Below are 72089 nucleotides of genomic sequence, written 5' to 3' on the forward strand. Positions count from 1 at the left end.
GTAAACTTTTGTTTAAGTACATTTTATTTTTTAAAAAGGGACTTCTTTATTACATATTGCTTATCAGTGCAGGTAGGTAAAAGCTATATAGAACTATGAACAGGTGCAATTAGCAACGGTGCTTTTTTTTTTTGCTTTTACACATCATCTTTCCCACTTGAGCATTAATTAATTACTCAGTATTTTCTCACCAGTTTTTAGGAAGTTTCTCTAGGAGGCTGAACTTGTAGAGGTGATTTGAGGGAAAGAAAAGCTTCAGCAATATTTCCAGAAACTGTTTTATATTTCTTAATATCTGGACTGTTTTACAACAGGTTTTCCATGGAAAGCTCAACAAATTACTAAATTCTGAGTCTCAGAATCTGGATTTAAATTGAGGGAAGAGATTGATGTGGCTAAACTTTCTAGTTGTTTGTTTAACTCAGGCTGCCATAACAAAACACCATAGACAGGTGGCTTAGACAACAGAAATATTTTTCTCACAGTTGCGGAGGCTGAGCAGACCAAGATCATGGTGCCAGCAGGGTAAGTTCCATTCTAAGGCCTCTTCTATTGGTTTGTAGGTGGCCACCTTGTCACCACGTGCTCCCACGACCTCTTAACACACGAGGAAAGAGGAAGCTGTGGTGTCTCTTCCTCTTCATATAAGGGCACTAATCCCTTTATGGGGACTCCACCTTCATGACCTCATCTAAATCTAATTCCTTCCAAAGGCCCACCTTCTAATACTATCACCTTAGGTGCTAGGGTTTCAATATATTAATTCGCAGTGGGGGCAGGGAGGGCGCACAAACATTTAGTCCATTATATAATGTGCAGAGTTTGGAACACGTAAAAAATTTATCCAAATGTTTAATCTTAGAGTTGGTGATTATTCTGATTTTACAGAAGGGAATACTAGGGCAATCTTCCTCATAGACTATCAAACATGGAGTCAGGGACAAGAAATATCATATATTAAGGTTTACATGTAACCTTACGCAGATTTCCGTATTATTTGGTCCAAAAGACCATTAGACTAGTGGCACAGTCAAGGCAGCCCATGTAGATTGGTAACCGACTACAGAGAGAACAATTTAGGGATAGGGAGAAAGCAATTTTGAGCTACACAAGAAAGGAGAAATGAGAGACATATGAAGTTTTTTCAAAAGTTTGCTTTTCTTCTGTTGTTATTAGTTTTGTTTTTAAGAAAAGAGTTTCAGAAATAAACATAGAGAAGGAACTGAATGAGGCAAACTACTAGTCCAAGGCTTCCTGCTATGAAAGATACTAGATGAAGAAAATTTCTATCACTTGGAAAAAATCCACAGAAATCCTAATCTTACAGAGAACTCAGGTCATCCCACCCCAACAGTGAGCATTCTTCCATATCTAAAACCTCAGTATGTGGAGCTGGCTGAAACCTAAGCTCTTGCCCCAATTCCCTCCAGACTGCTAAAAGGAAGTACATGGTAGATAGGCCTGCTCTTCAAGCATTAAGACCACAGCTATTACTACTATATCCACAAATACACACTTATCTCCCCCGATCTGTCCAGAAAAGCTTTTGCCCTATAAATGCCATATGCCATTCACAAGCCCACATCTGACCAAGACACACACCTGTACCTGGGGACAACTTGTTTCAAATATTAGAGCACCAGATTCCTTTATCTCACCCAAACAGATCACCAAAAAGGAAACTTTTTGGGTCCTCAACCATATGCAGAATGTACATAGCCGTTTGGAACAGATCTGGTGTTAATTATCCAGTGCTCTATTTTGGAATAAGCGGTTAATTCCAAAGAGGTTTACACTGGAGACTGACCAACCTGCCCCAGGGTTGATATAGAACCATCTTGGCTCCAGAGACTATTGCATGTCATGTGTTGTGCAAACACACACTGGCACAAGGCGTGGACTTCATTCCACAGCAGATGGGACCCTTCTTATGCAGGCCGACTCTAAGATAATATATGACCCAAGCATTAAACTGTCTAGAGTTTCCTTCTTTTCCTGAAATGCATTAGTTTTCATTCTCAGACTGAACTTTCTTCCTCCTTTGCTCCTTTACCTGCTCTTGCCGTCTTTCAAATCACGGCCTGGAGGCTTGATCGAGGTCCCCATAACAGCAGGAGATTTTATCCCTACATGGCCAACACACTGACCTGCAGCTAATCCAGATGTCTTAGATTCATTGGTTTTCATTCTTAATGCAGCTGCCTAATTTTGATCTGTTGTGTTTGGGAAAATAGTTGCTGCAGCAAATGTGGTGGGGATGATAGCAAACACCTGTATAACATGGAAGAATTTACTATCCTTTCTTTTCTTGAAGGTTATTACTATCTTTAAATAATTTTCCTTGTAGTATCTTAGACATGGCTTAATGAACTGTTAGAGAAGGTGTGAAATAAATAATTTTAAATCTGGGACAAAAGGATTTCCAAAATAACTAAAGAAGTCAGCAAGCAGAAGAGAAATCAGTCCTTCTCTTCATGGTAATTGCATTTGTTATGAATTTGTGTCTTAGGTAGGGAAGGAGTTGAGAATACTTTCTGCATGCAGATTTTTTTTTCTATTTTCTGATCCCAGTGGGAGAGAGTAGGTGAAGGTCAAGCAGACAGTGTATGTTGGGTATCATTATTTACTTTTTAAATAATTGTTTTATTTTTCAATTATAGTTGACATACAATATTATTATATTACTTTCAGGTGTACCACATAGTGATTAGACATTTATATACTTATGAAGTGATCACCCCGATAAATCTAGTACTCACCTGACACCATACATAGTTATTACAACATTATGAACTGTATTCCTTATACTCTACATCCCCATGACTGTTTGTAATTACCAATTTGTACTTCTTAATCCCTTTCCCTTTTCACTCCCCTCCCAACTCTCCTCCCAGCTGGTGCTCATCAAAATGTTCTCTATATCTGTGAGTTTGTTTCTGTTTTGTTTATTTTGTTTTTTAGATTCCACATATAAGTGAAAGCATATGACATTTGTCTCCCTACGAGTTCAGACAATTAAGTTCGTGAACTTGTTGCAACAATGTTGCTAACCTTTTTTGATATCAGAGGTATTATTCATTAAGAATTTGTACCAACTGGACAAACAGTTAACCAAGTTTACTATTTGGAAGTACTAAAAAGGCTGCATGAAAAAGTTAGACGACCTGAACTTTTCGCCAACAACTCACAGCTCTTGCATCATGACAAAGCACCAGCTCCCACAGCACTGTCTGTGAGGGAGTTTTTAGCCAGTAAACAAATAACTGTACTGGAACACCTGCCCTACTCACCTGATCTGACGCCCAATGACCTCTTTCTTTACCCAAAAGGAAATATTGAAAGGAAGACATTTTGATGACATTCAGGACATCAAGGGTAATGCAACAGCAGCTCTGATGGCTGTTCCAGAAAGTTACAAAATTGCTTTGAAGGGTGGACTAGGCGCTGATGTCGGTGCATAGATTCCCAAGGTGAGTACTTTGAAGGTGACCATAGTGATATTCAGCAATGAGGTATGTAGTACTTTTTCTAGGATGAGTTTGCGACCTTAATTGTCAGACCTCATATGTCTGACTTACTCCACTCAGCACAATACCCTCTAGGTCCATCCATGTTGTTGCAGATGGCAAGATTTCGTTCTGAGTAATATTCCATTGTACGTATGTACCATCTGTTCTTTATCCATTCATTCATTGATAGACACCCAGGTTGCCTCCATATCTTGGCTATTATAAGTAATGCTGTAATGAACATATGGACACACATGTCTCTTTGAAGTAGTATTTTGAATTTCTTCAGATAAATACCCAGGAGTAGCATTACTGGGTCCTTCTTTGTCTCTTATGATAGCCTTTGTTTTAAAGTCTATTTTTTCTAGTTTAAGTATTGTTACCCCAGATTTTTGTTTTTGTTTCCATTTTCATATCTTTTTCCATCCCTTTACTTTCAGTCTCTATGTGTCTTTTTATCTGAACTGAGTCTCTTATAGGCAGCATATGTAAGGGTCTTGTTTTCTTATCGATTCAGCCACCCTTTTTATTAGAGCATTTAATTCATTTACATTTAAAGTCATTGTTGATAGATGAGAGATCCAAGATGATGGAGTAGATAAACATTGTGTGTGCTTCCTTCTATGAACACAATAAAATTACAACTAAATTATAGAACAGTCAACATGGAGAATCATCTGAAGTCTAGCTGAACGTAAGTTTTATAACTAAGGATATAATGAAGCCACATTGAGACTGGTAGGATGGGCAGAGACATGAAATGGGCTGGCCCCAAACCTCCATGTGGCAGTTGAGAATCAGAAGGGATATCTCAGCCACAAATGTTTCCCCTGGAGAAGTGAGGGACCCCAGGCCCACATCAGTCTCCCCATCTGGAGTACTGGTACTGAGATGAGGAGACCCCACATTGGCTGTGAAAAACAGTGCGGGATTCCGACTGTCTGGGTGGGATGGAAAGCTGGGGGAAACGCAGATGTCTTCCTAAGGGACCTGCACACAGACTCACTCACAGACACTCACCTGGGTTCCAGTAAAGGGACAGTGACTTAGGGGGCCTCAGGGTGAGGGCTGGAAGACAGTCGCCATTTTCCCTGTGAGGAGGCCTCATCCCATGGAACCAGCAGGTGGGTGCCATCTTTCTTGTGTTAAGCCCTCCCACACCTGGTTAAATCTGAATCTGATTGGTCTGGTGAGCTCCACTGCTTCATCTTGCTGACTCACTGGGAACCCACCCTAACCAACAGCCTCAATGCCAGAGGCACTTTCTCGTCAAGAAGGCTGCCCCACTGCATTGCACACTTTTGTGGAAAACTATCAGAGTCCACAGGCTTCAGGTGGGTGGCAACTGGCCTTGGTGGGATCTGAGACTTTTGCTGAGTATCTCCAGGCTCAGCACTGGCCACAAAACCTGAATCTACATTAATCTGGTAACCCCAACTCTTCCCACTCTACTGACTCCCTGAGACCCTGCCTCACCCAATTTGTGTACCACATGAGGCTTTATCAGTGGCTGAACCTTAAGGGAGCCAGCAGGTGGCAGCAGGCCTTGGGGTGTCCTGATATTTTAAGGAGCTACTTCAGGCCAGGTACTGGTGGCAGACGTCCTCAGTTCACATCATGGCCTCTTCCACGTGCTTCCAGGTTTAGCACAGGCAGTGAATAACTGCAGAAGCTTTGTAGCTCCTACCAGCTGCTCACAGGCAGTGGGTGACCTGGGCCTACACTGGAGCCCCTCCCAAAAGGCCCCAGAACCAATATATTTGGGAGTTGACTTCAGACCACAACAGAGCACTGCCCAATTAGTCCCACAAGAAGCACACCCAAAGGGAGGTATCAACAGGCATGAGAGACCACTGGGATGAATCCCACTCAGTGGAGTAAGCCCCCTGAATAGCATCCTATAAGCTGTGAACATGGCCAAATCCCACAGCCAATCAGTCCTGAAGTCAATCCCACCCACTGACATGCCAATAACAATCAAGGCTCAAGAAGAATAGGAGGACACACATAACCTACACAAGGTACACTCCTGGAGCACCCAGAGCAGGTGAACAGGGAGACTGTGCTAGTGCCCCACAGGGCACCTACTACATAAGGCCATCAGCCAAGACTTGGAGACATAGTCGATCAACTTAATACACAGAAACAAATACTGAGAAGCAGTCAAAATGAGGAAACAAAGAAATAGACCTGAAATGAAAGAACAGGAGAAAATTCCAGAAAAAGAACTAAACAACATGGAGGGAAGCAACCTACCAGAGACAGAGTTCAAAACAATAGCTATAAGGATGCTCAAGGAACTTAGTAAGAACTTCAACAAAGAGACAGCAAGCATAAAAAAGGGTGTATAAACCATAAAAAAAAACCAGTCAGAAGTGAAAGATACAATAACTGAAATGAAGAATGCACTAGAACGAATCATGCACTAACTAGATGAAGCAGAGAATGGAATCAGCAATGTGGAAGACAAGGTAGCAGAAAACACCCAATCAGAACAGCAAAAAGAAAAAAGAATCCAAAAAAAAAAAAATGACGACAATTTAAGAGACCTCTGGGACAACATCAAGTGTAACAACATTCACATCATAGGAGTACTAGAAGGAGGAGAGAGAAAGCAAGGGATTGAAAACCCACTTGAAGAAATAATGAGTTAAACTTTCCTAAGCTGGTGAAAGAAATAAACATACAAGTCCAGGAAGTGCAGAGAGTCCCAAACAAGATGAACCCAAACAGGCCCATGCCAAGACACATCATAATTAAAATACTAAAAGTTAAAGGCAAAGAGAGAATCCTAAAGCAGCAAGAGGAAGGCAACTAGTAACTTATAGGGGAGCTCCCATAAAATTGTCAGCTGATTTTTGAACAGAAACTTTGCAGGCCAGAAGGTATTGGCACAAAATATTCAAAATGATGAAAAGCAAGGACCTACAACCAAGATTACTCTACCCAGCAAAACTATCCATTTAGAATTGAAGAAAAGATAAAGAGCTTCCCAATAAGAAGAGCTAAAGGAGTTCATCATCAGCAAACCAGTATTACAAGGAATGTTACAGGGGCTTCTCTATGATGGGGAAAAAAAACAATCAAAATTATGAATAATAAATGGCAGTAGCTACATATCAATTACTTTCAATTTAAATGGATTAAATGATCCTCTCAAAAGACACAGGAGGGCTGGATGGATAAAAAATCATGACCCTTACATATGCTGCCTACAAGAGGCTCACTTCAGGTTGAAAGACACAGACAGAAAGTAAAGGGATAGAAAAATATAGTTCATGAAATGAAAACATAAACAAAAATCTGGGGTAACAATACTTAAACCAGACAAACAGACTTCAAACAAAGGCTATAATGAACTAAAAAGGGCCCAGTGAGCCCATTTCAGGTTATTTATCTGAAGAAACCCAAATGCTACTTTGAGGGGACATATGCATCCATATGTTCATTGCAGCATTGTTTTACAATGGCCAACAGGTGGAGGGAGCCTGGATGTCCATTGATAGAAGAATGGATAGATAGGAGGTGGTACATATATACAGTGGAATATTGCTTGACCATGGAAGAGAATGGGTTCTTGCCATTTGTGGCAGCATGGATAGACCTGGAGGGTATTGTGCTGAGTGGTGTGTCAGACAGAGAAAGACAGATGTAATGTGATTTCACTTATACAAGGAATTCTAAAGAACAAAAACAAACAAACAAAACAGAAAGAAAGTCATAAATACAGGAAACATTTTGATGGCTGCCAGATGGAGGAGTGTTAGGGGGAGGGTGAAAAAAGGGGAAGGGATTAAGAGTACAAATATGTTATTAAAGTAGTTATAGGGATGTAGCATGTAGCATAAGGAATATAGTCAACATGGGTACTACATTTGTTTGGATGATAGATGGGAGTGGGTTGAGGGCAGGGTGAAAAAGTTGAAGAGATTAAGAAGTACAAATTGGTAGTTACAAAATACTCATGGGAATGTAAAGCACAGGGAATATAGTCAATAACATGGCAATAACTATTTATAGCACCAGGTGGGTACTAGTCAGGGGAGGTCATGTCTTAAATTATATACATGTCTAAGCACTGTGCTATATGCCTGAAATTAATATAAAATAATATTGAATTACAACTGTAATTGAATATTTTAAAAGGGGAAAATGTGAAGGGGAATAAGAGGTCCAAATTTCCATGTATAAAACAAATAAGTCAAATATAATATGTAGCATAGGGAATACAGTCAATAATATTATGATAACATAGGACAGTGTCAGATGGTTGCTGGACATATCATGATGATCATTTCTTTAGGTGTATAAATGTTGCATAACTATGGTGTACCCCTAATATAATATTGTATTTTGCCTATATTTTTAATAAAAATCTTTTAAAACTAAAGTAATTGTTGATAGATATGTACTTATTGCCATTTATTATTCATATTTCTGATATTTTTTCCTTCTTCTTAAATAAGTCTCTTTAACATTTCTTGTAATACTGGTTTGATAAACTCCTGTAGCATTTTTTCTGGGAAGCTCTTTATCTGTCCTTTGATTCCAAATGATAGCTTTGCTGGGTAGAGTAATTCTGGTTGTAGGTCCTTGCTTCTCATCACTTTGAATATTTCCTGCCAATCCCTTCTGACCTGCAAGTTTCTGTTGAGAAATCAGTTGACAGTCTTTTGGGAGCTCCTTTGTATGAACTAACTGCTTTTCTCTTGCTGCATTTAAGATTCTCTGTCTTTAAACTTTAGCATTTTAATTATGATGAGTCTTGGTGTGGGCCTGTTTGGATTCATCTTGTTTGGGATTCTGCTCTTCTTGATCTTGTATGTCTATTTCCTTTGTCAGGTTAGGGAAGTTTTTTCTTCATTTTTTCCTCAAATAGGTTTTGAATTCCTTGCTCTCTTTCTTCTTCTGGTATCCCAATAATGTGACTGTTGGTACACTTGATGTTATCCCAGAGAGCCCTTAAACTATCATTTTTTAAAACTCTTTTTTTCTTTTTGCTGTTCTGATTTTCTGCTACCTTAACTTCTAAATCATTGACTTGATTCTGTTTCATCTTACCTACTTTGATTTCTTCTAATGTATTTTTTACTTCAGTTATTGTATTCTTCATTTCTGACTGGTTCTTTTGATGTTTTCTATCTTCGTTTTTATATTTCTTATCTCTCTGTTAAAGTTCTCACTGAATTCATCTACTCTTAAGTTTACTGGGCATCCTTAAAACCAGTGTTTTGAACTCTGCACCTGGTAAAGTGCTTGTGTACATTTTTGTTTTCTTTTTCCTGAGCTTTGTTGTTCTTTCATTTGGGCATGTTTCTTTGTCTCTCCATTTTGGTTGCCTCTCTGTGTTTGCTTCTGTTTAGTATATAGGGCTGCTATGTTTCCTGGTCTTAGTAGAGTGGCCTTATGTAGTAGGTGTCCTGTTAGGCCAAGTGGTGCAGTCTCCCTGGTCACCTGAGCAAGGAGCTCCAGGTGTATCACTTACGTGAATTGTGTGTTCCCTTCTATTGTAGTTGAGCTTTGGTTCCTGTTGGTACGTTTATGGGAGGGAATGTTCTTTAGGCTGATTGGTTGTGAGAAATGACTGTGACTACAGTGGAGGAGATGTTGTGCAGGGGCTGACCCTAAGAAGCAGGATTCACTTTAGCAGGGCTCTGACGCCTGCCCAGTCTATCCTTTGGGTGTGTCATCTGTGCAGGCAGGTGGGTGGTCCTCCAGCTGGGTCTGAAGCCATCCACCTGGTGTGCTGGCCCTGCAGCCTCCTGGAAGAGGCTCCACCCCAGGCCAAGTTCAGCCACAGCTTACCCCTACCTGGGGCCACCTGGCATGAACCACAAAGCAATCCATAGGTAGCAGCCACCTGTGCTGGGCTTGGAAGTACCTGAAAGAGGCCAAGCCATAAAAGAAGGGTGGTGGCTGCTAGTGCTGGATTTAGGACCATTTAGCAAGAGATATGGAGCACAGCAAGGCCAAGTGCTGCTCATTTAGGTTTTGTGAACCTTTGGAATATCTTAGGGAAGTCTTTAGCATGAGCCAAGACATGCTGCTTGGATGGAAAGCCACTGGAGTGGCTTGAGTGGGCCCACCGGTTGGATAGGGCAGGGTTCCAGAGAATCACCAGGGTGGGACAAAAGTATGGTGTTAGTCAGGTTGATGAAGACTCAGATATGGCTCTCTGCATCTGCACGCTGGGAGCAGGGAGGGCTCAACAAAGAAACAATGGATTGTGCCAGAACTTTTGTCTGTGAGAAAGCTGCCCCTCCAGCCCTCACCCTGACTCCAGACAACTTAGTTCCTCCCGATATGTTCCTGGAGCTTTTGAGCTGCTGCCCCATCTCTGGAGCTCACAGCAAGTCAGTCCACCAGAAAGTAAGTCCATGTGGGGGCCCTTTAAGAGGAAAGCCTGGGACTCCTGCTGCCGTCTCACTCAGCCACAATCTCTGCTGGTTTTCACAGAAGTTGTGGGTCTTCTTTTCCTGGCACTGAGACCTTGGACTTGGGAGCCTCATACAGAGCTGGAACCCCTCACTTCTCCAGGGGCACTTCACAGACCAGATATTCCTCCCAATTTTTTAACTACCAGACACAGGCGTGGCACCAGCCCACTCAGTGTCTCTACCCTTCCCAGCAGTCTCAAAGTGGCTTTTCTGTATGTCCTTAGTTGTAGGACTTCTGTTGAGCTAGATCTGAGGCAATTCTTAATGACTATCCTATTATTCTATAGTAGTAGTAATTTTGATGTGGTCATGAGAGGAGGCATGCACAGCATTTATTTACTTCACCATCTTGACCAGAAATCTATGTTGGGTCTTTTTGTGACTGAATAATTTTGAAAACCATTTTGAATCAGGACCAATTTTCTTTAAAAGCATACAACTTTACAACCTTATGGTCCACATACTTATGACTGCAAACAGTACTGTTATAAATCTGTGTGGATTTGGCATAGGAAGTATAAAAACAAACTTCTTCATTTGACATTTGATATTGAATAGAGATATAAGGTCCTAAAAATATTTGTCTCCCCCTCATCCCTCTCTAAACTTTTTGTCTCCAGCAAATTCTTTTTACTAAATTTATTCACATATTTTACCTCCTCAAAGTTAATAAGCAATCTTCTTTAATTAAATGTTTCAGTATTTATTTTGTGCCTACTATACAACTATATTGAGGAAACCTAAGAATATAATGGTAAAAAGAGAGATAAAAGACATGTTCCCTGCCCTGAAAGAATTGTATTAACTGAAGACTTCATATATATGCACATTGATTTGAGAGGCAGTGTAAATAACTCAGAGGAAGGAGAGAGTTTTAACTGGCACAGTCAGATAAAGCTTCATGGAGAAGATGGAACTTGAATTGGCCTTGACAAATAGAGGGTGTCCACCTGTGCACAGCTAGAGGAAAGAAGGTGCAAAGAAGAGTATGGGCCAAAGGACAGAAGCAGGAAAGAGCAGATAGAGCAAGCCCCTAGATTTCTGTGAAACCATCTCCATAATAATTGTCACCAAGTAAAAATCCTACTGCCAATGAAGCCCACGTGATTTTCGTAGAGATATATGAAGCCTTAATGAAAGGTGCCCTCACTATTCTTGAAAGAACTATTGCATTCACAGATTAATAGATGTAAACTTTTGACACAACCACATGAAACTGGAAAGGAACTGGCTTTCCATCACTTTGCTCAATTTGGATTCATTCCATGTGAGTTATTTGTAAAGGCTATAAACATCAAGGGGATTTTTTTTTCTTAATAAGGTCTATGAAATGCAAACATTTTGCTAAATAACATTTAATCTTTTCAATAGGTACAGGGGCAGGATGATTCTTTAACATGGGCACAGGCAAAAGGGCTGTTTACCCAGGTTTACAGATCACCAAATCCAATTCAATTCAGAGAAGTCATAGCTTCTAAGACATGTTAGTGCCTTTATTGGCAATCGCAGACTTTTCTGTTTATCTAGCTTGGTCTTTACCCTCATGGATTAATCCAAGTATCTGGGAGTAATTATAACCAACTCTCCATTGCTCATAATAACAGGAGGCAACAGTGACATGGAACATAAGGGAAAGGGGGAAAAAAGTCAAGTGTGGATTTATATATAAGCCCCAGACTTACATTCTTAATAAAAATTAGCTTGCATTTTCTAAACAGACACTGACTGGTGACAAAGAGGTCTGTTTTGGGTCAAAATGAGTAGATAATGTCACTTCAAGAAATGTTTTCTAAGTTTGCATCTTGATAGTATATTTTTTAAAAATGTTCCCTTCCACCTTCCACATCTCTACAGCAGTGCCTGCAGGTAAGGTTTGAAGAATCAGGATATGTAGAGAAACCAGATTTGTCACACTGGTGAAGAAACATCAAAGCCAGTAGATCTTTGTTGCATCACATGCTTGCTTTCACTTCCAAGAAAGCAGAGTTCAAATATACTTTCAGACCAGAAACAGGTGAGAAGTGACTGGGAGGCAGTAGGAAGGGTCACAAATCTGAGGACAGCACAGTGCCAAGGTGACTGCTGGTGCCCAAATTTCCTCCACCTCTTCAGAGCTGCTCAGTTTTAAACCCTGTTGCTATTGGGTCACAGCAGGAAAAAACTTTGATGACTTTTCACTTATTTCTTGCTTGACACATTCTGGATTTATGTCTTTTTTGTTTCTTAGACCAGCCACTGTTGTCTTTGTGTAATAAAAAATATCAGACAAGTCTTAGGATGTGGAAGTAATATTTGTTGCAGTTTCTCCTCATTGGCTCTCTCCTAAGAGATACTATTTTGTTTGTAGCAGCATGTCTCATTCTTTATACCACAAAGAAGTGATGGAGGTTTGCTAGCTGAAATTCATCCTTCAATGGTTTCATTCTCGTTTGCAAAGGCAGTACAATCAACTGTTGCCCTGTGATTTCTGGCACTCCCAGTGGAAAGGAAACAGCAGTGCCAAGTTATGGCAGGGCTTGCCCAGTTGGGCCTTCCACTACAAAAGCATCATGGTTTCCTTTCCTCCCCAATTACCACTCCTTCCCTGGTTCCCATTTCCATTTGTATCCAGCAGGATTGGCTAACCTTCCTTTCCTCATCCTGGGAAAACACATCTTGATCCAGTGCAAAGAAAGACTGGAATAAACAGGTTGAAGGGGGCTGTGGAACCTAAAGCTTGCCAGAGGAAAGCTTGGCTGAATGGGTGCCTAAAGTAAGGCATCTCCAACTGCTCCCAGACAGAAGAGGGTTGCGCTAATGTCATTGACATTTCTGGAGCACAGTACTTGTACTTTATAAAGCTTGTTCTTATATTTCATTCCATTCTCAAAGTGGTCAATCAACTCTCAATTATCTCTTCAAGTTCATTTTACTTTATAGACCTCGAAGCCAACTCATATATAAGAAACAGTGGGAACAGACTTGAAGAAATTAAGCAGGGTCAGAATGTGACTAAGACAGCAGTCAAATCCACAGGTGTCGATCTGAGCTATTTACATGTATGATCATCCCCACCTTGTTTCCCATAAGCTCCTAAAAGCTGTCAACCTTGATGAAAAATCCTCTTCAGGAATATTCTTCAACGATTCCCACTGTGTAGAGGTGAAACAATCCCAGGCTCCTTAGCACGCCAAGCCAGACAGAGCCCCTCCCCTCTGACTCCACGCAGCTTTCCAGCCTCTCTTGCACTCTCTTCCTGCATGCTGTTCTGTGCTCTGCCACTTGCAGCTCTCCATGTCTTTTTTTATTTTAAATTTCTTGATTAAAATAAAATATGCATAACATAAAATTTACGATCTTAACCATTTTCCAGGTGTACAGTTCAGCAGTGTTATGTATAATCATATTGTTGTATCTCCAGAACTTTTTCCTCTTGCAGTCAAAACTCTGTACCCGTTACAAAACTATTCCCCATTCTCCTTTCTAACCTCCCACAACCACCATTCTACCTGTTTCTGAGTTTGACAATTCTAGGTACCTCAGGTAAGTGGAACCATCCTATATTTGTCTTTTGTGACTTACTTCTGTCTTTACACACATGGTCAGTTTCCTCCCATTTGGATATCTTCCCCATGCTTTCACTGGCTACTTATTATTCCTGTAGGAGTCATTTAGGTATTAATCTCAGGCTTTCCATGGTCCCCCAATCTCAATGAAGTGCTCTTCCTATATACGTAGTAGTGCATTAATCACACCCACTTGGAGTTGTCCATGTTCTAACCCCTTGATAAAGTGGTGCAAAGCAGCATTCTCCTCGGCATACACCTGGGAGCTTGTTAAACACGTAGCACACTAGGACTTTAACAAAATCCCACGTAAATCACATGCACACTCAAGTTTGATAAGTACTGTTCTCCCTAGACCAAGCAGTTTGCAAACCATTCGTGAGCCAAATCTGGCCCACTGCCTGTTTATGTAAATAGTTTTATTGGAACACAGCCAATCATTTGGATATGTGTTGTCTCTGCTTTTACGTTACAATGGAAGAGCTGAGTAGTTGCAAGAGACCACCATATGGCCATAAAGCCTAAAATATTTATTCTCTGGTCCTTATCAAAGAAGTGTGCTGGCTCCTCTACTAGACCATGGGCTTCTTAAAAGTGAAAACCTGGTCTTATTTTATTTTGTTAGAAGAAAAACAGGTTAGTATAATGGTTACAATGTAGGCTTGAGTGTAGACTTAACAAGATTTACAGCTGGCTCTGTCATTTCCTTGCCAAGTGACTGTGGGCAAGTCATACCCTCTGTGCCTCGTGCTCATCTGTAAATGGGGACATAGAGCCTACCTTACAGGGTTGATGTGTGGGTTAAGCAAGTTAATGTATGTGAATTGCTTCAAGTGGCACCCTGGGCAAATGTTACCTCCTAGCTAGTACCAGGTATTTTTAGAGTTATCTATCATGGGGGATTTGTTGATGCTGGCAGAATGACCCCTGTAACAGACACTGTCTATTAACATCCATCCGTTCTTTGCTTCTTCCTTGCTAACATCTAATGATTTTTTTAGGTATGTAACCTTCCTGGAAGGTGACCTTCGCTCTTCGGGGGTAAGTACTATTGCAAGTCAATCATAATGCCATTCTCAATGTCAGCGGATTGGCTTATGGGAGGGCAGTTCTGGCTAACGAGTCATAATTTTCTTGATGGGCTTCTGGGAGAATGTTTCCTCATTCTTTAAAAGAAAAAATCAAAGAGATGCCCCTATTCTTTCACAGATATTGTTTTGTATGAATGTGATGCCTCAAACTGAAACAACACTGAAGGGAGATTGTCTGAGGACACTTACATGTTTACAATAGCAGAGCAGAAAGGTGGAAAAAATCTGGGCCCTTTATGAGGTCAGAGTTGCTGAATCCATCAACCCCTGAGGCTTACCTACTCAGGTACTAATTTAATGGAAGAAAATAAATTTTCCTAGTTTAATTTCAGTCCAAAGCTTCCTAACTCTTATTACCATGGACAATGTTTACACATATTTTTACTCCACCCAGGACCTAACAACTGTTGTTGGGTGCGATGAGGAAAGAAAGAGCAGTGGTTGGAAAATGAATGGACCGGGTAGGACCCAAAAAAAAAAAAAAAGATAAAAAATGTTCTGGGTCACTGCAGGCCCAATTTTTCATTGCCTTTTATCACTCTCAGCTGGGAGTATCTTTTCTTGATAGCAATGGCTCTCTTCCAAATGCAGATCTCCCTTGTTGTCTGAACTTGTTACCCAAGTAACAAGTTGGCAGGTTGTTTCAAAGCCAGATGGGTTTTGATGATTTCCTTGGCGATATCCATTATTTCCCCTGTGGGTAGATGGAGGGTATGAGGACACCTTATCTTTTGGGGGCAGAGCCTATGGGTGGGGTTTCTTATATAACATGAAATACAAGGAAGTTTTCTTTTGGGTTGGAAGTATCAACAGATTCCTTAAAATTTATAGCTACAGGAATTTTTTGGTGTGTCAACATACATACCACTTCTGAGCCAGAACTAGTAGCAGAGATTCAAAGCATAATAGGTGGCTAAGTATGGGGAGAGAAGGTAGCAGAAAACAGGACTCCACCTGTCCCGCAGAGCACCTTGGCCCTAGAGGAAGCAGGTAAAGGGTCAGCTCCAGTAAGTCAGCTGGATCTCTGCAGTTTCACACCCCAGCAAACACTCCCCAAAGACAGGCATGCTGAGAGCCTTCTGCCTTGAGGGTCTAAGGTGGGAAGATGCTTGTAGAACTCTGGAGCCATAAAGTCACTGTAAAAATTGAGTTTTAAAGCTAGAAGGGTCCAGGAGACAATATTTCATTCATCTCCTCGCCTTCAGGCAGTGACAATGTATCTAAAGACTCTCAATTGCAGCCGCACACATTTTCTGGTTAAAAGCCTGGGAGTGGGGATGGGGATGGGTAAAAAGATTTCAGGACTTTCTTCCATAAACCACTTTAATGATGTGCCCATCAACTACTTCAGGGCCTCAGAGAAAGTTGACGCTTGTTCTAGACTCACATGTTCTTGTCAGGTTAATCCCAAGCCCCTCTTCTAAATGGGAAGATCCATAATTCAGTGAAAGAAGGCTCTAACAGGGGAGTGCTAAAGCATGAGGGGTGAGCAAAGGTCTTGCAGTGATTCCCTTTAAACCTTTTCTGTCAGCTCGTATTCACATGCATTTACTGTGAGGCACTTCCTCGTGACTTTCCCTCTGCCTCCTTCTCTACCAACACTTTATCCTAATTGCTCCATTTGCTGATAGACACTGCAGCCTGACACAGTACCTCTGCCTTCATTACTGGTGTTCCTAAAGACTAACTAGACCCTTAAGGAATAGGAAGTACAAAGCTTTATGGGGACAATCAATTCCCTGGAAGTTTGCTGATATTATTGGTTCCGATTAAAAGTTCCCCGCCTGACTTGTGAAGAGAGAACCCCGTCATTCCTGGGGTTCCTATTCTTTGTGCATTCTCAGCCATGGTGCAAGTATTTCCCTTCCCTTTGGAAGCACTGAGTTGAACATGCAAATTGTCATATGATTTTGTTGAAGAAAGACAGAGAGAAGGTCACAAAGCTAATTAAATAAAACCTGTGATGCAACTCTCTTTCAGAAAAGGCTGTGGAGGGTTGGGTGGATGTACCAGCGGCCTTGGCAGTCTGCTTTGAAGTCTTCTGGACAGGAAAAGTGTAGCCACCCAGGGAAGCAGGCTTCAGTGATATCCTTCATAGGTCTGATGTGCTGGAAAACAGCCAATGAGCAAGAAGTCCCTTGAGAAATGTGTCCCTCCCTCTTCTGGAATTGTGGGAACCTAGATAGGACCCAGGGTCTGGCTTTCAAGAGCACTCCTGAATGAATTTTCTGTTTCCTGGTGGGAACAGAGAACTCAGAAGATTGTCTCTTCTCCAGGGAAATCTGGCTCAGGTTATCTTTTTCTCTTGATTTACCTCGAGTTTGTGTGTTGGTAGATTAGGTACACGCTGCATAGGGCCAGGCTATCAGCAAACAATCTTATGGCAACGGGCTCATTCCTCTACCTCACAGATTCCTTTTTCAAAGGAAATAGGATCTACCCACCAGCAACACTAACCACCACAAAAAAAGTACGGCAATGGACACGCGTGCAATTGGTACATATATTCTCCCATCACCTGACTGGTCTCTGAGTGGCAGAGTAACTCCTTTTCAAACCTTCGAAGAATGGGTGAATAACCTATGGCTAAAGGGAGACACCCATCCTCTTGGGGTTGCCTGGGGTATCTGAGGCAGAGGGGGTTGTGGCAGACTCCTCAACTGCAGCATTGAGATCCAAGAATTCCAGGATGATGTCCCAAAGGCAGTAAATCAAATGCCTGAAACAAATGGACACAACTTAGAGGAAGGCGTGGCTCACTCAGGAGACACCAGATTCTGTTTACGGCATTTATTTTTCCCTCCCCACCCCCCCCCTACGGATATAACTTGATGAAGCCACTGACATGACACACGTTTGTTGAACTAAAAAAGGCTATGACCCCAGTAAAGGTACAAATAGTACTTGAGACTAGATTTTAGAAAATTCTGTATTTGTTTATATAGCGACATTAGCACATCGACACTGCTCCGAAGAACTGTGAGGGAGAGAAAATCCCTGTGATATCAACTTACTAAGAATTTTCAGAGCTTCTGACTACTGCTGTTTCTCATCACTATAGATGTACAGGTTACGTCACAGACAATGAGGCAAAGGCCAGGATCCTTGAGGAGTGGGAGCTGGTAGAGGCCGTCTGCTTTGGGACAGGGTTTAAGAGAGGAGTGGACGTGCTCAGTACTTCTCAGAAGCGGTCTATCCCAAGGTACCAGCCAGGAAATACTTAGCTCTTCTGAATTATTCTAAGAGTTTTCACCCAGCATTTCTGGTGCTTTATCAAAGTCCAACCTCATTGTCTGTCTACCTCATATAAAACAAAGACCATTCCTAATCCTAACACTAATCATAGCTTTGCTGTGAGGCCATCAACCTATGGGTGAAAATCATTATATGGCCTATAACGCACAGGCCAGGGGATGTTCTCGATGTTCACAGAGGCTGGCAGATGTTGGAAAGAAACAGTAAGCACATGAAACAAGCCTGCAGGGTGACAGCGCACTTTCAGTAGCTCAAATGGGGCCTGCACCAAGTTCTGCCAAATGCCAACACAGAAGAGCATGGTGCAACACCAGCTCCCTATTACATGACAATCTGTAGGAGCCAGCAGTGTGTGGGTTTTACTTGGTATGTGTGGACCTGAGTATCACTCTCCGCAGTCAGGACCCAGGGCAGGGAAAGACTGTGGTCCTGTTCTTCTCAGTGTGGGTTGTTCACTTGGAAACCTTGGGCACCTCTGAGACCACAGATGGCTTCAGCTATGCTGATGGTAGGTACACACTTTTCACCTACCTATTGATGAGGGGTTGCTGTAGTGACTCCAAGACTAGACTCCAGCTCAGCCGGCATTTATTCACCCCAAGGATTTCTACCAGGACATCTGAAGAGGAAAATACAGATGTGGTGTTAGTGTTACCAGTGAAGGCTTAGATTCTAAGGAGATTTTCTCATGATATCTGCTCTCTGTATTCAAATGGGTTTTTCTGGCATACCTCTGAACTACACAGCCAAACTAGAAATCCTCAGAAAACAGAGAAAAATTAAGGAAAAATGTTTCTTAAGTTAGGTGTCTAAATAAGAATGGGCCTCAAGAAATGATTTTGTAACCTGTCACTAAAGTGCAGGTACCTCTGATGTAATGGCTTAGGTTGGAGAACAGAGGTTACTAACAGTAAATAACACTGTCCTGAGCTAAGACTTCACTACTGTACCCTGGTGAACACAGCAGTCATAGACAAACTGCCCTCTAAAAAACTGTCAAAGCAAATAAAAAGAAACCCGCTTCAGAGTTTGTTTTTATTTACTGCTACAGACCATGCACCTTACTCAGTGGCCCCAATTTATCTAGGCTGAGCTTCTGCAGGACATAGATTTCCTTCCCTGGTCCGAATTCTGAGTTGTCAGAGAACTCAAAGTCTCCATCTGGTAGGAATGGTTCTGAGACCTGCCTCTGTGGTGTAGCAGAGCTTCCCCAGATCTGCCCCACAGTTATAATCCCAAATATCTGCAGGATTCTCACCTACTACCATGTTTCCCCGAAAATAAGACCAGGTCTTATACTAATGTTTGCTCCAAAAGATGCATTAGGGCTTAGGTTCAGGGGATGTCAATCTAAAAAAATCATGCTAGGACTTCTTTTCCAGTTAGGTCTTATTTTCGGGAAAACACGGTACCTGTGATTGGTCACAGTCATCCTTTTCATTCCCTCAGCATCACCTGGGTGAAGGGTAAAAAAATTGCAGCCCTGATCATTTTCCCATTAGCCTGAGAATTGGTGGGTCAACAGGTTTTTGAGTCTAGCCACATTTAAGGCCCTTTGAAAATGGGGAAAGGTGTGGGGCAATGGTGGCAAAGCAGGATCAGAAAGAAATAGTTCTTAGAATAATCAATCTCATTGTCCAATTACCTGGCAGGACTCCCATGAGGCTCTGCAAAGCTTGTTTCTCAGCAGTCAGCTTCTGCTCCTGGGTCCTTACCAGCCGCGGATACTTAGGTAAAGCCCCACCAGGCCAGATGGATTCCTGAAGAAGTCGGAGGTACTGCACCCAGCGCTGTGGACATGTTAGGTTAGCTACTTGCACCTCTAGCCATCTGTGGTGGAAGAGAGAAGAAAGGTCAGATAAACCTGAAGGAAAGGGCACTCCAAGGTATAAATCATGTAAGCGATCCGAACAGGGCAAAGCAAAGTTAGTACCAACACTCACAAATTAAACCAGGCCAGTTCAACAACTTGGGATCACAGAACTTGAAGAAGAGTAATAATTCTGATATTGTTATTTACTGAGCGGCCACTATGAGCCATTCATTCATCGGATTAAGGGTTTTACAGAACACAACACTTATAAGCACCACAAGAGTTCTGTCACACCTCTAAAAAATTTCTCGCAGTGTCTTGGTGTTCAGGAAATGTTTGTTGATTAACTGGCAATTGTTCTTATTATAATGAAAATTTCCCTTTGTCTCTGTCTCTGGGCAAGGCTGCACCTTTCCAGAATTGGAAAGCACCTTTCCAGAATTGGAAATCCCTCCAGTGGGAAGCAGTGTAACTTCTCAGTGACACATGCATGCAGCCTGTACAGTCAAGGGCTTGATGATTTTACACAAATCCCTCTCCCTTGCCACCTTGTCCATATCCAGTTGGTCTTCACGTCTTCGTAACCTGTCTTGAGCATTTCCTATGTCTGCACTTTGCTCATAAGCGTCCTCTCCCTGACAAGGCCCTCTCCTTCGTAGTAGCAGAAGTCCACCTTCAGGCAAGACCTGTTTAAATCCCACCTCCTCCACCAAATCCTTGATCATTCCAGCTAGAAGTACTCTCTCTCCCCTCCGATCTCTACTGGCACTTAGTTCTACAGCACAGGATTGAAACTAATATTTTACTTTGGAATATAAATTATTTTCTCATGTGTTTACAGCTTTACTTTTCCAACTAAATTATAAGCACAAGAGTTTTATGACTTTTGGCTCCAAAAATAATTCCCACAGTGCCTTGGTTCTCAGGAAATGTTCGTTGATTAACTGGTAATTGTTCTTATTACAATGAAAATTTCCTTTTGTCTAAATTTCAAAAATGAGTCAATAACTCTGAGGGGGTAGATATACCAAGTCTGCAGTTCCTACATGGTGTTTCCACCTTATTCTTTATTTGTCCCTGCATTTTTTTTTTCAGAGCAATGTGGCTACTAGCTAAAGTTCAAGACCACCGAGGCCTCCTTAGTATGTACCATGGTTGAGACTGGCATGACTGTGGCCGTAATGGATGAACTACCAACCAGGTCTAACTATGCATGGAAGACTATCTGGTACAGCACCACATGGCAGCTCATGCCGTTGCTCCTACGGTATACCCGAGTTACTTGTCATCTATCCAAGAGCAGAGGGGCTGCCAAGGCAAACTTTATTTAACCTCCACTCTGCCAGACAGTCTGCATTCCACTCAAGCTAGGCATTCCAGCCTTGAGGGCTGCAGTCCCCAAGTCCAGGGCTCACAAATGATTCTAAGAATAGGAAGTCTAAAAGGTAATGGCAGGGCAAGAATGGCAGATATTGACGGAGATCAAGAGCAGTACAAAGCTGCCCTTGCCCGAAATAGCCATCATGATAGTATTTGGTATTATTAGGGCTGCATTGCCTTTTTATAGGGCTTTTCATTCAGCGAGCCTAAGACGCCTGATGAAAGGGATCCTGTAGCAAGAATTCCTGTTTCTGTTTATAGAAGAGGGCTACCAAACAGGGTGCAATGACCTGAGTTTTCTGTAGGGAAGCAAGTGATCCGATTCTCTTACCCCTAGTTTTCTAGAAGCTTTACCTCAAGCCACATACACTTGTGTGACTTTTGCTAAGGGTGAATGATGTGTACCAAGGTCTCATCTAACTGACTGGAGTCCCAGGAATATAAGAAATAGAATTTGTACAAACTGGCAGAAATAAAACAAACTTCATGTCTAAAATAGAGGAATATAGTTTAGAAAGTGGCTTCTATTTGCTAGTTTGTTTTTCTTATTATTTTTCATACCCTGAAGGTAAAAGACACAAACTACACACTTGTACCACAGATTTAAACATTCATTCTTTTCAGGTTTCTCCTCTTGCCCAGGTTCTTCCCTCCTCCTCTAAGAAAACAGAGGCTTTCTCCTAGACATTAGCCTGAAATTAGCCTGTTTTCATTTCTTAGCCCCAGCGAGCCCATGGAGAAGACTAGGGCAGTAAATCTTTCTTGTTCACAGAACTTGTGAGATTCGGCATCTCTTCATGAATGATGAATCTCTCAATCTGTAAGGAAAAAATGATAAAGCCCAAACCAAGAAAATCACCACCACCATTACTACCATTGCCCAAACTGCCCTGCCCCACAGATAGTACAAAAAAATCTATGAGCTGTACAGCCATTTCTAAGGCATGCTGTATTATTACAATGTCTTCCTTAGGTTGTAAATGGCCACATTCAGGGATTCCATCTCCTTTGCTATGCCTAACACTGAGCACAGAACCAATAACACAACAATAAAGAGGGTAGGGGTTACTTCATCCAACAATCTCTTCCCCCCTTTCCACCTCCATATTCCCTTCCTTTTATTCTCTCGTCCTGCTCTAAGTGAAGCTCCATACACACCACCAGTGCTTTATCTAACTTTATGAATTCCCTTGGTCCTGCTCAGTTTATTCTGAAACTGAGCTAGAGCAGAGAAAGCAGAGGGATCAGGCTCTGGAGAATCAAAAGAGAGACTGACGCCTTAATTCTTCCTCATTAGTTCTCTTCATCTGTCTATTCCACACGTTTCCTTTCTATTCTTAACGTAGGAGTGAGAAGGTTAAAAAGAAATCTGTGTCCCTATAGCTCTCTTGAAGCAAAAGGAATGAAATTTACGTGTCTGGAGTCCAATGCATAACAGCTATTCCAGCATCAATTTCTGAAACCTACGGGTGCCACTTATAGTTACGCTAACAGAAATCCCAAGTTTCAAGGTGGATACACACACACACACACACACACACACACACACACACACACAGAGTTCTGAAAATGTATTATGAATTATTTATAAGAAATCACTAAACACAAATTCTATTGTTTATGTAATATAAGACACATGAGGTAAACATGCTAAAATACGGCAGAGAAGAGTTTCAAATAGCATTGGTTTTCTTTTCTGCTACTATTCCAGTTCTGATATTTGATTTAAAGATATCTCTTTCTACTATCCTACCTTTTTCCCAAAGAAAAGAAGAAGAGAAAAAAGCCAAACCAGTCTGTTCAGTTAGGACATCTCTCAATGATTCAGTGCAAATGGAAGCCTTACTAGTGGGCCCAGAAATAGCCAATAAAATGAGAAAAAGGCAACAACAGATTGACACTGACACATTCAAGAGCTTCTCTGATGCCAGACGTGGAAGGAGGAAGGATGTAGAGATTAGGGCTTTACATTGCACTGAGAGTGCATGTCTTGTCCATGTTCAAAGGAACTTGGTCTGAAATAGCTACAGATAGAGGAATGAAGCTGTGGCTAAAAAATAAAACAGTTTAATACTAGGGCTTAAGATGGGCACTTCAAGGTTAGCAGAAGGTCCCTTTCCATCAAAACAGCAGAATCAAATCTCACAAGAAGGGGAGAAAACTGTGGGGACCATGTCTAATCTAAGTAGCCAAATTCCCTTCACTTTTCTAAGAGTTGCTATGGCTGAATGAGCAAGGACCCTGAATTAAGTATGGCTTAATGGGGAGGCCAGGGGGAAAAGGACAGTGAAATTATAACACAGAAAATATTCCTAAGAGCAGTAAAAATATTCTAACAAAAATGCCTGGTGCAGTCTCAATGAAATAAAATAACGGACTCATTCCTTGTACCCTTTTTATCCACTGGGCTGTACCTCTGTAGACAACCCAAGTGCGATTACGCTCCCAGCTCATCCTAACGTACAAAATACAGGTCAAAGAAAAACAGAAAAGAAAGATCAAGTTAAAGCTTCTATCATTCTAAATAGATACATAGGACATTAGAAGTATCAACTTATTTTATTACCCTTAGAGCAGGGTTTTCCAACCTCGGCTCTACTGACATCTTGGACTGCTAATTCTTTGTTGTGGAGGGCTGTTCCACACACTGTAAAATGCTGAGCTGCATCTCTACCCCCCACCATACTAGTTGTGTGACAATCAATGATGTCTCCAGACATTATAACATGTCCTCTGAGGAACAAAATTGTTCTCAGTTGAGAATCATTGCCTTAGACTTAGGGTCTTTTGTATACAGTGTATCAGGCCACTTTTACAGTCATTTAAAAACTGGTGGTTGTGGCACAATATTTTTCAAACTGTGGGATGAACAGCATTAGAGGCCATGTAATCAGCTTTGTGGTTTGTGATATTTAAATACATATAAATAGAAATAGATTAGAAAACATCTCATGTTTTGGGACCCTTCTGTTTCATATACGAGATCTGACAAGTTCGCAAACTCATCCTAGAAAAAGTGCTACATACCTCATTGCTGAATATCACTAGTTCAGCTTCCCCTAAGGAAGCTATGCACCAATGCCAGCGCCTAGTCCACCCTTCAAAGCAATTCTGGAACTCTTTTTCTGGGATGGCCATCAGAGCTGTCATTGTATTACCCTTGATGTCCTGAATGTCATCAAAATGTCTTCCTTTCAATATTTCCTTTATCTTCGGGTAAAGGAAGAAGTCATTGGGGGCCAGATCAGGTGAGTAGGAAGGATGTTCCAATACAGTTATTTGTTTACTGGCTGAAAACTCCCTCACAGACAGTGCCGTGTGAACTGGTGCATTGTCGTGATGCAAGAGCCATGAATTAATTGCTGGCGAAAAGTTCAGGTCATCTAACTTTTTCATGCAGCCTTTTCAGCACTTCCAAATAGTAACCTTGATTAACTGTTTCCCAGTTGGTATAAATTCATAATGAATAATCACTCTGATATCAAAAAAGGTTAGCAACATTGTTGCAACAAGTTCGAAAACTTAATTGACCTGTATGTATGTATATATGGATATATATCTGATATATGTGTGTGTGTATGTGTGCGTGCCCATGTGTGGGTGTTTATGTGGATCATGATGTAAAATGTATTTCTTACAATGGGTTGAAGTTTAAAAAAAGTTTGAAAAGCAATGATATAGTACAGGGAATTAGGAATTACAACAAAAGGGGGAAAAAAGCCTACGCCACATTTTTAGCCTCCTGGAAACACTCCGCATCCCACCCACCCCCAAGCACCCTGTAAAATGTTTACAATGGCATAAACCATGCACACTGTACCCACACTCCCAGTACATTACTTTGAGCATGTGGCTCATTAAATCAGTTGCCTCAATCTATGGGGTAGAGAGAAAGGAGATCTGGAGGGTGATGGTGTGGATCCAGGGCATTTTCCACTAAACCACTTGTTTTTGCCAATTTCATACCTGATAAAACACTTCTCTTCCCTCTGATTCCTTTTCCAGGCCTCTGCCTTCCTGCCAGAGACCCTTGTGTTTATACAGTCCCCCCCGGCAGCTCTCAGCTCTAGGCTTCTCAGTCCTATAACTAGCCAGACCCAGGTTTCTCAGCTGTGTCTGAGAAAGTTCAGCATTGTTGTCCTCTGTGTATCTAGGTCACCATCCTTTCTTGCCTGTATTGGGAGAAGAATGAGGAGGAAATGAACTTCAAGGGCAAGATACTCTTCTTTCTTTCTCCCAATGACTATTGTAAAATCTAAAACGGCTCATGGTGTCTATATAATTTCTTCGTTGTTTTTACATTTATGTTTTAAATCACAGATCCCCATTTAAAACATGAGCTTCAAGGGTAGACTATATAGTGCCTAAATACCACGATTTAAGAATCTGAGTTCCATACTTTTATACCTAGCCATAAAGAGTTTTTGTTTTTGATTAGTAATGTACAAGTTATGGATATAAAATATGCATTAAGAATTGAAGCATTCTTAATCAAGGAAGGAAATTAAAGAAATCATTTGTTGATCCAGTCAAGATAGGAGAATAGGTAAATGCTATGCTCACACCTCTTCTCAGGACATCAAAATTGCAAACTGCAACTAAACTATGTAACAACCATCATTGAGAATCACCTGAAGTCTAGCTGAACCGAAGCCCTACAACTAAGGACAAACAGATGCAGCCATCTTGAGACTGGTAGGAGGAGTGGAGACACAGAACGGGCTGGTCCCACACCCATGTGACCATTAAAAATCAGGAAGGATAACTTGGCTGTGGACGTACCCCCTCCAGAAAAATGAGGGGTCCTACCCAGCCCCACAGCAGGCTCCCCAACCCAGGGTCTCAGTGCTGGGGAGAGAGGTACCCGTAACTTCTGGCTGTGAAAACCAGCGGAGATTATGGCTGAGTGAGATGGAGCATGGCTTGAGTCCCAGGCACTCCTCTTAAAGGGATCAACACGGACTTACTTGCTGATGGAGTTACTCGCTCTGAACTACAGTGCTAGGGCAGCAGTTAGAAAGGTGCCAGGGACGTAACAGGGAGGAACTGAATTGTCTGGATTCAGGGTGAGGGCTGGAGGAGCAGTATTCTACCTGATGGAGAAACTGGAGGAAGCCATTGTTTCTTTATTGGGCCCTCCCCTCTCCCGGCATGCAGACACAGGTGGCCACCATATCTGAGTCTCCTTCAACCTTGTTAACACAATTCGTTCACCCTGATTCCCTAAGACCCCACCTTACCCAACTTTCGGGCCTACCCAAGCTGCTTCCAGTGGCTTTTCTGTATAAATGGCTTGTCTTGGTTCATGCTGAGGACTTTCCTAAAATTTCTCAAAGGTTCACAAAACCCAAACAAGCAGCACCTGGCTTTAGCATGTCCCAGACCTCTGGCTGAGCTGCACTAAGCCCATCACTAGTGACAGCCGACCTTGGTTCACAGCTTGGCCTCTTGAGGCATCTCCAAGCCCAGCATGGTCAGCGGCCATTTGTGGATTGCTTTGTGGCTCATGTCAGGTGGCCCTGGGCAGGGCATAGGCTGCAGCTGTACTTGGCTTTTGGTGGGGCCCCTATCAAGAGGCCCTGGTGCTGGCACACCTGGTGGTCAGCTTCGGACGGGGTCGGAGCATCACCCAGCTGCCTCTGGAAATGACACACCCTAAGGGCAGACTGGGCAGGCACTAAAACCCTGCCAAAGAGAATACTGTCCCTAGGGTCTGACCCTGCACAACAGCTCCTCCACTGTATTCACAGCCAGTCCTCACAAAGAACTGGCCTGAGGGTCAATCCCAACCATTGACATGCAAACAGCAATGAAGGCTCAACTACAATAGGAAGGCACACACAACCCACACAAGGGACATACCTTGAGTACCCAACACAGGTGACCAGGAAGACTGCGCCACTGGGCCCCCCAGGACACCTACTACCTAAGGCCACTCTACTAAGTCCAGAAGACATAGCAGCCCTACCTAATACTTAGAAACAAACAGGCAGGCAGCCAACATAGAGAGACAAAGCAACATGTCCCAAATAAAAGAACAGAACAAAGCTCCAGAAAAAGAACTAAACAAAATGGAGACAAGCAATTTACCAGACACAGAATTCATTATAAGGATGCTCAATGATCTCAGGGAGAAGTTCAACAAAGAAGATACAGGAAACATAAAAATGGAGATAGAAAACATAAAAGAGAACCAGTCACAAATAAAGAATACAGTGACAGAAATAAAGAATACTCTAGAGGGAATCAACAGATTAGATGAAGCAGAGTATCAAATCAGCAATTCAGAAGATAAGGTAGAAGAAAACACCCATTCAGAACAGCAAAAAGAAAAAAGAATCCAAAAAAAATGAGGATAGTTTAAGGGACCGCTGGGACAACATAAAGTGTAACAACATTCTCATTAGAGGGGTACCAGAAGGAGGAGAGAGAGAGCAATGAATTGAAAATCAATTTGAAGAAATAATGACTCAAAACTTCTCTAACCTGGTGAAAGAAATAAATATACAAGCCCAGGAAGCACTGAGAGTCCCAAACAAGATGATCCCAAAGAGGCCCACACCAAGACACATCACAATTAAAATGCCAAAGTTTAAAAACAAAGAAAATCTTAAAAGCAGCAAGAGAAAAGCAGTTACCTACAAAGGAGCTCCCATTAGACTGTCACCTGATTTCTAACAGAAACTTTGCAGGTCAGAAAGGACTAGAATGAAACATTCAAAGTGATGAAAAGCAAGATTACTCTACCCAGCAAAGCTATCATTTAGAATCAAAGTACAGATAAAGAGCTTCCCAGAAAAAAAAAAAAAAAAAAAAAGCGAAAGGAGTTCATCAACCCCAAAACAATAACAACGAATCTTAAAGGGACTTTGTTAAAATGAAAAAAAAAAAAGATAATAAATATGAATAATAAAATGGCAATAACTACATATCTATCAATAATTACTTTCAATGTAAATGGATTAAATGCTCCAATCAAAAGATCAGGTGGCTGGAGAACTGACTCTGGGTGGTGAACACAAAATGTGATTTATAGATGATGCAATACAGAATTGTACACCTGAAATCTATGTAACTTTACTAACAATTGTCACCCCAATAAACTTTTATTAAAAAAAAAAAAAAGATCAGGTAGTTGAATGGACAGGAAAACAAGACCCTGACATATGTTGCCTACAAGAGACTCACTTCAGATTGAAAGACACATACAGACTGAAAGTAAAGGGATGGAAAAAGTTATTTCATGGGGGAAAAAAAAAAAAAGCTGGGGTAGCAATACTTGTATCAGACAAAACAGACTTTAAAACAATGGCCATAACAAGAGACTAAGAAGTACCCATTAAACCCACGTCTGGGTATTTATCCAAAGAAACCCAAAATGCTACATGCTACTTCAAAGGGATGTGTGCATCCATATGTTCACTGCACCATTATTTACAATGGCCAAGATGTGGAGGCAGTCTGGGTGTCCATCAATGGGAAAATGGTACATATATACAATGGAGTATTGCTCGGCCAGGGAAAGGAATGGGTTCTTGCCATCTGCAGTGGCATGGAAGGACCTAACATTGTGCTGCATGGAATGTCAGACAGAGAACGACAGATGCAATGTGATTTTGCTTCTATGTGGAATCTAAAGAACAAAATAAACAAACAAAACAGAAACAAACTCATAGATACCGAAAACATTTTGATGGTTGCCAGGAGGGGGATTGGAGGTTAGTAAAAAAGGGCAAGGGATTAAGACATACAAATTGGTTGTTACCAGAAGTCATGGGGATGTAGGGTATAGCATAAGGAATATAGTCAATAATATTGTATTAACTATGTATGGTGTCAGATGGGTACTAGATTTATTGGGGTGATAGATGGGAGGGGAACTGAGGGTGAAAAAGTTTAAGGCATTAAGAAGTAGAAATTGGTATTTACAATATACTCATGGGAATGTAATGTACAGCATAGGGAATATAGTCAATAATATTGTGATAATGTGGTATGGTGTCAGATAGTTGCTGTACTTATGGTGATCACTTCTTTTAGGTATATAAGTGTTGAATAACTATTGTGTATGCCTGAAACTAATATAATAGTGCATGCTAGCTATATTTTAATGAAAATCTTTTAAAAAGGAAATCATTTGTTGAATCTTAGAGGTCATCCATTATTCCAATCACATTAATTCACACATGAAAACACTAAGAACCACAAAGGAACATTTCATAGCAAGAGGTTACTTTACTTTAGAGCTGGAAGAAAATGTAGAGGTTATCCTTATGTAACCCTCCTCACAAAGAAATCCCCTGTATAATATCATGGTATAGCCTAGGGTTCTGGCCTCTGAATCTAGAAAACTAGGCTCTTTATCTTAGCTCTACCACCAATTAGGAATGTGACTTTGGGGAAGCTGCTTAATTCCTGAAACAGATAATTTCTATTCATTAGAGATACTTCCTAAACACCGGCAACCAAAATCTCCCTTTTGTAACTCCCAGTCATTGCTCATACTTCTGTCCGCTGGAGTTAGGGTTTCCGCAGGAATTCCCGCCCATTCTCGTGATTTTTTTCCTTCGCTTTCCTGTTCCCAAATTCTGAGAAAAGTTGATCGGGAAATTGGGAGAATCGGCTCCTTGAACCCAGTAATACCCACAATGGGAAATAAACGTACTACTCACAATGTATCTCTTAGACATTTTTCCTATTTATCATTAGGGTTTCTGGGTGGGAATTCCGGCCCGTTCTCGGGAATTTTCTTCGCTTTTCCATTCCCGAATCCCCAGAAAAGTTGGTCAGGAAATCGGGAAAATCGCCTCCTTGAACCCAGGTGATTGGTAGTATTGGCCGTCACTTTGTGGAAATGATTCATTGTGGAGAACAGAAAACAGTTTATATCTCGGGATTCGGGAACCAGAAAGCGAAAACAATTCCTGAGAACGGGCAGGAATTCCCGCCTGGAAACCCTAGCTGGAGCTAACAGGATGTATTGAAGTTACCAAGTCAAATCTCACTTTCATCAGACAACACTTTGTGTTTTTAAACACATCTATTCTTTCTTCCCTCTATATACCCTATCTATATACCCTCGATTCCACCAACGTCAAAGTTGAGTGCACAGAAGACACTCAATAATATGTGTGATGAATGAAGGAGAGAAATAAACCATTCGTCATCCTGGGTGTGTGTTGCTTTGTTACTCTCTCTTAAAATAAGAGTGCCCAGAAGCAAATACAACCTCCAGATATTCCCTAAGCAGCAAAGAATGCAGAGGATTACTGCTTTCCTTGATCCAGACACTATACTTCTATTGATATAGTCAAAGGTTTTGTTGGCTTTCTGGGCATACACAACAAAGCACCAACTCACACGTAGTTTGCAGTCAACTAGAACCCTAAGTCTATATACACGCTTTAACACAAAATCATATGCCCCTCTGTTCAGCCTAGTCTTGCCCTTTTATACTTGTGCAATTTTTAAAAAATTTAAATTCTGATTTGTAACATTTCTACTAAATTCCATCTAGTTAGTTTTAGACTATCATTCTAGCCTTTCTAAATCTTTCAAATCTTGATTTCTGTCATCTCGAGTATTAATTATACCACTAAGATTAGAGTTAGTTGCAAATTTACTGATGAAAGAATTTAACAGGATAACAAGAGCGATGCTCTATTACTAGAAATTTCCCTCCAGATTGACATAAATTAAATACTTATGAGGTAAAGACACTCAACTAGCTACAAATAACTTAAAAGTACTATAGTCTAGGCCACATACGAGGTGTGATCAAAAACTATGGTGAATGCTACTGCCGAGTGCCATCTGACAGAAAGGCAGGGATCTTCAACACAGGAAATGGCGCATCGAACCTTAACAACAGTGTGTGACAAGTTTCAACTTGTTCGGTGAAGTCGGTGTGAGCTATGGTTGAGAAAACGTGTGTTTTAAAATGTGCTATAAATCATGGATCACGAACAATGCATTAACGTGAAATGGGCAAATGGTTTCAGCCTCCATCATGACAAGGCTCCCTCTCACACATCGCTTCTGGCACGGCAACTTCTGTCAAATAAAAACATTACGGTGTGTCCTCATCCACCTTATTCACCAGATCTGGCACCGTGCAACTTCTGGCTCTTCCTCAAAGTCAAAAGGACCATGAAAGGTAAATGTTTTGAATCGATTCAGGACATGGAAGCAGCTACAACAATGCAACTAAAGACATGCACGAAAGAGGACTTCCAGACTGCTTCAGAAAGTGGCAAGAATGATGGGATAAGTGCGTTTGAAGAGATGAGGAGTATTTTGAGGGGGATTAATGGCAATGTGTCTTTTACTATAATAAACATTTTAACATTCACCATATTTTCTGATCACACCTTGTATATCCATTTTGTCCATATGGTTATTATGAAAATATGGCAAAAATTTGTTGAAATCCATATACAGTATAACAACCAATGCATTCCTTTTCTATAATGATCTAATAATACTGCTACAAAAATTTAGAAAACAATGTTTATCAGGCAGGACACATTCCCAATGAAGGTATACTGGTTTCTGGAGCTCGCCATTTACCTCCCCAAGTGTTCACAAAACAGCTATTTAATAAACTGCTTCAGAAATTTCCAACAACTCGCATGATATGGCTATTTTCTTAATGATCTTATGTCTTTATGATAAATATAAGTTTTTTCAGTTCCATGGAATATAATCTGGATCAGGTACATGAGCTTTAAAACAGGTTAAATACTCTCTTATTTTCATTCCTATTTTAGTTTTCAATTCTAGTTTAATCATGTTTGTTCAATTCTTGTTAGATCATTTTCCTTGATGGAAGAAAGAGAAATTAAATAGCTTAGCAAAAAGTAGACCAACTCATTGTTGAATAAATGAAAAAATGTTTTCTCAGTGTAACCAGTTAATACTACAACATCTGTTCCAAACAATTTACCTGTATTTTCTTTGTTCTTCTTGTTTTTGAGGGTTTTTTTTGTTAGTGTTTTAGTTTTTTTCTCTTAACATTTATCCACAACTTCAGCTCCTTCTGAATTTAAGCTTGCTGGACACCATTCTGATTCTAGTGCTATTGTTTGGTATTACTCAGTATATGGCCCTTCTCTATATTGTTTATATATGTTCATCTACAATCTGATCTGTTAACGACCCTGTTTTCATTTGATGCTGATTCTTTTCTTTCCTCATTGAAATCATGTGTTTGTTTACTCCATTTACTCAACACATACTGATTGAGCTTCTTGTAACAAAAGAATAAGATTACAAGGTTTTGAGAGCAGGGATCTTATTTAGTTCATTTTGATGTCTTCCTCAGCATTTACCATTATAGTGCCATGCATGCAATAAGCGATCAAATATTTACTGAATGAATAAGTCTTATTCCGCAACTCTCAGTGATAACTTCAAGTGTTATAAAATTTTAAGTTCATTTATTACTTCATTTATTTATTAAAGCAGTATTATTATTTATCTCCTACTGTGTTAAGTTATCCTGTGAATTCGAGTACCTCTTGTCCACCTCCGTTTTCTTTTCTCTCTCTCAGCTGTTTTCCATAATATCCAGTTTTAGCTTTATCTCAATTTTTTTTTTAGCTTCCTCCTCTTCACTGAGTTGGTGGTCCTCCTGCCAAGTATATATTTTCTACTATCCTTGAGTTTTGCTCTATCTGTAGTTGGGAGTATACCATGTGAGTATCATGTGCCAAGGTACAGAAATTTAAAAAACCTTCCTTTTGTACCAGTTACACGGTTAACTATTCATTCCACATTCTCCTTTTTCTTCCCAAGACAGAGCTTTCTTCTATCTAGAAGAAAAGATGAGAATAGTCTGGGCCTCCAATTCCTTAAGTTTTCTACCAAAAATCTCAAAATTGTTAGAGATATAGCTCACACTTCCTTATGTGTCATTATTTATTTTTACACAAAAGCAGATAATCATCTATTGATTTAATGAGCAACAGCAGACTTTAAATCACAACTCAGATATACTGTTCAGGAAGATATTAGACTATCTTATTAGTTATGCTTCTTAATCCACAAGATAGAAAACTGAGTCATTCTTGATTTCTCCTTTTCCTTGTCCCTAATCCACATGCCCCACCAGCACCACCACATAATTTTAAAGCAATTATTAAACCTGGTTGATCCTTCTTCCTCAATACCTCATGAATTTACCATCCCTTTACCATCTCTGGAGCAATGATCTTAGCTTAGGTCCCATCACCCTTCGTTTCTATCAGTTCAATTCTTTCCTAATTTGTCTCCCTGGTCCTAACTTTGCTTCCTTCAGTTAATCCTCTACAGCACTATTTAAGTTACAAAGTTGATCATGTCATCACCTGTTTAAATTTTGCAAATGGTTTCCTACCAAATGGGGAATAAACTCTATGTTCTTTGAATGGCTCACAGGGCTCTATATGAGTTGGTGCCTATTAACCTCTTTGGTGTAATCTTTAGCCACTTTGTTGCACAGCATAGATTCTAATCATACCTGACTTCTTTGAGTACCACAAATACCATATTATTTTACTGCTCTGCCTTTAATGCTCTGTTCTCCAATGTCTGCTCTCAACGTCCCTTCAGCCTTTAAATCCTATCTCAGATGTCTTGTCCTCTGTAAGCTTTGCCTGGGCCCCTCATAATTGATTACTTAGCTCCTTCTCTGAATCGTATCAAGTCCTTTTTAAAGTTCTAACTTATACTATAAGTCCTTATTTACAAGACTGCACGTCCAACAGAATATTAAATTTCCTAGGATAGGAATTTGGGGTCTTTTTCTTTTGTATTTTGATCACTTAACATAGTGTCTGCCACAGAGTGGGTAAGCAATAGACATTAGTTACTAAGTGAATTAATGCTGTATGTGGAACACTGGTCTTAAAGCATGACACACAGATCAAAATAAGCTTTCTGAAAGCAGCAGCAGAATAGTGAGCTCTTAATTATAATATTTGTGCTTTCGGAAGAGGACAATAATAGATTAAAGAAATAGTGAACAATCTAGATATCCTTTGTATTTAGCATTTTATGTAAGTATTTACATAAACATTTGTCAGAGTTATTTTCCTAATAGTTTTTTGTTCAGGCCAGTATTAAAATTCAACTGTGTGCCAATACACCAGTGGGTGGATGTTGTAAGAAGTACACTGGGTAATAAGTCAGCTGAACTAGAACTAAGAATTCATCATGAATAATCCTCACAATTCATACCTGGTTATGCATACCCCTGGAAAGGAAAAAAGGTGGAAAGCAAGGGAGTGGGTCAGCCATGCTTCATGTCTGGCACTCTCTATAAATCCTAGAAAAGAGAGACAGCTGCCAGCAGCCTATGTTTTCATCAGTTTTCCTGGCAAATAGGCCCAGAGAATAAAAGGAACTGAAAGTTAAACACAAGCAAAGGGGTTATCAGGAGTATGAATTACACTTGTATTTTGGGAAGTGCCCCTGATGGATGAAGCACATTCAAACTGATTCCAACCCATTACTTGAAATTATTAAGAAGAAAAGGAGGCAGCAGAATGTTTGGGCAAAAAATGACCAAAAGGAAAGGTTTGGCTACCAGTCCAACAAGTACAAAATGAGAGGGAGACAGTTGGGGGTTCTGTGTTCATGAGACAAATAAGACTGATTACAAAGGAAGATCTCTAGAAATTTGTTTTCGATTTGAGTATTGTCACAACCTTAGGATTCCACTTTGAAAGTTTACTATGCAAATATAGCATGCCTCTAAAGACCTTCAGGTCAACTTTTCTCGGCCCCATACTATGCTGCTATCAAGGCACCATAATCTAGCTCTGAAAAATCAGGGCTGACAGACTTTAAAGCTAGCCGAATCAAAGTCGTACTTTTTGGATGACTGCCTGCTATTCGTTTGATCCAAGTGAAAGCAGCAGCAGGACATCTTTCTCACAACCAACAAATTCCTCAGAGTCTCCGGAATAGCCAATGTCTCTGCTCTAAGCCCAAGAGATTCCTCTGTCAGGAAGCAGCCACCACAGTTTTCACGCCAATACTGAGCATAAAACAGGTTCACACCTGTCTGGGAAAAAGACAAACTTGGTATCCAGAAGAGTGACAAAGGTTTCACACAGGCAGTGTGCTGCAGTAAGTGAAACCAACACTGAAAAAACACAAACACGTTTGAACCTGGCTTGACCACTTAAAAGCTGAAATGAACTCTGAGTTCTGGCTTCTTTTTAATGAAACGGGCTCATTCTTGCCTTGTCATCTTCACAAGTTAATCAAGATCAAATGAGAAAAATGAAGGCAGTTTTCAGAGTGCTTGTGTGTTTGTGGACGTGTCAGAGGAAGATCCCTTAATCCTTCCAGATCCAAGGACCTAAACAATGGCAGAATCCTGAGCAAGCTTTGCATTTCATGCCTCGGTTTCCCCTTTTGTAAAACTTGCTCTACTGCTAGCAGGCTCAAGGATGTAAATATTAGAGCAGTGAACCATTTTTGTAATGAGTGTTTAAAAAGACTGGCAAGGGACCGATCCCATGGGGTTATGGGTAATTTGAAGACTGTGTTTTGAAAACCTTCCGAAAACTAGATCTTTATATATTAAACAATCAAAGTTTCACTGCAGGGACTGCAGGATCAAAAATGAACCTTTCCTTCTTTCCTTGGTCCCATGTGAACTGCAAGCCTGGCTCATTCTCAGTCACCAGGTAGTTATTCTGCTAGTTAAAATGGCCACCCATTCAGAAGAATATAGAGTCTGGAGGAGGGAAAGGCAGGGAGAGGCAGAGAACCGTTTACAACTGCAGCACTGGGAAGAAAAGCAAGACACAGAAGAGGGCGGGAGGCAGAGATTTAGTGGTTGTCTTGACAGCTAGAGCCCCTGTTGTTCCTGGTAAACTTACCTCACAGGAAGCTCTCCAGTCTCTGCTCTGGGCAAAAGCCACCACTACAGGAGAGGAGGAACAGATGCTAAGTATGTGCTGTACTGGAATGGGCAGGCCCCCAACTTCTACAACTAGTCCTGACCACAGATTTAAAGTAGGCCCAACCATGATTTGGAGGAGAAGAATTAGGGATTGTATTTAAATACGCACATGGTAGAATTCGAAATTATGCTGTGAAAATGGCTAGAGTAAGCTGGAAAAGACTAGCTTGGAAGAGAACAAAGGATAAACATAAGAAGCAGACGTCGAAGTTAAGAAAGCAGGAAAAACATTGGGAGGAGCATGGGAAGGAAGGACAAGTGGGACAGAAGAACTACCTGAACATATTTGTTTCCAGTTTCCTGCCTACAAGCTGAATTTTGAAAGCTTTCCAAATACAAGAACATCTATCCTGACACTAAGGACACAAGATGAGCAGCCACATCTTGGGGACATTAGGGGCACTACTTGTCGTTAGAAAACAAGGGGAGAGAGGAGGTGGTGGTGGAAGGGCTTATCCTGGTGGATGAAAAAGGGGCCACCTATGAAACTTGACAAGCTCAGGGGAGGCCCACATGGAGGAGGGCTTTATAAACCCAGAGACCAAAGTAACCACACAGGATGGTGTAAACTTAAACATTCCTAACTAGGGGGCCAGTCCAGTGGCTCAGGTGGTTAGAGCTCCATGCTCCTAACTCCGAAGGCTGCCGGTTCGATTCCCACATGGGCCAATAGGCTCTCAACCACAAGGTTGTCAGTTCAATTCCTCGAGTCCCGCAAAGGATGGTGGGCAGCGTCCCTGCACCTAAGATTGAACACGGCACCTTGAGCTGAGCTGCCGCTGAGCTCCCGGATGGTTGGAGGACGTCCTCTCAACCACAAGGTTGCCGGTTCGACTCCCGCAAGAGATGGTGGGCTGTGCCCCCTGCAACTAGAAAACGGCAACTGGACCTGGAGCTGAGCTGCACCCTCCACAACTAAGACTGAAAAGACAACAACTTGACTTGGACAAAAGTCCTGGAAGCACATACTGTTTCCCAATAAAGTCCTGTTCCCCTTCCCCAATAAAATCTTTAAAAAGAAAAATTCCTAACTAAAGCGGGAATCTATAGGAATACACTCAAAGAGGGGACTTTCTGGCAGTACACTTTACTCAGTGAAGCAAGTGTATGTTGAAGACCATTCAGAACAGAGGGGAGAAGGGTGAAAGATGAAAGAAACTGCGCTTTGCTAAAAGTCAGTGGCACCACTGGAGAGGACAGACAAGTAGCCTTTGAATCATGGAGCAAGAGAATTAATGGTTTTAATTACTATCAGCCCCCCAAGGCAAGGACCTATTAATTACAAAATAAACTCAGCTCCTTCCAAGGTGAGCGGGTACTGTTTAACCTGCAGCGCCTCCTGGTGCCCAGACAGAATTATTCTTATCTTAACTCCCCCAAGCAGCAATAGCCTAGTGGACTTTCCATAATGTATTTAACACAACAAAAGGATCTCTCTCTCCCTGTCTGTCTTATAAGCATATACAAACTCAGAAAGAAGCTGACTGAAAATATTTAAAATATATTTAAAGGTTAGGTACTTTTATTTTAAAAGTAGAAATAATGTCCCATCCCTCTCTTTAAGTATGTTTCGTGCCTGAAATATTCTTTACCCTAAACCAGTCTAAATGATATGTATAAAAGAATCCTTCTATTTTTTTTTAAATATGTTTATGGTCTATACCGTGTCATTTAACCTCATATTGTTCAATATTTCTAACTGATTCTATGGGTTATCTCTTCTCAGGCTGAAAGGACCTTAAAGTAGAAAAACATGTCATACTAGGTCTGAAGAGTTAGCACACAGCAGGTACTTAATAAGTATACATAGGCATCAAATTTTACATTTTTCAAAAATTATTTGTAAAGAGGCTACCATAACTAGAACTAAACAAAGTTAATTTCCTAGAAAGAAAAGCAAGAGGGTTGGGAGTACCTGGGTTAAGGGGTAGTTCCCTGGTTCAGAAGAAACTCTGAGTTTCTGCTATGGATATGACTGGGGGAGATTTTATGGAAGTGTGTAAGAGAGGCTGAAGTGCATAGATAGATAATATGAAGGAAGACACTCTGATCTGAAGGATGCAGAAAAGACTTTCTGTCTTATAGGGTCTTTGCTATTAACAGATCCCAAAACAAGTTCACTATAAAGATTTCTCCCAAAACCCATTAAAACGTAAACATATTATCTACTCTACATCAGATGTGTTACTGCCCCAGCAAATAAGAGTCTCCAAGGGAATGGAATATGGAGCTTGTAAAGATGGACGGGAACTCATATTTATTGAATGGTACCATGCGCCAGGCATGCACCAAAAGGCTTTCATTTATTATGTCTTATCCTCCAAACAACATCATGAGCTAGGCACATTTGGAGAGTAACTTGAGGCAAAGAGAGGTTAAGTGACTCGATCTAAGTTACACAAATAGTAGCCTCAAAGCAAAATTTGAACTCAGGTCCGTCTGACTTTAAAGCTCATATTCTTATTTCCCTATCTGGAAAGAAAGAGATTAAAAAGGCACAAGAGCAGGAGATTCTTCCAGAGAAGACACGTTTAAATGGAGCCTCCAAGCAGTAGGCCCATGATGGAAGAGGGCACTGTGTTCTTTGGGAGAGTGCCACAAGAATGGGAGATGGCCTGAAGGGCCCAAAGGAAATACCTCTTTGCTCAGGCCCAAACATGGCTCTGGAAATTGGAGCTGTCCCTTTAAAGAGCTGTGGGGGAGGGATGTAAGAGAGATTCAGTTTACATTTGAGTTTCTTATCCTCAAGAACTGTTAAGAATCCCTGAGATTCTCACTAGTGATGAGCAGAGGCACTGAATCCATTGAAATGGCATGTAAAGTTCATTCCTTTGACACAAATTTATTAAGTGCCTTCCAAGCATACAGCTAGGTGCTTGCCATAGAATGGGGAATAAAGACATAGTCCCTGCTCTCAACATGTGCATACTCTGAAACTGCTCAAAAACTGTCTTGGGTGCCTATTAGTAGTTACAGGTGGGCAAGAGACACCAATAACTTGACTTGGAAAAAAAGATTCTGAGTTTAAATACCTCATGATAATTGCTTTTTTCTTAACTGTTACAATGACCAATTCTGTACCTCTGTTTGAGTGTATGAGAATTTAAGCCAGGCACCACACACAGAAGTGCAAAACACACATGCACAGGCACACAACCAGTCAGCTAACACCAGCTGTTACAACCTTAACTCTTTCACTGCGTTAACTGATTTCAAGTTTTTCCCCCCCCTCAAAATGTGTCAGAAATCCACAAAAAACAAGTTGATATTTTGACTATTTTATGCATTTAGTAACAATTTGAGCTGCTTTGTATATAAATGACATTATTTTTGTGTATAGAAATTTTGGATATATTCATTCTGATATATCCGACTGTTGCGGCAAAAGGGTTAAAGATGTATTCAAGCAGAAACTGTCAGTACACGATAGGGAACACATGACGTCTTTATCCTAATATGGGTGTAGACTATGTGACACCCAAAAAATATAATAGGAAGGCCAGTCATATAATAGGAGACTGTAGGGACCCATCCTGGCCCAGTCTATAGAAGTCAAGAGCTTCCCTTTGTCAAATTTTAGTGCAAGACACATGGGACGAGCAGCATTCTTTTTATCCAGGAAGCACAATGCAACCAGAGCAAAGTCATCACTACAAAAAAATTACTTTCAGCATCTATTAAAACAGGCCAAGTCAATAATTAGAGGGCCAGGAAATAATCTGACAGGAAAAACTAAAGATTTAGTTTGAGATAATTTTGTATCTGGGGCTCTTGCAAAGGTACACAGTTTTCTACAGAAGCTGGGCATAGAGAGAGATCAGATGTAAGATACTACAAGGTACCAGAGCTAAACTGAAAGAAAGAGAAGTTTATGGAGCAAAGGAAAAAAATTGTAATCTGTGTTTCCTGAGAAACTATGAATGTTAACTCTGATTATCTTTTTCTGAATGGGAATAGGATGTAGAAGAGATACCCAAGGAAGACTATACAATCTCTGACCCAGGGGTACTTTAAGAATGAAATCAGAATATGCAGAAGGAAATGAATTTATATGCTACCATCATATATGTGTCCCCGAGGCCAGTTAGATGGAAAGCAAGAGAGATTAGATGGGAATAAGGCACAGGGACTTTCAGGTGAGGCTGGTTGTAGTGGCCACTGCTTAGCGAGAAAGCTTGCACAGTGGGGAGGCAGTATGGAGTAGGAGCAAGTACGTAGGTTTTGAGGTCAGGATGACTTAAGAGGAATCTTGGGTGTGGAACTTACTAGTTCTATGATTCTGGGACACTTATTTAATCTGAATATCATTTTCCTTACCTGTAAAATGAGAGACATATGTCTCTCTCATAGAAATGCATTGCACATTAGTATATCAAGTACATAGCTGCTTACCTGACACAGTATTTAATAAATGTCAGCTCCTGTTGCAATTGCTTGTGCCGTTTTGGTGGTAGGCCTGGAGTTTCCCTTCAGACAACCAATATCAGAAAGACCCTTTTTATCCAGCTACTACAGATATATGCCCATAGAGAAAAGGCCCCTGAATGGTCTCCACTCAGAGAACACCTAAGATTCTGGAGTAACCTAAGGGAATAGTGGAGGCAAAAGAGTTCATGGTCATCCACTCATAATGGTCCCTAAGGAGGATGAACACTCCACTCCCACCTGGTAGCACAGCACTCTCCAATGGTCCCATACTCTGTCCACAAACCTTCTCCTGACCTTTCCTGGGAGAGGGTTTGTAGAGAGATCTCTTTTGTAAGAAAATGATTCCATGGCCTGGCATAAAGTCCAGAGCTAGCCATTTAATTTTCTCCTGGGTCCACTGCTTGTGAGACTCCTTAAACCTGAACCATTCTTTCCTTCTTCCTCTCTATATACACCCTGACTTGACATACTTTTTTACTCTAACTTTGCCCATAGATCACAGAAACTTCTCCTTCTTGTCCTACTTTTTGTCAAACATTCCATCTCCACGTGCCCTGAACACACACATGCATACTCTCTCTCTCTCGTACTCTCTAACTAAGAAGTCCTGACGCAGATGCCAGGAATGTGTCTGCTGCCCTTTTGACACAGACTCTGATGCCATCTTGGGGCCATGGGGAGGGCAGAGCCACGGGACGTGGTATTCAACTACTCTACTGCTGGCCTGGCTCGTATTTTTATCATGGCACTGCCCTGGGTATCCAGGGAGGGAACCAGTCCAGCTTCTTCTCATTCCTTCACTCTGTATCAGGACTCCATAGTAATCTTACCTCTTACCTTGGCTGGATCTTCCTGCTCAAAACCTTCTACCATCAGTGGAGCACAGTACATTTCTCCTCTTTCCCTCCAACCTAATCGATGTCTGTGTCCTTGTCCAATTTCCTGAACCTGATTCTGATGCATGCAGGGGTTATTGTCAAGTTTCTTCTGTTTCCCGATATGAGCAGTCAGCACAAGCTGGATTTACTCCTTTGCTTACATAGCTACCTCCACTTTCTTCCCCTCCCTTTGTCTTTAACTCCAAATAAGGAGTGTTCCTTCTTACATAATTGGATGTTCCCAGCACAGAAGCTGACATACGAGGTCAGGCGCGCATGCATGCAAGACTACCCTTTGACTTAACAATGCCTTTTTTGGGTATCTAACTTCTCTTCAGTTCCCCTCCCCCACTTTTTACTCACCATCAACAATCAAGGGAGATTTATTAAGCCTGGCTTAGATCAGAACTCTCCCAACCCTGGCTTAGGCGGGGTCATGAGGTTGAATTTACTCTCTCTCTCCTGTTTTGCTCCTGTCTGACATTGGTTATATCTTAAGGCAAACTCCGGGGGTGGGATGGGGGTGGTGGGGTGGCGGGGGGTGAGGTGGGGAGAGGATGAACACTTATGATTTGGCAGCAGTCCCTGGTGTTCAGTTATGTATACAGATCTTTTAAAAAAGCAAGGAGAGTAAACAAAGCTGCAAGCAGAAGAAATTAATTTATCTTCTTGGAGATGATAATGCTGGAGGTTAGAAAATAGTAACATTTTAAGGAGGAGTTGAATCTAAATCTAGATGGGTGTACTATCCCTGATAACTGCAGTGTGTTCAAGATAATTAGAGAAGTGCCAGTAGCCTACCTTACTTGGTTGCTCTAAGAAAATATATATAAACAGAGGTCAGGTGCTGGCATATGATAAGCACTCAGCAAATATAAACGCACCCTCTTCTTTTACTTGGTCTTTTTATGATTCAAGCTTATTAAGCCTCCCTGGTTCTATGTAACTTTGAGTATGCAAGAGGAGATTTAACTGGTTGTTGTTAATGGGTTTTCTACAGGTTGTAGAATAGATACATAATTCTTTTTTTTTAAAGTTTTTATTTTTGGAGTGCCTATTAGCATGAGCCACATGCTGACAGAAGAGGTCAGGATTTGGCTTCTTAATTTGGGATCTGACAGGATGTCTCATGAGAAAGAAATGAAAAAAAGAGTGGCCAAAGCTCTATGTGTGTGTGTCTGGTTCAGAGCCAGTGTCTCTGGCATTCTTCAGTTCAGCCAAGTTTGCATCAATTTCATGCTTACTAGGAAGTCAGCAGCTAAAAACTCCATCTGTGTACAAATCTTTCAGAAGATTCAAGTGGTACTGGGAATCACAAAAACTGAATTATAAAATCCAAGTTTTAAATCCAAGTATCCATCTATTCCTTACCATCCTACTGAAGAAGTCAGTAAGTACTTCTTCAGTTGTGAACATTTACACCCCTTTTGGAGAAAATAATCTTTGAGAGCACCTGTTTTCTCCTTCTCTTTATTATTTTTATCGTCATAGTGACTGTATTTTGTCACTTAAGAGAAATGTCCACTGAAATAAGGTGAAGGGGCCTGGGAGTATAACAGGTGGAGAATTGATCTTGGAGTTAGGAAGAGTTGAGCTGAAGTATTTTAAGATCACAGGCAGTACCTGTAACTCAGTAGATTACACCAGAAGTCTTGCAGAAGCAAACTCATTCAAACTTTAGACAACAAGGTGATTAAACAAAGCTTTCTGATACTCTCCAGACAGTCTTCCTCCCTGGACCCATATAACAGAGACTCTATCTTCCCTTATGGCCAAAGGTTTCCTGGACTCTACCCTTACACTTTCTAGTGGAGAATTCAGCACCACAGCCAACACCTGTCCAATGTGAAGAACTCACCAGTCTTACCTCTGAATTAGGGTCCCAAAGATAAGATGAAGAACTTTCTGCATGTTTTCTGTACATAGCCATCTCCACTGTTCCATTAGCAGCAAGAGGATCAGATCCAGGGCTGTGTCAGCTAACTCTGTCTCTGTTCCTGGGCAATGAAAAGGCATCAAAAGGAACTCAGAAGAGACCCAGAAAGTAGGTTACATTTCGTGCAGATGTAAACAAATCTGGTCATTCATGTTCTAAAGAAGCCTTAAGGGAGGAGAGCAGAAGAATATATTTCAATGCACTGGGTCTTCTCCTTGTTTATCTCATCGCATATTTTTTTAATCCTTCAGTTCTTAAATCAAGTTAAGAGATGTTTATTCCGTATCTAAAAAGTTTGGCGATAGGCTCTGTATTTCTTTAAAATTCTTTCATGTTCCTTAATCACTTAGTAAATATTTTTTAATCTTTGTAAAAGATTTTCCATTTAATTATTTTGCCTACCTAGCTCCTGTTTCTTTTGTATTTCCCCCAAGGAGCTGAACATATTTTGTTCCAAGTAAGTGCTCAGAACTGGTGAGTAACTGGAACTGGCAAGGCCCAGTCTTCCATACTTGTATTCTACTCGCTTCTACAAAGCATCATGGAAATGTTGTGGGCAGCAGATTTGGGTAAGAATTTGGGATTCATTCTCCTGTTTAAAAAGTGCTTTGAAAGCATCTCCATTACACAGAGCTGTTAGGTTGGGATCCAGGAAGCTTCAGTTTGATCTTGAGATAACATCCGGTTTTAGGAAAAGCACTACACCTTTCGTAAAATGCCATGACAATTTCTGATTTATTTCCTGTTTCAAGACTGGAATGGCCACAAATAAGCTCACAATCACACTAAGCTAAAGTCTCCTAAATAGATGTATTTTATGGATGCAAACATGTTTTCTAACCCTGCTCAGGGGGTCCTGTGTCACTACTGATCTGGCTTCCAGGAGACTTTCCCAGGAATACATAATGTTCTAGAATGAATCTTAGCTATCTGGGGCTATTGCTGTATTTAATGTTATCATTAATCAACAAAATAATTCTGTTAGGAGGACCAATGTGTTTTCTCTTGGTTGGCTTGCCCAAGCTCTCCTCCCTTAAGGGTTCTTTAGAACATGAATGACCAGATTTGTATACATCTGCTCGAAATGTAACCTACTTTCTTCTTTAATCCCATCCAATATATATTTTCTTTTTTCTGAACAGTATTTCAAGGGGGCACAGAGCTGGTATGTTTGCTTTCTAGTAATTTGCTCAGAGATGGGATATTTGGTTCCTTGGGAAATAGCACCATCCTCAACCTCAGTCACTCTCCTCAATTCTATTATTTTCTCAGATTTAACATACATAGAGCTGCCCCCATGTGGTGACAATTAGTTATAACAGTTAAAAAATAAAGAGCAGACAAGGCACCAAGTCCTCTTAAAGAAAATGGTAAATTTTCTATCAATGAGCATCTTGAGTCTCTCATGGCTAGAAGAAAGGCTCAGGTATAAACTATTCCTCTATAGAGATATGAGGTTCAAAATGTACAGGCTTGACTTGGGCTAGGATTATATTGTTTTACTCATTCCCTCTTACTTATAATTTCTTACGGTTTTGTGATGCTTTTGGTGTGAAAACACTTCATTTACTTAACAAGTGAGATATGTGTGAAGAGATGGGGTTGCAAACTCCATTTCTCACATAGTTAAGTTGAAGTACACAGAGCAGAGGTCAGGTGACTGTTCACGGGCACCTGAGAAACAATGATGAAATAAGCCTTTTTATTTTCCTTCTGAACCCAAGATTTTATGATCTTTATTTTCAGCAGAAACCTATGTCTTCGTGGAATTAAAATTTTTCCTTCTTATAAATTCTAGCTCAGCAAACATAACTAATATCCAGGGTTCCTAAATTTTCCTTCGCATTCTTCTGGGAAGCAAACCTGCCCTGCCTCAAATGATTATAAGGACAGAGCAGTGTCCTCACCTCTCCTTTCCTGCTCTACGATGGGTAACTAGGTGGTGTCACTTGCTATGACAATAAAAAAAAAAACAGAAGGAATAGATTCAGGAAAAAAAGATGAATTCCATTTTGCACATGTTGTATTTCAGTTGCCCTATGGTATATCTCAATGGAGATTGCCAGTAGGTAATTGGAAATACAATACCCAATATTAGATATCATAGCATATGTATTAGAATTGAAGCCAATGGTATGAATGAAATCACCCAGGGTGTGTGTGAGGAGTAATAACAAAACCAAAAATAAAGCTCTGGAAGGCTAATAATGGAGCCAACAAAAGGGACTGAGAAGGGAGTGACTAGGAAAGTGGTACCACAGGCATAGATAAAAGTAGTTCAAGGATATGCCAACGCATGCCAAAAAAAGAACTTCAACAAGATAATGACATTATAAGCATGGATCTTATCTTGCTGGATTAGGACTCCCTGTTTTCATGCCCTGTTTCTCTACTTGACTCAGCTCTGGGGACTTCTTTGCATCCCAGCACTCAGCACAGTACATCAAACTCTGGTATTTAACACATGGCTTGCTCAGCTAAACAGAAGAGAAATTACAGTGACGAATCCTAACTATCATAAAGTACCAAGTGGACTGTGTCCTGGCTCCCTTCTCTGCGGGAGCAGAGATCTTGTCACTTACCTGGATCACTGTTGCTGAGGTCTTGGGCTGGCATGGCTGCATCTGACAGGTAACCATCCACACATTCTTTGGGGATATGTTCAGGATCTTCTTCTGGGGCTTCTGCTGGCTGCATTTCTAATAACTTTGCCTGTTTTTCAATAAAGGATTCCATCCCAGACATGGACAGGATCTCTGACTCCTGAAAAAAGAGCCAGCTGCACATCACAAAAAGAATGCGGAAGTAGGAGAGCAACCAAAGCACTTAGGCTTTCCATGTTCCTTCCCTGCAAAAGTATCATGAGTATAGAACCCACGTGACTTTGTGACCAACTTAGGAAAGTTTTCATTTTTTACTGAAATTGCAAGTAAAACAATGCCTTTGTATTGTCACTTGCTGCAAACACTTTTGCATTACCTCTTCCAGGAACTGTTTTTCTTTCTCATTCTGTTGTCCATTATCCCATACCCATAATCCTTGAGAAGCCAATCTGCCAACCCAGAACTAGTAGGAATCACAAATCACTCAGAGAAAATACTTTTAGAATGAAAATGAGAGATCCAGATGTTGGTAAGTCCTACAGCTAGGCACGTAAGTCCTTTCTGACTTTGGAAGATGTCTCAGGTGCTTAACTGCAAGATCAACATTCCAGCTGTTAATTCCAGGAGTTCTATAGGAACTTCTTACCACATTGCCTTCCTGGAGACAGTAGAGTATCTTCTCATGTGCTTCAGTTATATTCAGTGTTGGAGCAATTTTACTGGATGAGAACCTCAGTCTGGACCTTGCATAGAAAACAACAACAACAAAGAAACAATGTAATTCATGATCTAGATTCCCATACAAAGGGCTGACAAGCATTAGTATCTCAAAACAAGAACACCTATACTTACTCTGGGAGCTTACTGTGGTCCGAGTTGCCAGAAGAGACCTGGCCCTGAAATCCCCCCAAAAATACATATTCTGGCAATTCTTAATATATAGCACAAATCTTGCACTAAGCAATGTCTACAGTGCATTTGTGAGGGCTTTTGCTAATGTAAAATAGGAACCAGTCTGTCACGGTTGTTGTATTCCCATAGGCTAGAAGAGTAGCTAGCACATACTACACACTCAGTAAAAAACTGTGTTGAAGATTAAATAGACAAGTAGCATAGACTAAGGTTTTTATTGTTGTTGTCAGTACCCTTTTTGCGTATTCACTTATTCCCCGTGTGTTCCAAATAAAACCAGGGAAGGAACCACAAGGGCTAACCTCAGTGTTTCAAGGTATAGGGTTCTTTATAAGCACAGGCCCATGGTCCCCCTTCAACGTATGGGCCCAGTAAAAAAAAGCTAAGAACTGTGTTATTGCTGGCCTGTGAAACATGAACACAGAAACAGATAGACAGCCAGACGGACAGACACACACATACCCTGAAAAGGCTAAGAACTGTGAGTCTGTTAGTGCTGGCCCATGAAATGTGAACACCGAGACAATGAGACAGACAGACACACACAACCCGAAAAGGCTAAGAACGGTGAGTCTGTTATTGCTAGCTCATGAAACATGAACACAGACAGTCAATCTGTCAGACAAACACACACAAACACTCTTCATTCCTCATGCCCCCACATTCTCTCTCTCTCCATAATGGTCCAGATACAGATATGACATTTCCAGTAAGGGTAAGTATGGTGCCCTTCCCTTCCACGTGTTGGCTTTGAGTACTACCAGGGAACATCTGGGATCCTGGTGCAGGTGAGTAGCAGCAATACCAGTTACTAAAATGGGCCCTGCAGGTACCCATTCTAGTGCTTTCTTGTTTATTACTAGTATATGCAACTTCTAAACCAAAATTTCCAGAAATGATGGCAAACAGAGATCAGTTGTAAGACTTAATTCTTAATATGAGAGAAACATCTCAATTTTCCAGGAAAATAGAAAATATACATAATATAGAGTTTTCCTTCTAGTCAAAAATCCTGGTCAATCTGGGTTCTTGGTTCCCATGGCAAGACAAACATTTAGCAGGGCTGTCTACGCAGGATCTCAGACTGGTTTTGGATGAGCATTGAGGAGTCTGAGGTCTGGCATTACATAAAACCTAGTATTTTGACCCACCTCCTCTCTTCTGGGGCTTGAGAGTTGGGGACGGGCTTTAGCTGAGGATTGGGGATCAACCTGAGAGTTGGGAAAGGGTCCCTGGGCAACTGATGGGATTCTCACTTGCTAGCCTTCTTGCCTTCTGTCTGGGGCTTGCTTTCTGTCTCGGCCTCACTCAGCTCTTCTGTGGGGCTCTGGGGTTCAGAGCGAGGAAATGCTGTCTTCAAGGTGTCCACGATAGCACTCACCACCATCTGCAGGGATCAGAGGTGCAGGGTCAGACAGAAAGCACTGAATGAGCAGTTTTGTCATGGTGCTTCATGCAGTCAGGTCGGGTAGACAGCCAGGCTATCTAGTGGAGTCTTAGCCACCAGTATAGGCAGACACCAGCTATCCTCCCTTTTCTTTACGGACATAAAAATCTTTTTTCTCACAGAGTTAAGACAAACAATGCCATAGAAAAAGAAACCGAAATAAACAATAGGATAAATAAAAACCTGGGAGTTCTGCAAGCTAGTGAAATGCTTTTCATTTTCAATTTCTTTCTTTGTGCATAAAAGAATGATTGTGTTTGCAAATTGATGATCCTTTCACCAAGATGTGAATAAGGAGAAGTAATATAGGCAGGAATATAGGGAGAGTGAAGATTATCAAAATAAGAAATACAGTCTAGAGGCATATATAATGTAAACATGCTCAGTAATTCACACAGAATAAATTGTGTGTTAATTCAAATAATTTCTCTTCTTTAAGTATAGAAAAACAAAAATCACTTGGGTCAAAATTAAGAAATATGAAGTTGACATAAACTTCTCTACTCATAAAGACTAAATAAAACAATCCTCAATGAAAAGTAACACTTGTCTCTATTTTTCAAAATGGGAAAATGACATACAGATATTACTAAAAAAGAAAATTTGTACAAACAAATGAAACCCTAAAATATTGAAGAAACACTTACTTTCCCTTTGGTGTCTCTCACTAATTAATGCTGCTGGCTCAGAGCAGCACCATGATGTCTTTAACTTCCTCTTGTGTTAACCCTCTACAAGGAGTACAGCTAGCTCAGCTAAGACACAGCTGGAGTGGTGGGGTAAGAATACACAAAAGACTAGGGCACAACAAACCAGGGAAAGAACACAGAAGGTAGCATGAATGTGCATAACGTAGGTTAGAAAATAACTTGCTCTCTAGGCTCACAATATTATAGTCTGTAGGCAGGGTCCTATTCTGTCTTGTTCACTGTTGTATCATAAGCAACTAGTACAGGACATGGCTCTAAACAGGCAATCAGTAAGCAGATCCTGAAAAATCAATGAAAGAACATGTCTGCCTGGAACTCTGCGATTTTACCTTGTGTATCACTTTCAAGTTTCCTCATAGCATTGAATGGCTCCTAACTCTGACCACATGAAATTCCACGTTATCATTTTATCTCCTGAAGTCTAGATGAGAAGAGGGAGACCCCTCTTCTGCCAATGAGTCAGTGTTTTCTAACTTTTTAAAACATACGTGTATGCCAACTTTTTCTTCTTTTTAATGTAATCTGTTTTATTATTATTATTATTGTTTTAATTTATTGGGGTGACAATTGTTAGTAAAATTACATAGATTTCAGGTGTACAATTCTGCATCACATCATCTATAAATCCCATTGTGTGTTCACCACCCGGAGTCAGTTCTCCTTCCATCACCATATATTGGATCCCCCTGACCCTCATCTCCCACCTCCCACCCCCCTTACCCTCTGGTAACCACTAAACTTTTGATAAACAGAAAATTCAGATGTCTGCCTTAGGGACTATAAAATCAGTCGGTAATCACTGCTTGTAGGCTTCAATGAGTTACACAAACATTCTCCTACCATCTCCAAAGGTCCTAAGATAGCCTTTTGAAGAAGGTGCAAGTCTTCCCATATTGTTCTCCAACAGAGAATAACTACATCGATCGAAATCCAGCTTAGTGTCCTGTCTTAGGGCTATCTTTCCTTAGTGACCAATACTGGCAATGACCTTCAGCTCCAGAACAGACCTTCCGGCCCCCACCTGTCTATGGAGGTACAGATCTATCCTTATATACCTCCACTAGAATAACTATGTCATGATATCCACAGGGGATATGTGTACATTTATAGTGTCAGGGGTACTGTATCCTCAGAGTTGCTCACTATCCCTCAGCAAGGTGATGATCCAACCAATATTTGGGAACAGGTCTAGCTGAAAATTGTAGTCCATGTTCTACTGACTCCTCTGTGCTGCCTCTCACCTCCACCCCCCCGCCCCCACCGCCCTTAGTTTTCAAGCACTGCCTCCACTCTGATGACAAACTAAGGCTGAGCACACGGTGGCCCTGCTGTTACCTTGTCTATTCTGGAGACCATGAATGGTTTCTTGACAAAGGCAATTCGAGCATCTGTGTTCAGAGCAAGGAATTCCTGTACCTCCTCACTGTTAGCAATCTCAGGAATGGCACAGAGTTGCTGCAAAAGACACAAGAAAGACTTCAAAGAGAAATTCCAGTCCCCGGATCGCTATACCTTGGAAGTCTGTAGAATGAAAGCAAAGCCCCAACAGAAGGATGCTGACCTTTAGGAATGATTCCAGGAGGTTCTTACGGGCTTCTACTCTGTCACTGTCCATGTTTCCAAATGGAAGATCTGGAAAGAGCTTTTTAGGACCCTTCACATCTTTAAAAAAAAACAAAAGTTCATTCACTTAACATTCACTGAGAGCTATTCCACATAAAACATGTCATCTATGTAAAAAGAAAAAAAGAACTGTTAGAATGTATTTCCCTGGGATTTTATTTCAGGAGTTTCAAATATACTCCAGGGATATAATACAACTTACTCTCATTATTGTTAATATTAAGTTGTAAGAGACCAAACGAAGGAGGGCCCTGAAGTCCAGTTGCCCAAGTTTACATTGAGGCTCTAATTATCCTATAGTAATGACCTTAGACAAGTTGCTTAACCTTTCTTTGACTTTCTTGTCTGTAAAATGAGGATAATAGTATTTATGTCATAAGCTGTGATGAGAATTCAATGAGCTAATATGTGTAAAGTGCTTAGAAGAGACCCTGGCATATATTTCAAGCTTTGCTCAGTATTAGCTATTGTTATTAAAAAAAATGCATTAACTGAAATCCACAATTTATGCCTAGACTTATTAAAATGTTTATCTGGGTGACCATCAGCTTTTAAAAAAAACAAAGTAGCTGCTTACTAGCTTATATTTAGAGTTAAATTTTATTATATTTCTTATTGTCAATGTGTTTATGGCACACACCAAAAAGCCTGGTTGTTAAAAGAAAGTAGGCAAGGATTTCCGGATAATATTTTAAAATTTAAGAGAAATCCATCTATGAATCTGGAAAAGTTAGTTTAACTCTTCATGCTATCTCATAGACATAGGTGGAAATGTGAGTTTCTTTCTCAAGCTCAAACTAAAGGGGACCCCAGAACAAAGAATTCAGTGGCAAAGGAGTACCTCAGAATGTGACCACTGCTGTCTAATACCTAAAATACATGTACGCAAAATGGGGGGAGCACAAAGGACCCCTGATGCTGCATTCTTCTCCTCCATCCCTCCCCACAAACAATAGGCCTCCAGCCTCTCAGATCGGGGTGGCTAGATGTGAAAAACAAGCAGGCAGTTCAGGGCTGGGGACACTCCTGACTTCTGATGAACTTTCGTAGATCTGATTTCTCCTCCAGACGGGTCTGCAGATTCAGGAACTCGCGGTAGCGGCGATTCACAGTGTGGTAGGCCAGCTGTTGCAGGCCGCTGCTGTTCTCACCATCAAGGGCTGTCTCATACTGTCGAATGAACAAATTTGTTTACTGCATCAACTCAATGGCCACACAGTAAGAGGCGAGCAGGGGTAAAGGAAGGGACATGTTCTTATTCTGTTCCCGAACCTACTAGATCTGAATGCTGCTCTAAATTGTAACGAACAACTCAAACTCCAAGGGTGGGTGAATTAAGAGTGAGATGCATTTCCCAACATACATGGCCCAGAAAGTAGAAAGTGAATGTTACTGCTCTCCACTCCTTCCATATCAAAGCTCCTTCCTGCACTTTACTTTCACTTATAAAAATGGCTGCATAACTGTTTTTCGAACTCTAAAGACAGGGAATAAAACAGAAGGTACAAGACTGATAAAAATAATACTCCCTTTCACCCCTCAATTACTGGGTTGTACGTTATAAGGGGATAACCATTTGCCATTATATTCAACCCATAATTATCTATATTAGTTGGGGACAGAACAAAGTATTCAAAACAGCTGATGAACAAAAATAATTTGTTTGCCTGTAATGCATTAAAGGGACATGTGTTTTTGTTCTGCTCAGGGCAGATTGATTATTATTCTTGGAGCTAAACTGAATCTTTTTCCCCCTAAGTACATGTCATCTGTATGATTAGGAGTCATGTGAAGATTGGAGATGTTGTAGGGGGTCAAGGTTTGCTGTCTTCATAGCTTGGAGGGTCAGTATGTGGGAAAAGCCAACTTGTACTGTATGCTCCCCCAGAGACAACACCCTGAACAGCATGAAAACTGCAACTTTGTACAGGGGAAGACTTTTTGACTGAATAGTTAAAATACAATGAAATACTGTGGAAGAACTATGTATATTCTCGTTCTCATTAGGAGCAGGCTACATTGTTTGGTTGAGGTCATTATACTGTGGGCAAGTGATGGAAGAAACACAATCTCCTTGTTGATGGGACTTGAGGCTGATGTTTTAAAATTTTCTAGAGCCAGAAAGAAAAAGAGACATACTCGGTACGAGCTGACACGAGCAAAGTAGTCCCTCAGATCACTAAAAGGCCTAGGTAATAGACAGGTGGAATTCCAGGTAGGGCTCTCAAACTTGGAGCATCTTGGAGTTAGAATACTTTCTGTGGAATATTCTAGTCCTTGAAGGACACTCTCTGATACTGATTAATTCCCAAATCTGGCTGCACTTCTGGCTTCACTTGGGCTTCTTTTTAAATATGCAGATTCTGACAGACTCTGATGGATTCTGAATGAGAATTTCCAAAACAGGTTCCCAGGATTTTAAAAAAAATAAAACTCTCCAGGAGACTAGGAGGCAGCCTGTTCTAAAGCCCATTTTAGGGAATTGCTGCTCTAATCAAAACAGCCATCTGATACATGAATCCCCTTTACATCATTTCTGCAAAATAGTTCCCACTTCTGTGCTTAAACATCTCTAGGAATGAGGAACTTTGTCTTCCAAGTATATATATGGGGGAAAAAACCTTCCTTCCTAAAACAAAGTAAAAAAGATAGCAGTATTTTAAAAAAGAAAGAAATTAGCAAATAAGAAGTTTGGCAAGAGAATTTCTGGACACGGCTCCATACACTGGGAACCACTGAAAAATATGACCCTCAATATCCTGACCACCCTAAGGTTCTAGGATTTGTGTGCGTATTGGCTAGAAGTTTACTCTGCTTCACAAATGAGCTTCAGACTCATAGCAAACAAAGTAAAAGTAGCCTCTCTCCCTTACTCTAGCTTCACTGACTCTGCTTTCCAAACCAATTCTAAGCTCAGAATGGGTGACCAGAGTTCTAAACCTGTTACCTTCACTGTGTAGAGTGTGTAGGGGTGAAATCCGGTGCCACTGTGCTCTCGAGCAGTAATGGTGCCAGTGATGCGCAGGTTCTGGATGACAACTGGGCCATCTGGGCTGCTCAGGGGCTCAAAGCTGAAGGTGGCTGAGCTGAGAGGACCAGTTGGAGAGGAAGAAAGCAGAACCTGTGGCAGACTTGGATCTAGGGAGCTGACACCATTGGTAAGATCCTTCTGTAAGCACGAGGGTCGTGGTGGGCAGGTCCTTTCTGGACTTGCCAGTAAAGTTGTAAGAGAGGTGACATCCCCTCGCTCTACCTCCTTGTCTGCTGCGTCAATCTGGATCTCTGGGCAGGAATTCAACATGGAGACCAGCAAGCCTGTCTCTGTTTCTGTTCCTGGACCTTCCTCAGCCTCTGCTCCTTCAATTCCTTCAGATCCCTCACCATCCTTACACTCCAGAGATTGGGAACCCCCTAGGGCACACAGGGCGTCCTGGATCCTGTCAGAGAGGAAGTTGTCCGGGGTCATGAGCATGATGGTTTCTTTGCCCAGTTCAGACAATGGAGACTCCAGCTCTGTGTCTTCACATAAGAACAAAGGGCCTCGGATATCTGGCTGTAGGAAATGAGATGAATTATTTCCTACTTTTCTTTCTTCTGGCACTGCACCCAAATCTCCCTGTATAGTTTCATGGCCTTCTTCAACGTCTGGGGAGGGGCGTGAAGGTCCCTCTGGCTCATTACAGTTTAGCAGCACTGGGGCTGCTGCTGGAGAAGGGGCTCTCACTTCTGGCAGACTCTGTTCCTCAACAATCAGTGGCAAAGATGTGGGCACTGAAGGTTGTTCTGGGGCACTGGCTGGGCAGAGTGCTGGATTACTTCTGGCCTTGGAAAATATGCCCACGAGTACAAGGTGGATCCAGTCAGGATCTGACAGCTTGCTGATCAGCGGTAAGATCACATTGCAAGTAATGAGTTCGCCCACTACATGGCGTCCTGTCCGAGTCTCCAAATGGGGCTTTGGAACTAGTCCTTGTAGCAACAAATTCACTATGCCACGCGTATAGGTGACCTCAGCACTGGGGCTTTCTACAGCAGGATGTGGGGCAGTAGCCTGGCAGTAAGCCTCCCAGAGTTGGGAGGGCTCAACTGTACCACTCTGCTTCCCTGCCGTGGCCTCCTTTGCCTGAATATAGCTCTGCAGGTGACAGCCACAGAGAGTGAGAACCCTCTGGGCAAGAGCATGACCGTCCACCAGGCCCATCCTCCTCCGCAACTCACGGGCCAACCCTCTCATGGCGGCCTCCATTTCCTCCTCGAAGGCCGGCTCCTGGCTCACTGAGCGATACCAGGATGACACGAAGTCCCGAATAACCATCTGGATGGTGCGGTTGATCTCCTGTTCCAGCTGCCTCTCTGCTTCAGGGTCTGGAGGACAGAGGGCCATTGGGATGAAGCGTTCCAGGTGCAGGCGACCTGAAGCCCCCACAATGGCGTCTGAGCCCAGCCATCCTCCCAGCACCACCAGCAACGCACACAAAAGGCAGAGAAGCCACACGTTGACCAGAAAGTAGATGACGATGAGCCAGCCGACCACAAACCCCAGAGCCATCAGCTTTCGGCTCCTGAGGTTATTGAGGCCACAGCTGGACAAACCTGGGGTCGTTTGTAACGAGGATAATGCCTCTGCCTTCATGGCTGAAAGGACCAGGGGGCTGCCCCAGGCGACAACCCTCTTTCTATTTTACCTCGGAGTCAGGGAATGGGGCGTAGCTGTACCCCGGATACGAGAAAATCTGGGGTGCTACTCGGGGCCCCGTCCGCGGCTCTGGCGCTCGACGTCCTACAGTCACCGCAAAGCGACAGCAGCAGCTCTGCTTCTCGCGCTCGCGCCAGCCCCTTCAGGAGGACACGCTGCCCTCGAGGAAAACTCCGCGGCCTTCATACCGCCCGGGTCGGAGAGCTTCTACGCTGCATCAGGAGGGCGCTGCAGGTCTTTAAAGGACCCCTCCCCGAACACTTACAGACGCCGAGGCCGGAGATGGAACGGACCGGGCTACGCATCGCCGGGGCGGCGCGCCCAGACTGGGCCCGGGCATGCAGTGTACTCAATAGGGTCTTCTCCGCTGGCCTCGCAGAAGCCCTCCGCCGGGCGCGGGCACCCCGGCGGGCAACCGCGCTCCGCGGCCCGCATTCCGTCAGGGCTGCCGGCCGCTGGCCGGCGGCGACAACTTCCGGGTCGCGGTGGACGAGCGCAAGGTATGCTGGGAGAGCGGCCCAGCGCCTCGCGTCTCCGTGCTGCCTGGCGCCCCCTGGTGTTGAGGAGCCGCCGTTACAGCACTATCGCAAATTGGCCTCGGAACCTGAATAGAGTGCAGAGCGCTGGGTCGCCAAGAGTGTGGCCAAATTTCCAAAGCAGGGAACTCTCAGAAACTCAGAGTTCCAGATCTAATTATTAAATGAAGTCAGAAAACACCTTTTACTGCGTAGGAAAAACTCTCAATAATTCAGTTTATTTTCATCCCTTGTGGGCATTTTTCCAATGGCCTGAGGCATTTTAGTATTCATCCCTCTTCCCCCAAGGGCGTCAGTTCCCCACCCCCATCCCCGCCGTACTCAATACTCAGCTCTCTGAACTTCTCAGGAATTGCAGAATACAAGGCATAAAACATTAATACAGAGATAGATTTATTTCTTAATTTTCATATACTGTATAGCAAAATCATATTTGTGATTTGGAATTATTTGCTGGTGGCATTATCCAAGCAACCAAATATTTTGAGACTGCTGTATTCAGTCACTGTGATAGGTAGTGTGGAGGAGCACACCTTGTCCTCAAGGACCTTGCAGCTAATGGGGGAGAGGAGTATTTGGATGGTGAGTGGATAGCTAACAATGTAAGTCACTATGGAATATAGTAAAATGCAAAATCTTACAGGTATTCAGGGGAATGAAAGATCAATGTGGGTTGCAGTGGTTAAGGGGGACTTCATAGAGAAAGCTTTTATGCTTAACCTTCAAGGGTGAGAGTTTCTTTCTATTCCCCTCCTCTCCTTCCCCCTTCCTCCCCAAATATATAGGAAAAGAAGGCAGAGGTAAAGATGTCTTTTCAGAAAATCCTCTCATATTTCCTTTGGAATGTGACCTATGTTTGATTGTCTTGTATTTTAATAAATTTTCCTTTAGTGTCTACACAGACTAAATTACCTATAGGAACATTAAACATCTGACCATGCGTAACTGTGTTTGCTTCGGTTTCATGTGAAGCAGGCTTCCTTCCCCATCTTGGTCCCTAGGAGCTCTGTCTGCAATGTGGCTATACTTTTTATTTTGGCACTGGACGTACTTCATTTGTATAGAGCTGTTTATGGTTGCCCATTTTCAGCATTCTCCATGTTGTTAGCAGCCTTTCATCATTACAGTATTAGTCCCCAGATAGTTTTAGGGATCTTCAAGCAAACTCCAACCAAAAATTGTACCAACAAAAAGCATATTTCGGCTTCTACTCTCATCTCCATTTCTACTGTTGGGGTAAATATATACATACATATATAGATATATAAGCATATGTATGTATATATGTCTATATATATCTGTGTGTGTATATATACATATATATATATATATTTAATGCAGAAAGAACCATCATTCAGATGTAGGACATAATTAATGACTGTCATTACTAAAGCAAAAAGTTTGATTTAGGATCAAAGTGTCCACGAAGCAGATTGGGCACATCCCTGAGATTCCAGAATGCTAGTCAGTATTTCCAGCATTTCTGAGATTGCAGAATGCTGGTCACTTCACTGCTGCTCTCCTTCCCACAGAAAATGAACATAAGAAGTGGGTATTACCTGTATTGGTGCTCCCAGAGACCATTCCATGATGCCCAAGGGCAGTTAGACGATCACAGTGATGCTCTGGAGAAACATTCCTGCTACCTAGTTGAGAACTGAAATAAAGAAGTGGATAAAGGAGGGACTGACAATGATTCTGAAGACTTCCCATGACAGTTCAGAGAAAAAAAAGCTCTTTAAAAAAAGCTCTGCATCATGATCTGGAATGTTCAAGAAAGTAAGAAACTGACCTTGTAAGTGGGCACTGTGCCACCTGACCAGATGGTCTGAAGCACCAAGGTAGCCAAGAGTGCCTTCCTGATTCTGAAGTGGATTTGATGAAGCAGGACTCTCAGATGAACATGCCAGTGCCCTTGCCATTTTGATTGGTGTGAGTTTCTGCCTAGGGGTCTGGGTCAAACCCCAGTCTCCAAACAGCCTGATCATTAGGAAGAGTGAGAGGCAGGCCTGATGTTTAGTGGTGGTGATGGTGTGTACACGGTATGATCAAGAAATACAGTGAATATTTAAATTAAAAAAATATCACAAGAAAAGACATGTCATTAATCCCCCTCACTTCAAACACACTTGTCCCGTTGTTCTTGCCACTTTCTGAAGCAGTTCTGGAAGTCCTCTTTCATGAGAGTCTTCAGTTGTGCTGCCTGCCTCAATGTCCTGAATCGATTCAAAACATTTACCTTTTACGGTTATTTTGACTTTGGGGAAGAGCCAGAAGTCGCACGGAGCCAGATCTGGTGAATAAGGTGGATGAGGACACACTGTAAAGTTTTTATTTGACAGAAATTGCCATACCAGAAGCGATGTGTGACACGGGGCATTGTCATGATGGAGGATGACGTAAGGACACGCATGAAAGAGGACTTCCAGAACTGTTTCAGAAAGTGGCAAGAATGATAAGATAAGTATATTCGAAGTGAGGGGGAGTATTTTGAAGGGGATTAATAGCAATGTGTTTTTTTATTGTAATAAATTTAAAACATTTAAACACTATATCTTTTGATCAAATCTCATATGTGGTGGCAGAGGCTATTTGGCCACATCACTCAGTATCTCGCTAGGTCTTTCCTTCTTATTTTTTCTCAAAACATTATAGGCATAGTGCTAGAATGCTGGGAACAACAAGTCAAATAAGACACTGTAATTCATCTCAAGGGATTCTCAGGCTGGTTAAAGGAGAGAGACATACAAATGGATAAATATAATTGAACATTATCATGTGTGGTATGATAGTTGCAATATACGTTTATACAATAAAATGGGAACACAAAGCAGGGGTGGTCAGCTGGAGAATTGGGAGGTGCCAATAAAGATTAACCTTAAATTGGAACAAGAAAAAGAAGAAGGTTATTTTAAGTGAATGTAGGTTAGAGAGAGCAAGGGAAAGAGGAAAAGAAGGACTTTTAGGTAGAGACAGCAGTGACAAAACAAGCAGGGACAATAAAAATCAGGGGGACTGCAGCAAGAGGCCATGCTACAGACAGCTCGTGCCACACCTTGATTTTCTCTCAAAAACAGAAGTCAAAGTAACTTGACTAAAGAGAGGGTTACTGATGGGGTAGGTGACTTGAGAAGAATTGAGGGTTTGGAATTACTGCTATGAGAATTAAAAGAAGGAACTATTGAAAATCATGTAAAAGAATAAAGAGGGACTGAGGGCCTATCTGAGGTTAAATATGAGTTTTTAGAGACACCAAAACATATTGAGTTATTTTCTCCTGTGACATTTAGCATTTTCAGTATTGGAGAGAAGAAAGCAGCAAGTTGGTCTTTTGCAACATTTGATGTTTCAGAGTAGATGAAATAAAAGGATAAGTGCTTAGGACCTTGAGATTCTGAGAACAGAGCTGCTAAAACTTAGAATCATGACGTCTTGGTATCTAGGAAAACAAATGAAACCAGGAGAGATATAATCAGTTGTGAGAAGAGAGAGGTGTTCCGGAAGAGTGAATGGGTCAGAAAAACAGTTTGTGGTTATAGATTCATCTATTGGAGACTGTGTTGGTTTCCTATTGCTGCTCTAACCAAATCACCACAAACTTCCTGGCTTACAGCAACATAAATTTATTCTCTTATAGTTCTGGAAGTCAGAAGTCTAAGATGGGTTGGAGGCTCTATGGCACAGCCTGTTTTCTTGCCCTTCCCAGCGCCTGCATTGCCTTGCTTGTGGCCCCCACATTACAGTGATCTCTGCTCTGCTGTCACATCCCCTTCTCTCACTCTGACCCTCCTGCCTTCCTCTTATAAGGACCCTTGTGATTACATTGAACCCTCCTAGATAATGCAGGATAATCTTCCCATCTAAAGAGTCATAACTTAATCACATCTGCAAAGTCTTTTCCCGTAGAAGGTAACATAGTCACAGGTTCTGGGTATTAGGATGTGGACATCTTGGGGTGGGGGTGGGGGGCGTTATTCAGCTTACTACAGAGCCTGAGTATTTAGAGATGAAAACATATTTGTGATGATGAAATCTGGGTGTGGCCAAGTAATAAGTTCCTGAAGTAGGGCATGGATTACATGTTAGGATTCAGGAAAAAAATTTGAATCCATTTTTGAGAAGGATGATGTACATGGGACTGGAGGTTACTGATGTTAGGGTCGGGAGGAGGATTGTGGTCTTGGTACAAAAGTTCTTAGTAAATGAGAAGACAGACCAGGAGTTTGATAGATGATGTAATGAGAAGAGTAGAGTGTGGTAATACAAAATAAGAGGAGGAAATTTGGCCTAAATTGGAAAATAAGTCATCGGAAAAAAGCCATGAAGAGCTTGGATGTTGCCAGGAGCATCTATCTCCACACTCTGCTGGAGAACATATGGCCACTAGAGGACAGCAGGGAGTATGGCATCGCAAGGAGAAATTGTATCTCATTTACTCATTCACTCATCCATATTCATTCATCCAACAAGCATTAAGCTAGAAATTAGAAGTTCAAAGATGGGATTGATTTGGTTGCTCTTTTTAAAGGATTTGCAATCTAGTACAAGAAACGGACACTGACACAATGTAAAAAGTGCTATAAAAGAAATATGCCAAAATATGGGAATGCAGAGAATTAGGGAAAGTTTCACAGGAGAAGTGACATTTGAGTTGGCCTTGAAGGATGGGTTAAATTTCCCAGGAAGACAAGAGAAACACATCACGTGAGGACTAAGCAAAATATGAGGACTACTGAGTAAATTCCTGGATTAGTTTTCTAGGACTGTTATAACAAAATACCATAGCAATACCATAGCCTCGGTGGCTTAAGCAACAGACATTTATTTCCTCGTAGATCTGAAGTCCAGAAGTTCAAAATGAAGGTGTTGGCATGTTTAGTTCCTTCTGAGGCATCTCTCACTGGCTTGCAGATGGCCAGTCTTCTTGCTGCGTCTTCACATGCCCTTGCCTTTGTGTGTGTGCCTCCCAGGTGTCTCTGCCCTTTCTTTAAAGATAGCATTCTTATAGGATTAGGCCCCACCTATCTAACCTCGTTTAACTTGAACCACCCTTTCGAAGGCCTGTATTAGTCAGAGTTCTCCAGAGAAACAGAACCAGTAGGATGGGGAATTACATATATAATGATGTATATCTACACATATATACATATGTAGATGTGGCTTTTTTATGAGGAATTGGCTCGTGCCAGCGAGGCTGTGAAATCCCATGACCTGCCATGGAAACCTGCATGACCAAAAAAGCCTGAGGACCAGGGAGTCAATGGTATAAGTACCAGTCCAAGAGCCAGAGAAGATGAGATGAGATGTCCCAGCTCAATCAGTGAGGCAAAGAACAAAGGGGTGAATTCCTCCTTACTCCTCTACCTCTTGTTCTATTCAGGCCCTCAATGGATTAGATGATGCCTACCCACGTTTGGAAGGCATTCTGCTTTCCTCAGTCTACTGATTCAAATGTTAACTCTTCCACAAACACTCTTACAGACACATCCAGTAAATGTTTAATCTGGGCACCCTGTAGTCAACAAAGTTGACACATAAATTTAGGCATCACAAGGCCCTATTTCTAAATACAGCCACATTCTGAGGTGTACTGGGTGTTAGGACTTCAACATATGAATTAAGTCCATAACAGGTCTTTTCTATCGGTAGGTCATCTGAATGGTCACATTTTGATAATCAGGATACCAAAAAAAAGGATGATAGTGTTAATAGTTCTCAAGATTTGTTTTCATGGTATGTAAAAATGGAAATAACACTGAACTGCAAGTTAAAGAGATTTAGACTTAAATTCCATGTCTGGCTATACAGGATACTAAGTGCTCTAATAGACCCTCCCACTGCAAAAAAAACTAGATCCTGAATAGAAATCGCTTTTTGGTGAACTAACAGGCTCATAAAAGGATAAGAAGTAGGTGATGAGTTCAAGGTACACAATCTTGTCTCATTCCCAAAACAAAACAGAAAACAAGATTAGGGTGGAACTGGTAGTAGTGGGTAGTGGGCAGATGAAAAGGCAGGGTGGCCGTAAGGACAGACGTCTTTAGCAGTAACCCATGTTCTAAGTTTTTTCCAGTTGAAGGAGCTGGAACTGAGTCCTTGACTCCCATGTTACCCACAATCCTTGAGGGGGAGTTTGAAGTGTTTCCAGGTTAGTGGCTTTCCCTCCTAGAAGACACAGACGCAAATCCTTTTTGGAAGAACATATTCTCATTTTAAGCCCCAAATTACCATGAATTTAATATAGAGTAAATATGAACTCTAAGTCCAAAGTCATCAAGTATATGGGAAGGCAAGCCAACCAACTGAGCATTGGAAGAAATGACAAACAACATTTTAGACCACCAGGACTATAGATATAGGAATTGTTTGATGCTTAATATAGAAGATCTATGTATGAACTCCAAGGAAACGAAATGCAAATATGACCTAGGAATTGCAGTTTATCAAATATGGCCATACAGATTCCAAAAAGAGTCAAATAAAATTTTTATAAATGAAAAATATACTACTAAAAGGGTTCAGACCATGCCACCCCAAAATATGTCACATTGGCATATGAATTACTTTGAGCTAAAGGTAAAATAACTATATAAAATAAAGTACAAATTTCTCATTTTGTAAAGAAAATTTACACTTATAAAGGACATTTCCATTAGTAGATGTACCTGTACCAGGAAGAGAGCTATTCCCAGAGTCAACCTTTTTTCCTCAGAGGCTCTTAACTGCATAACAAGGCAACCTTTATTTACCGTACATTTCCTCCCCTTGGTTTCCCAGAATTTGCCTACTCTCATCCGGAAGCCTGAAACCCCTATTCGTTTCTTTAGCTCAGGACTATATATAACTCTCAATCATCTGGCTGCCTCTTTGAGTCTCAGGGTTTTGTGAAACTCCTGTGCATATGTACATAATTAAAATGTTTTTTTCCCCTTGTTAGTCTTTTTAATGTCAATTTAATTATTAAACCATCCAGATAACAAAGGAGGGTAAAGAAAAAAATTTTCCTCCCTTACACCACTGAAATAAAAATCTTAATAGATGTATTTAATAGTTGATTATATATAGTGAAACAGAATATTAATTACCTGGAATATATGTTTAAAGAAATTACTTAGACTGCACAGACAGCAAAGGGATAGAATATATGAAAGAGAAATTAAGAGAAGTGTGGATAGAATAAAATTTTTAATATTTATCTAATTAGAGTCCCAGGGACAATAATAGAGAGAATGAAGAAGAGGAAACATATAAAGAGTGTTTTGGAAGAGAATTTTCTAAAACTGGAATAAAAACATAAATCCACAGATTCAGGGAGTATTAATAAGATAAAGTAGATCAACAAAGCCAAAAGTTGATTGTTTAAAAAGACTAATAGGAAAGAAAAAAAAAATCAAGTGAAATTGATTGAGAATAAAAAGGAATCAATAAAATATTAAGTTGGAAAATGAAGACATAAGTACAGATATAGGAGAGATTGAAGATAAAATAGTTTTATGACAGCAAATTTAAACTCTAAAATAAAATGAAAAAAATTTTAAATGTAAATTATGAAATAATCTCAAGAAGAAATAGAATGTCTATATCTATTTAAAAATTAAATATTTTAAAAGTTGACCAGGAAGAAAAACGTGAGTAGTTTTACCAGCCAGTTCTCTCAAACCCATTCCAAATGGAATATGGTAATTTCAAATTTATATAATCTTATATAAAGTCCTTACGAGGATAAAAAATGCATACTTTGTAACTCATGAGTATGATATAGACTTGAAATCAAACTTGTACAAAACAGAGAAAGAAAGAAAATTTATGGGTAGCCTCTCCCATTGACATAGATGCAAAAATGTCCTAAAGTATTAGTAAACTAAATGCAGCACCGTGCGCAAGGGCTGACAATTAAGTTCGCGAACTCATCCTAGAAAAAGTGCTACGTACCTTACTGCTGAATATCACTACAATCACCTTCAAAATACTCTCCTTGGGAAGCTATGCACCAATGCCAGCACCTAATCCACCCTTCAAAGCAATTTTGGAACTCTTTTTCTGGAATGGCCATCAGAGCTGTCGTCATATTACCCTTGATGTCCTGAATGTCATCAAAATGTCTTTCTTTCAATATTTCCTTTATCTTTGGGTAAAGAAAGTAGTCATTGGGGGCCAGATCAGGTGAATAGGGAGGGTGTACCAATACAGTTATTTGTTTACTGGCTAAAAATTCCCTCACAGACAGTGCTGTGTGAGCTGGTGCATTGTCATGATACAAGAGACATGAATTAATTGTTGGCGAAAAGTTCAGATCGTCTAACTATTTCATGCAACCTTTTCAGCACTTCCAAATAGTAAACTTGGTTAACTGTTTGCCCAGTTGGTACAAATTCATAATGAATAATCACTCTGATGTCAAAAAAGTTTAGCAACATCGCTGCAACAAGTTCTTGAACTTAATTGTCTGAACCCGTAAATGGTAATGTGAGGGTGGTTAACATTAAAAATTCCAAAGACATCAGCTATGACATTAACAGATAAAGGAGAAAATCTACATGTTACCTCAGTAGATGCAGAAAAAGCATTCAGTAATATTCAATACCTATTTGTTATTTCAAAATAAAAATAAAGCAAAAAACCTCATAACAAACTATGATATGAGGGTATTTCCTTAACTTACAATATTGCTCTGAATGGGAAACATAGAAGCATTTTCCCATGCAATTATTTTCTTATACTTAAATATTTTTAACAGCTCTATTGAGGTATAACTGACATAAAATAAATGGCACATACTTAAAGTGCACAAGTTGATAAGTTTATACACGTGTATGCACCCATGAAACTACCACCACAATAATAGCTGACACATTCACCATCTTCAAAAGTTTCCTTTTGCCCTCTCAGCATTGCCCAGACCCCTCCCGTATACAGCCACTGATTTCATTCGCATTTTCCCAAATTTTATATAAATAAAATCACAGACAACATACTTTTTTGTGTCTGGCTTCTCTTATTCAGCATAATTATTTTGAGGTTCATCCATATTATTTCGTGGATCCATTGTTTATTCCTTTTTTTCACAGCTGAGTAGTGTTCCATTGTATGGATGTATGATAATGTGTGTATTCATTCATCTATTGATGGGCATTGGATTGTTTTGTGTTTATGACTGGAGTGAACTTTTGTGTGCAAGTCTTTGTATGAAGTTATTTCATTTCTCTTGGGAAAATGCCTATAGGGGCCTCCCAAAGGCTCTAAACAGCATCCCTATCTGCCACTCCTATTTCAAGCACCATCGATCTGACAGATCATATGGCTGAAGTGGCAGTGCAGCCCCCTCATGGACCTGTTGCAGAGCCTTCTCTTGTACTGGGCCCACTCAAAAGTAGCAGCTTTTTGGGTCACTTGGTAAATGGATCAGAGTAACATACCCAAATAAGAACTATGTTATCTCTACTATCCAAAGAGAGCCTCTAGGCATTGTACCTAGGATATATAGGGATATCTCAACATGGGCCGTACTGCTGGACTTCTAGAAATATTGCTCAGGTGGACGGCATCTGAATTTTCATTGTATTTATTATCCCATCATCTGACATAAAAGTTTCTTACTAATAAATTTAGAATAATTGTCAGTTCTAGCTCACTAGCTCATCAACATCTTCAATATAATGGGACAGTGTGATATCTTGTGGAAAGGAAAGGCAATCAAGTTTCTGCGGACTAAATTATGACAAAAGGTTAGAGCTTTGATATACTCCTAAGGGACAGCGAAGGTATATTGCCATCTGAAAATAAACTGCTTCTAGTGGTCTTTGTTAACGGTTATCAAGAAAGAAGCATTTTCCAGATCAATAGCTGCATACTAGGTATGAGGGATGTGTTAATTTTCTCAAGCAATAAAATAACATCTGGAACAGCAGGTGTAATTGGAGTCACCACCTGAGTTAGTTTACAATAATCCACTGTCACTCTCCAAAATCCATCTGTTTTCTGTATAGGCCAAATAGGGAAGTCGAATGGGATTGTGGTGGGAACCACCATGCCCATCAGGTCCTTGATGGTGGTACCAATTGCTGAAGTCCATCTAAGAATGTGGTATTGCTTTTGGTTGACTATATTGCTAGGTAGAAGCTATTTTAGTGACTTCCACTTAGTCTTTCCTACCACAATAGCTCTAATTCTACAAGTTAGGGAAAAAATGTGGGTGTTTCGCTGGTTACTCAGCACGTCTATTCCATTCTGCAACTGTGGAAATAACCACGGGATGGGTTTGGTGACTCCCCATTGTGCGATGGACTTGAACTAAAATCTCATTGATAATCTGACCTCCATAAGCCCCTGTTCGGACTGATGGGCCACAATGACATTTTCGGTCTTGTGGAATTAGTGACAGTTTAGAGCCAATGCTAAATAATCCCCAAAAGATGGATTATTTTCCTTTGCCCTAATGTGCAGTCACCCTGGTAACACTTGTTCGAGTCTGGGAATTGATTAAAGGGGCATGACTTTCTGTTTTGGTGATTCAAGTTAGATTTCTGATCACTTGACTTAGAACTCTTCCACTTAATTTAGTAGATTGTCCATCTATTTCTCTTCTAGGCACAATAATCAACTAGGTCTCTGTGAGTCGGATTATTCTGATACCTGCTTTAACCTTGCTGTCCATTATGGTACCCATACTCACCTTGTCACCACTTGACCCCCTGTTATCTTGGCATCCAATTATCTATATTGCATTTAAGTATTCTAATTCAGAGGCAGTAGATCCCACTGCTTGGGTCTAAAGAGAAGAGTGACCACAGGCAAGCATGCTAGGGCTCTCCTCACAATTTACTTCCCTTCCCTGCGGTGAAAGGCATGTCACTTGCACCATCCCACAGAGGTTGAGCAGGCCTTACATGGTAAATTCACTGTAACATTCTAATCTCCTTAAGCCTTTGGATTCTTACATTTACGGTATGCCAAGGCAGTTCTGGCATGTCAGTTTCATTTAGTGTTGGCCAACTTTTGGTTCATGTTTCAGCCAACCTACCAAACAAACTTTAGAGCCCTTTCTAATCTCTGATGCTATAACATTGAATTCAGGATTTCTGCTTAGTTGGCCCATAACAATAAATTTGACTTGATCCAATTTTATGTTCCTTCTACCATTTCCCCACATCCTTAATATCTATTCCCACACACGCTCCCTAGATTTGTGTGTATAAATTGGAAAAACCATGCAGTCCTTTTAGAGTGTAGTATACTTCCTAATGTGTCATACTTTCTATCTCACCATTCACGGCATGGTAGTATTTGAATCTTGCTATAGGTCTAGAAGCAAAGAGGGGTCATGTGGGCGTAGGTCCTGAGGAAACTCAGCAGTTTTGCAAGGCAACTATGTACCTCAGGAAAGGTCAGTATAGTTTCCTCAGGCAAAGCAGGTTAAACTCTTCAGACATGGGGGTAGAAGGGCTGCTTCTACTGGCAAAGGAGACTCAATAGAATTTAAGGGTTCAATATCCTCAGCTTCATCAGGACCTGCTCATATGTCTCCATTCCAATTTTCGGACAATGTCCTCAGTTTAACACAATATGCCATAAGAAGTTGAGAATCCAATTTGCTTTGTAATTCAGCTGCTTGCAGGATGAGATTCTGAGTGCTTTTCAGAAATCTCAGCTCTGCAGCTCTAGGAGATACAGTTTTCTTTCAGGGATGACATAGACATTTTCAGATAATTTATGCTGAGCTTGAGCTGGGAACTTGACGCCCTGAACTCATCATTTTCTTTTCTACTTTTGCCAGTGAATTTAGCAGCAATCAGCCAACCTCGTTATACTTGCTATTTTAATTAAATTTGTATCAAATACATGGTCACTCAGAATCTTGCCTTTTATAAGTATTTGATTAAGAGTATCCAATAATGATAATTTGTATATCTCTAGCCATATCATGCGACAGATTATCAGTGTCTTCTTTACGTCTGGAAATAGTCATTAATACCCTTAAATACAGTCAGATTTAGAGAACCATTCTAGAACCCCCCTGACCAATTCAGAAAACTTATCCTTAAGATTATGTTTCTCTCTCTCTCTCTCTCTCTCTCTCTCTCTCTATATATATATATATATATATATATATATATATATAAATATATATATATACACATATAAATATCCAACACATACATAATTTTAATAATAAATACATACTTATTTATTACATTATTATAAATATATATGTATGAATATATGTTAACTGAACAACAAATATATTTATATGCATAAGTTAGCTATCTAGTATCTATCTATCATCTATCTTCTGTCAAGAGACTTATTTTAAGGAATTCTCTCATTTAATTATAGAGGCTGCCACGTCCAAAATCTGTAGGGCAAATCTCAGGCAGGAATTGATGCTGTGGTCCTCAGGCAGAATTTCTTATCTGGAAAATCTCAGTTTTCTCTCTGAAGACCTTTCAACTGATTGGATGAGGTCCACCTGCATTATCAAGGGCAATCTCCTTTACTTAAAGTTAATTGATTGTAGATGTTAACCACACCTACAAAATACCTTCACAGCAAGACCTAGATTAGTGTTTGATTAAATAACTGAGTGTTATAGCCTATCCAGTTGACTCATAAAACAAAAATTCACATCATCAAATACTTTTCTATATTTGCGAGATAATTAAACGGTCTGTTAATACGATAAGTTTCATTGACTAATGTTCTAATGCTAATCCAACCTTGAATTCTTGGGACAAGCTCCATTTGATTGGAATGTATTATTCTTTTTTACATGATTAGGTTTGATTGGCTAAAATTATGTTAAGAATTTTTGCACCTATATTTATGAGGGATATACGAGTATATATAGTCATAGTTTGCTTTTCTTTTAAGGTCTTAGGTTTGGATATCAGTGAAATGGTGGCTTTATAAAATGACTTGGGAAGAAGTTCTTGTCATGCAGGGTGGCATGTGGGGGCTCAGCTCCCAGTCCCCACATAAGAAAGCAGGACATGGTGGGGCCACAAAGGAACACCCACGGAGCCATAGATAGGGGAGTCATACCACTATCCTCTCGCTGGCTGCTGGGTTGGAGACACAGGAAGCAGGAGCCACATGATCCTCAACCCACACTCCGCCCTTGCTATCCCCCATTTTTCTGCTAGTATCCACTGCAGTTATATTAGTGGCCAATGGCTCACTGGTTACAGCTGACGGCCATCTAGCCACAGCTGATGGCCATTTAATACCTGAGCCAGCACCTTTCCACGTGAGGCCGAGAGCCTGGAAACCACACTCCTGGCTCTGTCCCCACAGTTCATTTTCCATTTTTATACCATTATTATTTTTTATGCTCTGCTGCAAATTTGAGTAACGAGATCCCTTTCAAGCTGTGTGGGGACAGAGTCCCAGAGAACAGTTTCCAGGCTCTCAGCCTCACGTGAAAAGGTGCTGGCTCGGGTAGTAAATGGCTGTCAGCTGTGGCTAGTTGTCTGTCAGCTGTTACCAGTTAGCCAGTTAGCCCCTGATATAACTGCCGTGGCTGCGTTGGTTGGAGAGTCGGTTGGTTGGCAGAAAAGCGGACAGCAGGTCGCACTTCGTGTGACTCCAGCCGCCAGTGAGACTATAGTGGTATGACTCCCCTACCTATGGCTCTGTGGGTGTTCCTTTTTGGCCTAGCCATATGCTGCATTCTTATGCGGGGAGCGGGACCAGAAAACCCCGCCTGCCGCCCTGCATGACACATGGCAGAGTGAGCAGGGTCCCCCGCATGACAAGCTGTGTTCCAGCTTTTTTTGTTGGTTAGTGTTAGAATGTGTGGGGACAGAGCCAGGAGTGCAGTTTCCAGGCTCTCGCCCTCACGTGGAAAGGTTCTGTCATGCAGGGAGTCACGCAGGGTCTCTGGTCCCGCTCCCCATATAAGAACGCAGATCGACATGATCCACAACCTGTCGTCCAATTCTCTGCCAACCAATCTCACTTGCTAACTGCAATCCGCGCTTGCTAGCTCAGCCACCATCTTCTTGCTAGCCCCCATTTTGCTGCTAGCGTAGCCATGGCAGTTATATTAGTGGCAAACGGCTCACTGGTTACAGCTGACGGCCAACTAGCCACAGCTGATGGCCATCTAATCACATTTGATGGCCATTTACTACCTGAGTGAGCACCTTTTCATGTAAGGGTGAGAGCCTGGAAACTGCACTCCTGGCTCTGTCCCCACACAAGTGAGGTTGGTTGGCAGAGAGAAGTGGACGGCAGGTTCCAGGTAGTGTGGCTCCTGCTTCCTGTGTCTCCAACCCAGCCGCCAGCGAGAGTGTGGTGGTGTGACTCCCCTATCTGTGGCTCCGTGGGTGTTCCTTTTTGGCCTCAGCATGTCCTGCGTTCTTCTGTGGGGAGCTGAACCAGAGACCCCACATGACACCCTGCATGACAGAATGATATATAGTTTTCATGCATTTACTTCTAACAGATTTGTGTGATGTTTAAAGTGGGTTTCTTGCAGGCAGCTTATAGTTAGTTCTTCCTTTTTTTATCCATGTGGATGTCCAAATATTCTTGTTATTATTTAATGTGACTGTTTATATTGTCATGTTTCAATTTTGCTATGTTTTTTGTTTGGCCCATCTATCTTTGTTTCCCTTTTCCTGTTTTTTTCTTTCTTGTTTTGGATTAATTGAACATGTTAATGATACCATATTTTTTCTTGGTTGCCTCATTTGCTATATTTTTTGTGTGTGTTTCATTTAAAGTTTATAGTGTACATCTTTAATGTAAACAATCTACTTTCAGGTAACATTATACCACTTTACATACAGTGAGAATGTTACAACAATATACTGACTATTGTGGTATTGTTGTCATACATTTAACTTCAGCACATTTTGTAAACCCCAAAATACATTTTATTATTTTTGCTTTAAGGAGTGAACTGCCTTTAAAAGAGATTTAAGTAATAAAAATGTAATTTATATATACCCATGTAGTTAACCACATCTGGTGCTCTTCAATTCATTGTGTAGATTTTTATTTCCTTCTGGCATCATTCTTTTTCTGCCCAAAGGACTTCCTTAACATTTGGTTTCTGTGTTTGTGTGTGCGTTTTGTGTGTGTGTGTGTGTGTGTGTGTGTGTGTGTGTGAGACCATTCTGCTGGTATTAAAATCTTTCACATTTTGTATGCCTGAAAAAGACTTTATTTCACTTCTGAAAGATACATCGTCTGGGTATGGAATTCAAGGTTGTTGACAGTTTCCCGCTCATCCCCCTCCCGCCCCCCCCCAGTATTTTAAAGATATTGCTTCACTTTCTTTTGGCTTTCATTCTTTCTGATGAGAAATCTGCTGTCATTCTTACCTTTGTTCCTCTGTATAAAACATGCCTTATATCTCTTGCTGCTTTGAAATTTTCTCTTAAGCTCTGGTTTTAAGTAATTTGAATATGATGTGCTTTCTTGTAGTTTCTTTCTTGTGCTTGGGGTTTATTGAGGTTCTTGGATCTATGGATTTATAGTTTTCATCAGCTTTGGAAAATTTTTGGCTATGATTTTTTATATATTTCTGTCCCCCATCCTTTTTTTCAGACTATATACATTCCCTTGAAATTGCCAGACAGCTCACTGTGATACTCTGCTCTTCTTTTTATGTTTTCCCTCCTCATGTTTTGTGTTGGGTAGTTTCTGCTGCTATGTCTTCAAATTCACTAACATTTTCTTTCGCAATATCTAACATAATATTAATCCTACCAATGGTATTTTCTATCTCAGATATTGTAGTTATCATCTCTTGAAGTTTAATTTGGGAATTAAAAGATGTTTTTCCCATCTCTCACATGTTAAATATTTCCTCTAGTTTCTGGAGCCTGTTGAATATAGTTATAATAATGCCCTTGTCTACTGACCCTATCATCTGCATTATTTCTGGGTTTGTTTTTTTTGAGAATTTTAAAAGTTATATATTTAGCATATTTCCCTGCTTCTTGGCATGGCTGGTAATTTTTTATTGGATGTCTTCAATTATAAATTTTACCTTATATGCTAGATAGTTTTTATTCTTATAAATATTCTTGAGCTTTGTTGTAGGATACAGGTAAGTTGCTTGGAAACAATTGATTCTTTTGTGTCTAATATTTAAGCATTTTGGGGTGGGAACTGAGCAATATTTGGTTTAGGGCTAATTTTGTCCTACTTCATAGGCAAAACTCTTTTGGGTACTCTGCCCAACGTCTTTTGAATTACTTGGTTTTGTAGTATGGTTAGTGGCATCAGGTACTATTCTCATCCTGTGTCAGTGCTGGATACTATTTCCTTAATCCTTTCAAGTGTGTTTTTCTCCCTGGTCTTGGGTGGGTAGTAGCCTCCCTTGC

At 41.0% G+C, this 72089-nt stretch overlaps 1 protein-coding gene across 3 annotated transcripts; it reads right to left on the minus strand.

Moving 5' to 3' along the window:
• Window positions 1-15887: 15887 nt before the first annotated feature.
• SNX19 (sorting nexin 19) lies at window positions 15888-55190 on the minus strand. 3 transcript variants are annotated; one of them, XM_033097256.1, is made up of 11 exons: window positions 53471-55190; window positions 51555-51693; window positions 50462-50562; window positions 50236-50355; window positions 48000-48130; window positions 46478-46574; window positions 45811-45991; window positions 43160-43289; window positions 19483-19667; window positions 18369-18456; window positions 15888-17301 (listed from the first exon to the last, which is right to left on the minus strand). In XM_033097256.1, the coding sequence occupies exons 1-11, from the start codon at window positions 55154-55156 to the stop codon at window positions 17169-17171; spliced, it is 2991 nt and encodes a 996-aa protein (XP_032953147.1). In that variant the 5' UTR covers window positions 55157-55190; the 3' UTR covers window positions 15888-17168. The 3 variants fall into 3 exon arrangements, with proteins under 3 accessions (XP_032953147.1, XP_032953150.1, XP_032953148.1); XM_033097257.1 differs by lacking the exon at window positions 15888-17301 and adding an exon at window positions 17608-17715; XM_033097259.1 differs by lacking the exons at window positions 51555-51693; window positions 53471-55190 and adding an exon at window positions 51489-51507.
• Window positions 55191-72089: the final 16899 nt, after the last annotated feature.

Source organism: Rhinolophus ferrumequinum, chromosome 25 (genome assembly GCF_004115265.2).
Source record: "Rhinolophus ferrumequinum isolate MPI-CBG mRhiFer1 chromosome 25, mRhiFer1_v1.p, whole genome shotgun sequence".
Taxonomy (NCBI): Eukaryota; Metazoa; Chordata; class Mammalia; order Chiroptera; family Rhinolophidae; genus Rhinolophus; species Rhinolophus ferrumequinum.

Excerpts from the sequence above, each read along its gene's own strand:
- SNX19 (XM_033097256.1), bottom strand. The coding sequence starts at position 55,156 with ATGAAGGCAGAGGCATTATCCTCGTTACAAACGACCCCAGGTTTGTCC. Across the intron at positions 46,575-47,999 it reads GAAGGCAAGAAGGCTAGCAA|GTCCAGACTGAGGTTCTCAT; the intron begins GTGAGAATCCCA and ends TTTCTATGCAAG. Across the intron at positions 17,302-18,368 it reads CAGCAACCCCTCATCAATAG|GCATTTGATTTACTGCCTTT; the intron begins GTAGGTGAAAAG and ends CATTTGTTTCAG.